This window comes from Ahaetulla prasina, chromosome 1 (assembly GCF_028640845.1).
Source record: "Ahaetulla prasina isolate Xishuangbanna chromosome 1, ASM2864084v1, whole genome shotgun sequence".
NCBI lineage: Eukaryota > Metazoa > Chordata > Lepidosauria > Squamata > Colubridae > Ahaetulla > Ahaetulla prasina.
The window spans coordinates 2,132,800-2,201,719 of NC_080539.1; the positions used below are offsets into that span (position 1 = coordinate 2,132,800).

General features: G+C 50.3%; 3 protein-coding genes across 8 annotated transcripts in view; 2 read left to right on the forward strand and 1 right to left on the reverse strand.

Annotated features, from left to right (window-relative positions):
* Positions 1 to 4,363: 4,363 nt before the first annotated feature.
* On the forward strand, positions 4,364 to 38,400 carry TAOK1 (TAO kinase 1). Of its 2 annotated transcripts, none has more exons than XM_058163954.1 (18): positions 4,364 to 4,435; positions 6,275 to 6,376; positions 7,952 to 7,997; positions 8,666 to 8,762; positions 12,162 to 12,275; positions 13,693 to 13,784; positions 15,548 to 15,641; positions 16,868 to 16,949; positions 20,576 to 20,743; positions 23,780 to 23,983; positions 25,114 to 25,248; positions 25,900 to 26,136; positions 27,964 to 28,092; positions 28,547 to 28,750; positions 31,628 to 31,867; positions 32,822 to 33,034; positions 33,898 to 34,080; positions 35,600 to 38,400. In XM_058163954.1, the coding sequence occupies exons 1-18, from the start codon at positions 4,406 to 4,408 to the stop codon at positions 36,059 to 36,061; spliced, it is 2,832 nt and encodes a 943-aa protein (XP_058019937.1). In that variant the 5' UTR covers positions 4,364 to 4,405; the 3' UTR covers positions 36,062 to 38,400. The 2 variants fall into 2 exon arrangements, with proteins under 2 accessions (XP_058019937.1, XP_058019936.1); XM_058163953.1 differs by lacking the exon at positions 12,162 to 12,275 and adding an exon at positions 12,778 to 12,891.
* Positions 38,401 to 41,657: 3,257 nt separating this feature from the next.
* TP53I13 (tumor protein p53 inducible protein 13) lies at positions 41,658 to 54,322 on the forward strand. Of its 3 annotated transcripts, none has more exons than XM_058163961.1 (5): positions 41,658 to 42,205; positions 46,982 to 47,043; positions 48,098 to 48,173; positions 50,183 to 50,768; positions 54,081 to 54,322. In XM_058163961.1, the coding sequence occupies exons 1-5, from the start codon at positions 42,125 to 42,127 to the stop codon at positions 54,191 to 54,193; spliced, it is 918 nt and encodes a 305-aa protein (XP_058019944.1). In that variant the 5' UTR covers positions 41,658 to 42,124; the 3' UTR covers positions 54,194 to 54,322. The 3 variants fall into 3 exon arrangements, with proteins under 3 accessions (XP_058019944.1, XP_058019945.1, XP_058019943.1); XM_058163960.1 differs by having other exon boundaries at positions 41,660 to 42,205; positions 48,095 to 48,173; XM_058163962.1 differs by lacking the exons at positions 46,982 to 47,043; positions 48,098 to 48,173 and having other exon boundaries at positions 41,659 to 42,205.
* Positions 54,323 to 60,129: 5,807 nt separating this feature from the next.
* The window catches only part of GIT1 (GIT ArfGAP 1), a 65,638-nt gene continuing 56,847 nt past the window's right edge, over positions 60,130 to 68,920 (reverse strand). For 2 of the 3 annotated variants that reach the window (XM_058163957.1, XM_058163959.1), the window contains exons 15-21: positions 67,716 to 67,955; positions 67,431 to 67,484; positions 67,169 to 67,261; positions 66,244 to 66,320; positions 64,684 to 64,869; positions 62,940 to 63,006; positions 60,130 to 61,133 (exon numbers count right to left, since the gene is read on the reverse strand). In XM_058163957.1, coding sequence (XP_058019940.1) covers positions 60,921 to 61,133; positions 62,940 to 63,006; positions 64,684 to 64,869; positions 66,244 to 66,320; positions 67,169 to 67,261; positions 67,431 to 67,484; positions 67,716 to 67,955 — 930 coding nt within the window. In that variant the 3' untranslated portion in view covers positions 60,130 to 60,920. The remainder of the gene's footprint in view (positions 61,134 to 62,939; positions 63,007 to 64,683; positions 64,870 to 66,243; positions 66,321 to 67,168; positions 67,262 to 67,430; positions 67,485 to 67,715; positions 67,956 to 68,920) is intronic. The other variant, XM_058163958.1, reaches the window with a different exon arrangement.

Below are 68,920 nucleotides of genomic sequence, written 5' to 3' on the forward strand. Positions count from 1 at the left end.
CTGCCAAGGTTTGACCCCTTGGCATAGAGCACAGCCAGCTCCTGCCACAGAGAGTTAACAACAAGAGGCATCGGAGAGGAGATTCCTTGTGATCCATCGCCCACAGATATACCTCCAACCCAGCTTTCCTTTGCTGCTGCTGTGCTTCCCACGGCAAGCTGATCGTACGGGCTCTCGGTACTCGGCTCCAGGGTCCTCTCCTCCCAAGGGGGAAAACCTTCCCCTCCAACAATAGCCAAACCTAACAAAAGCACGTTGTTGTGCGCTTGCAAACCCACATACTGGCTTCCATTGTCAGCGCGGCGTTGTGGAAGGCAGCTGGAAGTCGTGCGATTTCCTGCCCACGTCACGCAGCTGCCGCCCATCAACGCAGGATGAGGGTCTGTGGAAGGCAGCGCCAGCTCCTGGTGGCACCACCTGGATTGTGGGCAGGGCGGCAGGTTAACAGAATAACGGAGTTGGAAGTGACCTTGGAGGTCTTCTAGTTCAGGATTTGGGAGCCCCCCTTGGAACTGTAAGCTTCTGTAGAGCAGAAAGTACTGAAAATCTTTCTTGGGTTCGGTTCCAAGCAGAATACGTTCAGAATGCCTCCTTCAGCCCTTACATTCATGACATCCAGGTCGGGAACTAGCAGCCGTGGTCAGTAGAGTTGCAGCCCACCCCATTTAGAGGGCCCAGTTTGGACCTCATAATTGCTCCAAAGGCAGAAGGCGCTAACGGTAAAGATGGCCAATAGAAGAGAATATTTGTAGCTCGGGGGTCCTTGGTGCTCTCTGAGCTTGGTGGCTTTCTTGCAGACATTTCACAACCCAACTAGGGAACACCTTCAGTGCTAGAAGGGGAAGGGATTTGTAGAGAAGAAAAGAACAGTGGGGTCGTTGGTGCTGACCAAGCTTGGTGGCTTTCTTGCAGACGTTTCACGACCCAACTAGGGGACATTATCAGTGCTAGAAGGGAGTGAGGTGTTTGCAGAAGGGAGGAGGTAGGAAGAAGAAGGAAAAGGACTATGGGCTCTTTGGTGCACTCTGAGCTTAGTTGTTTTCTTACAGACATTTCACGACCCAACTAGGGGACATCATCAGTGCTAGAAGCGGGGGAAGGGGGGGCGGCTATAGAAAGGAGGAGGAGGAGGACTGTGGGATCCTTAGTGCTCTCCGAGCTCGGTGGCTTTCTTGCAGATCTTTCACCACCCAACTAGGGAACACCATCAGTGCAGTGTAAGGACTGCATCAGGTAAGGTGGCTAACAGCCCTCCCAGCTCCTAAAAAAACCCCCCATGATATCAGCTTAGTTTTGGAGTCTTTGAGATCATTCAACAGCCAAGCAGCTGTTAACATGGAAAAGTGGGAAGGAGAAGCCAGGCGTTTAAACGGGAGTTTGAAGCCTGATTCTGTTTTCAGGAGGTGGCAATTGAGGAGGCTTCTGCCAATTGGCAGGGGGAGTGGTGGCGCATCTGAAGACCTTCCTGGTGTGGCTCTTGCCCACAACTTTGGACTGCCCAACCTCCGCCCTGCCCTTGCCAGCTCCTGGGGCTCTGCAGCTCAGAGGAATGATGAGGCAGATCGGATGAAAGGGCTGCATTGAGGGCTTAAAAAACAAGCAGTTCCCCCACCCCACCCCCACCCCATGCGTGATCTTCTCTAGCTATTACATCATGTTGGCGCTGCAAGTCAGCCTGGCTGGACTCTGCCAATGCTGCGGTTCCTGGTGCCCAGCCTGCATCGAGAATATCTTGCATTTTTGCTCCCGGCTGGGGCCTGGACTGAGCCAAGCCCTTCCCATCAGCCCTCGAGAGCTGCCAGCTTCTTTGTTAGGAATCTCGGCTCAGAGGTCCTTGCTAGCATCATTAAAAAAAAAAACCCACCTCCACTCCCCACTTGGCCTCTGGCAACAGATTGTGTAGCACAGATTTAATTGCCACAATATTTGTTGCTCCTCTTAATAATAATAATAATAATAATAATAATAATAATAATAATAATAATAATAATAATAATAATAATAATAATAATAATTTAATTTGTATACCGCCCTTCTCCCGAAGGACTCAGGGCGGTGCACAGCCAAAATAAAATACAAAAACTACACATACAATACTAAGAACAACCCTTAAAAAACTTATTCAATTGGCCACATTTAAATAAAATATCTCCCTATAAAATTTACAGAAATTTAAAACCCATAAAATCAATTTAAAATTTTAAAAATTCAAGCCAGTCCAGCAAGACGAAATAAATAAGTTTTAAGTTCGCGGCGAAAGGTCCTGAGGTCAGGTAATTGTCAAAGTCCAGGGGGAAGTTTGTTCCACAGGGTAGGAGCCCCCACAGAGAAGGCCCTCCCCCTGGGGGCCGCCAGTCGACACTGCTTGGCTGACGGCACCCTAAGGAGTCCCTCTCTGTGAGAACGCACCGGTCGCTGGGAGATAGACGATGGCAGTAGACGGTCCCGTAGGTATCCCGGTCCTAAGCCATGGAGCGCTTTAATGGTAGTAACCAACACCGTGAAGTGCACCCGGAAGACCACAGGCAGCCAGTGCAGTCTGCGCAGGATGGGTGTTACATGGGATCTCCGAACCGCTCCCTCTATCACCTGCGCAGCCGCATTCTGGACTAACTGGAGTCTCCGGGTGCTCTTCAAGGGGAGCCCCATGTAGAGAGCATTGCAATAGTCCAAGCGAGAGGTAACGAGAGCGTGAGTGACATAAGGAAGGAGAATGGGAAAGGGAGAAAGATGAGGAAAACGAGAAGGGGAATGTCCTAGTCCTTCTCTTCATTAAACTAGACCCGTGATGGTGAACCTATGGCATGTGTGTCATGCGTAGCCATATCAGTGGGCACGAGAGCTCAGCTCCCACCAACTGATTTTCGGGCCTTCTGGGCCCACCAGAAGTAGGGAAACAGGCTGTTTCCTGCCTCCGGAGGATCTCGGGCTGGGGGGAGGCCCATTTTTCTCTCTTACCTGGGTCCAGAGCCTCTCTAGGAGTCGGGGATGTGTGAAAACGGCCTTGCCTACTCTCCTCCCCCCCCCCCCCCCGGAGATCCTCTGGAGGCCAAAAACAGCCCATTTGCCAACTTCCGGTCCCGATGGCAAAAAGGTTAGCCATCACTGAACTAGATGTACCCAATTCCTGCAACCGTTCTTCGTATGTTTCAGCCTCCGAGCCCCCTAATTATCCTGGTGGTTCTTCTCTGCACTCTTTCCGGAGTCTCAACATCTTTTTTATAATATGGTGACCAAAACTGGATGCTGTCTTCCAAGCGCGGCCTTATTAAGGCTTTATAAAGCGGTACTAATTTCACATGATCTTGAGATGAGAAGGAAGGAAGGAAGGAAGGAAGTAAAGAAAGAAAGAGAAAGAAAGGAAAGAAGGAAGGAAGGAAGGAAGGAAGGAAGGAAGGAAGGAAGGAAGGAAGGAAGGAAGGAAGAGATGTAGGAGAAGAAGTGGGGGCAGAACCTGGGGATGGAGTGAAAAGAGGGATCAGCCTAGAGCAGGGGTCTCCAACCTTGGTCCCTTTAAGACTTGTGGACTTCAACTCCCAGAGTTCCTCAGCCAGCAAAGCTCTGGGAGTTGAAGTCCACAAGTCTTAAAGGGACCAAGGTTGGAGACCCCTGGCCTAGAGCCCCTTCATAGTCACAAGTGGACTAAGCCCAACCTCCCTTCAAGTGTTGTTGGCCCCTATCCAAGCAGGGGCAGACGAGTTGAGAAGATTCCTGCGCAGAGGCTTTTAGTAATAAATCGGTTTCCTTGAACCTTCACATGTTGGCCTGATGTTTTGCCCTTCACAGGAGCTGAAGTCTTCCCCAGAAAACCCTTCGGGCGGGTAGGAAGGATCTCCTGATGTCCCTTAGGTTTGCAGCTGGGCTTCCATCAGATCCCCTCCTGCCTGATAGCCCAGTTAAACACAGTTGGGCCCGAAATTCCTGTTGTAAAGTTGAGTCCCCCCCCCCCCAATTTTACAATATTTCCTTCCACCGTCGTTAAGCAAATCGCTGCAGTTGATAAATTAGTCACCCAGTTGTTAAGTGAATCTGGCTTCCTCATTGACTTTGCCTGTCAGAAGGTTGCAAAAAGGGGATCGCGTGACCCTCCCCTCCGACACTGCGACCGTCATAAATACGAGTCAGTTGCAGAGCGTCTGAATTATGATCACGTGACCCTGGGGATGCTGCATGAAAGACGGTCCTAAGTCACATTTTTCAGTGCCGTTGTAACTTCGAACGGTCATTAAACAAAATGTTGTAAGTTGAGGACTATCTCTATTGGGATCCGTTCTCCTCCTACGGAATGGATAACATCCATTTTACTCAGTGAGTTTTCCAATGAGTAGAAAAATCCAAAATTTTCGTGTTTTTGCTCTTGCAGGCACGGGATGTGCGCACCAACGAAGTGGTGGCCATCAAGAAAATGTCTTACAGTGGGAAGCAATCAAACGAGGTAAGCGAAGCCTTTGGTGCCCGGACTCCTCTGAACCGTTGGCGGGTTCGAATCCTGCCTGCCTTGAGGAAGGAAGCCAGCATGCCAGAAGAATTAAGCGAATGGGAAATGTGAGCGGCACATGAGCGAAAAAAATAAACAGAATCCAGAAGATTCCAGAAGGAGGACATTGTGATACCAACACTTACAAGGCCTTTAGGGTGGCCAGGAGGATTCTGGGAAAGAATGAGATATGGCGGGAAAGGTTATTCCTTTGAGCAGTAAGCCCACATTTGCCACCCATCCGAACTGTTAAGAAAACCTGTTTCTTCAAATGTATGTCGGTGATCTTTAAAACTACTTTTAAACATACATCTGCAATCATGAGGACTAGATAGAGAGATGGAGGATGGATGGATGGATGGATGGATGGATGGGTAGATATGGAAGGAATAAAGGAAGGAAAGAAGGAAGATAGATACAATGATTGGATGGATGGATGGATATGGAAGGAAGGAAGGAAGATGATACAATGATTTATGGGATGGATGGAGGGACAGATGAGAGATGGATGATAGGTGAATGATATGGATGGATGGATAGAGGATGGATAGATGGTAGGTAGGTAGGTAGGTAGATGGTGGATGGATAGATACCCTGTTTTCCTGAAAATAAGACACCCCCTGATAATAAGCCCAACCGGGTTTATGAGTGCATGCCCTTGAAAATAAGCCCTCCCCAAAATATTTAAATGCAGAGCTTGAAATCAGGTAAGATGGCAGGAAGAGCCCCATCTTGCTCCACACACCCCAAAATAATAAGACCTCCCCGAAATAAGGCCAAGCGCTTATTTCAGGGTTCAGAAAAATATAAGACAGGGTCTTTTTTGTGGGGAACACAGTAGATGATAGATAGATAAACAGACAGATGTTTGTAAGTTGGAACAAGCCTCACAACACTCCTGATTTCCATCTGCTGGTGAAGGGCCCCGGTCCCTTTGGGGCCCTGCCTTGCCTGTGCTTTGTGTCCCCAAAGAATGGTGTGGATCTCTCCAGTGCCTCAGCCATGGTGCCTGGCTCTGCCTTCCTCTTCCCCCCCAACCCCCAGTGCTGATGAAATGAACCAGCAGTTGCCATCACTCTGCCACCACCAGAAATGGATAATGGGAAGAAAGAAAGAAAAGAAAGAGAGAGAGAGAGAGAAAGAAAGAAAGAAAAAGAAAGGAGAGAGATAGAAAGCAAAGGAAGGAAGAAGGAAGGAAGAAGGAAGGAAGGAAAGAAAGAAAGAAAGAGAGGGGGGAGGAGAGAAGAAGGGGGAAAGGAGGAGGAAAATAGGGAAGAAGGAAAATAGGAAAAAAAATAAGGGAGGAAGGAAAGAAAGAAAGGTTTCTCTTTCGTTCAGACTTGCCAGCAGAATGAAATTAGGTATTTTCTGAATTTTTGACACACCCAACCGCAAAAATTTGCCATTAATGATCTAAAACTTGGATTGCAAAGTTAGAAGAAGTTTTATCAGAAATAAATACATGTTTATAATATATATTATAATGAAACATTTGATAGATATGTAACGAAATTGAGAGATTATAGTTTTGGCCAAACCAAGCGATACAGAAAGCAAGTTTAAATTTGGAAATCAACGATCCTGTAGAGATATATGGCTGAAGAAAAGCCCTTCCTTTCTGCGCACCCATTTATTATTTTTAATTTCTGGGAGCAGCTCTTCTTTCCATTCTGGGCGGAGAATTAGAATGAATTTGTCCTTAGCTGCCCAGATGTTCAGTTTCCTTGATTAGATCCCTTTAGTCTTTCTTCCCTTTTAAGTTTTACTTACAAAGCGGCTCCTTTTTCTCTCCTCCAGAAATGGCAGGATATCATTAAGGAAGTGAAATTCCTCCAACGGATTAAGCACCCGAACAGTATAGAGTACAAAGGCTGCTACCTGCGGGACCATACAGCATGGGTAAGCCGGTATCTGTTTTATTCATTTGATTTTAGTAGTATCCTACCTTTATTATTTCTCTAAACAACTCAAGGCAGCGAACACATCTGATGCTCCTTTCTCCTCCCCACAACAACAACCCTGTAAAGTTGGGTTGCACTGAGAGAGAGGAACTGGCCCCAGAGTTACCCAGCTGACTTTCACACCTAAGACGGGACTAGAACTCCCAGTTTCCTGGTGATTGGCCCAAGGTCATCCAATTGACTTTCATGCCTAAGGTGGGACTAGAATTCACCATCTCCTGGTGATTGGCCCAAAATCACCCAGCTGGCTCTCGTGGCTAAGGTGGGACTAGAACTTACCATCTCCTGGTGATTGGCCCAAAGTCACCCAGCTGGCTTTCATGCCTAAGGCAGGACTAGAACTCACCGTTTCCTGGTGATTGGCCCAAAGACACCCATTTGGAGTTCTATTTCCACATGATGCATGAAAGCCAGCTGGGTGACTTTGGATCAACCATTCTCCCTCAGCGCCAACCCACTTCACAGGATTGTTGTAGAGAAAATAGGATGAGGAGGGAGCATTATTTATTTATTTATTTATTTAGATTTTTATACCGCCCTTCTCCCGAAGGACTCAGGGCAGTGTACAGCCAAATTATAAAACAATACAATATACAATTAAAACAAAGACTTAAAACAAGCATATTCCATAAATGGCCGAAATTTAAAACACTTAAAATCATAAATAGTAACCCCAATTAAAATTATTAAAGATTAAAAATTTAAGCCAGTCCCGCTTGAATAAATAAATGCGTTTTCAGCTCACGGCGAAAGGTCCGAAGGTCAGGTAATTGGCGCAAACCAGGGGGAAGTTCGTTCCAAAGAATAGGAGCTCCGACAGAGAAGGCCCTTCCCCTGGGGGCCGCCAGCCGACATTGCTTGGCGGACGGCACCCTGAGAAGACCCTCTCTGTGTGAGTGTACGGGTCGGTGGGAGGCGTAAGGTAACAGCAGGCGGTCCCGTAAGTACCCGGGCCCTAAGCCATGGAGCGCTTTAAAGGTGGTAACCAAAACCTTAAAGCGCACCCGAAAGACCACAGGGAGCCAGTGCAGTCTGCGCAGGAGCGGGGTTACCCAGGAGCAACGTGTGGCTCCCTCAATCACCCGCGCAGCTGCATTCTGAACTAGCTGAAGCCTCCGGGTGCACTTCAAGGGGAGCCCCATGTAGAGAGCATTGCAATAATCCAAACGAGAGGTGACAAGAGCGTGAGTGACCGTGCATAAGGCATCCCGGTCAAGGAAGGGGCGCAACTGGCGGACCAAGCGCACCTGGTAAAAAGCTCTCCTGGAGACGGCCGCCAAATGATCTTCAAATTAGGCATGTTGACCACCTGGATTATTTATTTTAAAAAGTTGGGATGTAAATAAAACTTAAAAACGAATAAAAATAAACTTGAGAATATTGGAGGTAGAGAAACTGCATTGGTATCTAGAACAAACTGGTGAAAATGAAAGACAGGAAATTTTAATCAAAATCTTCCTTCACCACCTGCACTGCCCTCTTAACAATTCCTTTTCGTTTCTCTCTGATGCAGCTTGTTATGGAATATTGTTTAGGCTCCGCTTCAGATTTACTAGAAGGTAAGTCCTTTTCATTTTTTTTATGAACCCTAATGAATTACATGAAAAAATTAAGACTTGGACAATGTATTGGAGACAGTTTCTCAGACTTTAATAATAGTTAGATGTGTCGTGTTGTCACATTTACTTAACAGCGGCTTGTTGACTACACTGAATTTCTATATCTGTAAACCGTGGTCTGTAAGCCACAGTGATTTAAGACGTCACAATACATCAAGCAACAAAACATAAAGAAATATAGAAAACTTGACGGCAGGAAAAGACCCAGAATTATGTTATAATGATTGGTGAATTCAGCCTGTTTTGTTGTTGTTTTTTTAAAAAAACTTTTTTGCCCTCCTGCCAGGAATATTTCTAATCCCATTTCTTTCTTTAACTATTATTGAAATAATCTTTTTCCTTTATTTGATATTCCACTTTCAGCAAAAAAGAGCATATATCCACCCATGGGCTTCATAAGAGATGGAAGGTTAAACTCTCATTGGTGGTTTGAATTTAGGTTGCGTGTGGCTGAAGAGGAAATCTTGACATGAGGGTTCCCAAACTTGGCAACTTTAAGACGGGTGGACTTCAACTCCCAGAATTCACCCATCTTAAAAATTGCCACGATTGGACACCCTGGTTTAATGCCATCCCTGCCCTGCTAACAATCCCTCTCTGTCCTGCAGTTCATAAAAAGCCGTTGCAAGAAGTGGAAATTGCTGCAATCACCCATGGTGCTCTCCAAGGATTGGCCTACTTGCATTCCCACAACCTGATCCATCGGTGAGTCCTTCCCTGCGTATCTCTCCTTGCCTTGATTCTTGCTCCAAAGCCACAAAATGAACATTCAACGTAGATAAAAAGTAAAGTTCTACACTTAGGCAAAAACAACTACCACCACCACCACTGTACAGGTACAGAATAGGTGAAACCTGACTCAGTTGCCAGGAACTGTGAGATGGATCTTGGTGTCCAAGTTGTCGTGTCCCACTCCTCCGCTGACGGCCGGGTCAGGGAAATCCAAATCAGGCGTGCCTCTGCAGCTCTGCCAAAGTCCTAGCAAAGTCCTCAGGGCAGGCAGGAGACCAGAAAGTGACTTCAGCAAGATATGTTTAGACTTTGCCTGACTCAGAGAATGCCAGAAAGCAGGTCCTTTATATAGGCCATGGGGTGTGGCTCCATGACTCAGCACTTATCCAGGCCTGCCCCTCCCTTCCTTCTGTTGCCTCCGCCTATCAAGTCTTCTGACGCGAGGGTCACTCCAGTCGGCAGCTGTTGGTAATAAACCTTCCTCAGGCTCACATGCTGTGGAGGAGGGGGAGGGGTCTAGTTGCTCCCTTTGCCTGGGCATGGAGCCAGAGCTGGGGGCTGGAGATACTTCCTCCTCTTCAGCCTGTCTGGGCATGGAGCCAGGGCTGGGGCCGGGAGGCATACTAGGACATTCCTCCGTGTTCGGAAGCAGATAAGAAGGCCCCGGCTGTGGTGAGATCGGACGAGACACAACACAAGTGGACAATCTCTTAAATATGAGCTAGCAGTGTGCAGCAGCAGCCAATAAAATTAACACAATCCTTGGTTATATAAACAGAGGCATAGAATCAAGATCACGTGAGCTGTTGGTACCACTTTATAATGTCTTGGTAGGACCACACTTAAAAAACTGCATCCAGTTTTGGTCACCATGATATGAAAAAGATTCTGGAAAAAGACTCTGGAAAAAGTGCAGAGAAGAGCAACTAAGAAGATTAAGGGACTGGAGGATAAAACATATGAAGAACGGTTGCAGGAACTGGGCATGTCTAGTTTAACAAAAAGAAGGACCAGGGGAGACATGATAGCAGTGTTCCAATATCTCAGGGGCTGCCACAGAGAAGTGGGAGTCGGGCTGTTCTCCAAAGCACCTGAGGGTAGAACAAGAAGCAATGGGTGGAAACTAATCCAGGAGAGAAGCAACTTAGAACTAAGGAGGAATTTCCTGACAGTGAGAACAATTAACCAGGGGAACTGACTTGCCCCCTGAAGTTGTGGGCACTCCAACAACTGGAGGTCTTAAAGAACACACTGGACAACCATTTGTCTGAAATGTTATAAGGTCTCCTGCTTGAGCAGGGGATTGGACTAGAAGAGCTCCAAGGTCTCTTCCAGCTTGATTCTGATTCTGATTGAGCTTCACAGTACTAACTACAATTCCCAGATTACCTAACCTGATAAGACTTGGTCTTGGTTGAGCCTTGGCGGCTGGGGAATTCTGGGTGTTGAAGTCCACACATCCCAAAGTTGGCAAGGTTGGGAAGCCTTAGCTTTGGGTTTAGAGAAAATGGTGGTTTCCCTTCAAAGAATAGAAGGGACTTTGGAGATCATTGGACCAGTCCCATATCAACCTATTCTCCAAAGCAGAGGTCTCCAACCTTGGTCCCTTTAAGACTTGTGGACTTCAAATCCCAGAGTTCCTCTGCCAGCTTTGCTTTGCTAGCTGAGGAATTCTGGGAGTTGAAATCCACAAGTCTTAAAGTGACCAAGGTTGGAGACCCCCTGCTCCAAAGCACCTGAAGGCAAAACAAGAAGCAACGGATGGAAACTAATCAAGGAGAGACACAACCTGGAACTAAAGAGAAATTTCCTGACAGCGAGGACAGTTAATCAGTGGAACAGCTTGCCACCAGAAGTTGTGGGTGCTCCCATCAGTGGAGGCTTTCAAGAAGAGAAGAGATTGGACAGCCATTGGTCTGGAATGTTTTAGGGTCTCCTGCTTGAGCGAGGCGTTGGACTGGATGACCTCCCAAGATCCCTTCAGTTACTCTATGTTCTCTTTGCGGGCCTTCTGAACCAGCTGTTTTCTGCTTCTCCATCCTGAGTTTTGGGTTTCAAAGAAAAAAAATGGGGGGGGCCCTCTGGTGGCGCAACAGGCTAATGCAGCCTATTATTAACAGCAACTGCTTGCAATATTGCAGGTTCAAGTCCCACCAGGCCCAAGGTTGACTCAGCCTTCCATCCTTTATAAGGTAGGTAAAATGAGGACCCAGATTGTTGGGGGGCAATAAGTTGACTTTGTATGTATATAGTATACAAATGGATGAAGACTATTGCTTGACATAGTGTAAGCCGCCCTGAGTCTTCGGAGAAGGGCGGGATATAAATGCAAAAAAAAAAAAGAAGAAGAAGAAATCTTGCAATGCTGAACTGGCATGGTAGGAGGGCCCGCAGAGAGGGAAAAGGAGCTAAGGAGAGGCACACCAAGATATAAATGAATTCTATTTTACAGAGACAAAATGGAGTGTCGTCACCATTTATTGGGATGTAAACAAAAATGCTGTGGGTTTTTTTTAAGAAATAACTTACGAAACAAAACGTTAGTTTTTAGAAAATTACCCACCTAAGTGCGTGTTAATTACAAGCGGTTTCCAAATTTCTGTTACTAAGCAAGATGATTTTTAATTGAACTTTGTCCCCATTTTACGACCTTTCCTGCCACAGCTGTTAAGTGAATCACTGCAGTTGTTAAGCTAGTAACCTGGTTGTTAAGTGAATTTGGCTTCTCCAACGACGTTGCTTGTCAGAAGGTCACAAAAGGGGATCCCATCACCCTGGGATACTGCAACGGTCATAAATATGAGTCAGTTGCTACCGCTTGAATTTTGAGCAGGTGACCACAGGGTTGCTACAAGTGTGAAAAATGGTTTCAGATTATGTTACTACCGGCTCACTGCCTGCCCATGCACCCGGTTTGTGCACGCGCTACACATGCTGATACCACCTCTGGTCATAAGTCACTTTTTTTTATTATTTTATTTATTATTTGCATTTATATCCCGCCCTTCTCCGAAGACTCAGGGCGGCTTACAATGTGTAAGGCAATAGTCTTCATCCTATTTGTATATTTATATACAAAGTCAACTTATTGCCCCCAACAATCTGGGTCCTCATTTTACCTACCTTATAAAGGATGGAAGGCTGAGTCGACCTTGGGCCTGGTGGGACTGGAACCTGCAGTAATTGCAGGCAGCTGCTGTTAATAACAGACTGTCTTACCAGTCTGAGCCACAGAGGCCCATATTTTCTGTGATGTTGTAACTTCAAGCTGTCACTAAGTGAATGGTTGTAAGTCAAGGACTACTCCTATTCTCTTCCCCTCTCCCCAACCCTTGTGGATAAACCTGTGGCTTGCCTTCCTTTCATTCCCAGGGACATCAAGGCAGGGAACATTCTACTGACGGAACCGGGGCAGGTGAAGCTGGCTGATTTTGGATCGGCGTCCATCGCCTCCCCTGCCAATTCATTTGTGGGGACTCCCTACTGGTAAGCAAGGGGTTCCCCTGTAGTTAAGAGCTGCAGGTTCGGCTGAATGATTGATTAAAGTTATTGATGAAATTATTAATTATTTATTAATTAAAATTATTATTATTTTTTATTTATTTACATTTATATCCCGCCCTTCTCCGAAGACTCAGGGCGGCTTACAATGTGTAAGGCAATAGTCTTCATCCTATTTGTATATTTATATACAAAGTCAACTTATTGCCCCCAACAATCTGGGTCCTCATTTTACCTACCTTATAAAGGATGGAAGGCTGAGTCGACCTTGGGCCTGGTGGGACTTGAACCTGCAGTAATTGCAGGCAGCTGTGTTAATAACAGACTGTCTTACCAGTCTGAGCCACAGAGGCCCATATTTTCTGTGATGTTGTAACTTCAAGCTGTCACTAAGTGAATGGTTGTAAGTCAAGGTCTACTCCTATTCTCTTCCCCTCCCCCCAACCCTTGTGGATAAACCTGTGGCTTGCCTTCCTTTCATTCCCAGGGACATCAAGGCAGGGAACATTCTACTGACAGAACCGGGGCAGGTGAAGCTGGCTGATTTTGGATCGGCGTCCATCGCCTCCCCTGCCAATTCATTTGTGGGGACTCCCTACTGGTAAGCAACGGGTTCCCCTGTAGTTAAGAGCTGCAGGTTCGGCTGAATGATTGATTAAAGTTATTGATGAAATTATTAATTATTTATTAATTAAAATTATTATTATTTTTTATTTTTATTTACATTTATATCCCGCCCTTCTCCGAAGACTCAGGGCGGCTTACATTGTGTAAGGCAATTTACTAAATTTACTAAATTTATGTGCCTCCCATCTCCCTTTCACATCCCACCTTCCGTTCACTTGACTTTGGGCAGGTTATGGTGTCATAAAGTAAAATATATAAGATTTTGAGCATCAAAAAATATGAAAAGGATTTAAACGTTCTTGTGAACAATCCATTACTTTGGATGGCCATTCTACTTTCAACTGTTTTTAAAAACGCCGAACGTTTATCGTTTTATTGCTTTTAATGTTGTAAGCTGCCCAAGACTCGCTTCAAAGTGAGGTGAGCAGCAAACAAATTCAACAGCAACAACTAGGCAAAAAGGACCAGTTCATAGTGGAGATGGGCTCTTCTGATGCACTAACCGCCTCCAGACTGGGACGCCCCCATTGGAACATCAAGCCAGTTAGCAGAGCCCTTCTGGAAAGCCAGGAAGGTGGGGATAGATCTTACTTTGAGGGGCCTGTCAGGCGCCAAGCCGAACCAGGCAGTGCTGAGTCCCATCTAGGTGCCAACTGCCGATCTGGGGAGATGCCTGTGTAAACGGCATGAGCAGTTTAAAATAGCAAATTGAACCCTTCGCTTGTGGATCTGGCTGTTCGCTGGCCTAATGTCGTGTATTTCGTTTGCCTTTTAGGATGGCCCCAGAAGTGATCCTGGCCATGGACGAAGGGCAGTACGATGGTAAAGTTGACGTGTGGTCTCTTGGGATCACCTGCATTGAATTAGGTGAGCCTCCTGTGGGTCTTCTTGGGTCTCTGGCTTCTGTTCTACCTGCTCCTTTACAAATCGTCCATCAGTAGGCACACAGGGGTCCACAACAGCTGCACACCGTTTAAAAGAGTTAATCCATAACCCAGAAAGGGAATAAAAAGACCCAAACACCCAGAGAAGCAGAGAACAACACTAAGGTTAACCCTAGACCCAAATATCAAGTTGTAAACAACACCCCAGAGTCAAGGAACCAGCAACTTAGACAATCAAATGGTAAACAACAGCCTAATAAAGAACCACCAAGAACTCTCCCACTGACACTGCTAGGGCAAGCCACTAGTACAGGGGTCAGCAACCTTAAACACCCAAAGAGCCATTTGGACCCGTTTCCCACAGAAAAGAAAACACCGGGAGCCACAAAACCCTTCCCCATGCCTGACTATTTCTTGAGCGGCCACAAAAACTAGCATAGGTAGTTGAAATAAATGTTCCGTTTTCTTCTGAAACTTTCCTTTTCCTGGATTTATCCCTGGTTGGCCTACCACGGGTTGAAAAGCTCAATAAATCACATGCCGGCGGATGTCGCCCATTGGCGGTTGTGACTCATATTTTGAGCGAGAGGGAGCTGCAGCAGAGGGGTGAAAGAGCCACATGAGGCTCCAGAGCCGCAGGTTGCTGATCCCTGCACTAGTATATAAAATCAGAGCAAACCCCAATCTCTACTAGCAGGGATGCTGTTACCTAGTTGGGTCATGAAATGTCTGCAAGAAAACAAATACACTCAGAGAGGCTAGAGGATCCCACATTCTCCCTCCTCACTTCTTCCCTCCCTCCCTCCTTCCCTATTTTATTTTATTTTTTGTTAAATTGGTATGCAGCCCATCTCTACCAAGCGAATGTTCCGCTTAGAAACCCGTAAATAACAGAATCAAACAGTGATGGGATTAAAACATCAGACCTTAAAACAAGAGTGACAAACTCAAAGCCAGAGATTCGACCCGTGGGATGCTTAGATCCGGCCCGTGGGGCCACCCTGGAATCTGCAAAGGACTGCCTTGCAATGCCTCTGGCTGTGAGCAGAGAGTTGCAGGAGGCCGTCCCAGCCAAAAACGGAACTTGGGAGCCCGTTTTGGCTGGCAGAGCGCTTGGGCCACCACAGGTGCCCCCCGAGACGAGTGATGTTGAGCTGGCAGCATACCCACCATGGCAACGTCCCCCTCCACCCACCCACCCAACCCGAGATCAAACACAACCCTCAATGAAGTGCAGCCCTCAATGAAGTGGAGTTTGACCCCCCTGCCTTAAAAGCTTAGACCATTAAAATTAATATTAAAACAGATAAGATCTCACCTTCACGAGCCTCTAATTCAGGGGTCCTTAACCCCCCTGAGCTGTGAACCGGAACCGATCTGCTGCACAGCCACTGGCGGGCACACAAATCTTTTTATTTCCGCACGCGCGGGATTAGGTCACATACACAAAACCGTCCCCCTCCCCCCTGCCCCCACCACCGTCAGCCCATGGAGCCGAAAAAGTTGGGGAACCGCTTACTCTTAAGTTGCCCCGCCCCGCAGATCTGTTTGGCACCACAGCCTGTTTCAAGGCGGGGCGGTTTTCTCGGCTGGGGGCAAAGAGCAAAGTGGGAGACTCGGCAGTGGGGATGGTTGCATTTGTGGGCCTTTCTCACCTCCCCGGGGACAGGAGGGGGGGTAATGGGGGGCAAGAGAGGGGGCGTCCCCAGCAAGGGTCTAAAGCCCGCCCTTTTCTCTTTCGCACAGCGGAACGGAAGCCCCCATTGTTTAACATGAACGCCATGAGTGCCTTATATCACATAGCGCAGAATGAATCCCCCCTCCTCCAGTCCAGCGAGTGGTGAGTCGGGGCGGGTCTCGGAGGGGGGAGTGGAAGAGGTTGGGGACTCAGCTGAGCCCTTTGGGGGAGCAGCCCCCTCATTGGCTGGGTTATCTGTCTGTCTATCATCTTCCTACCTACCTACCCTCTCTCTTTCTCTAACATACATCAGTCTACATATGTCGTATCTCTGTCTGTCTGTCTGTCTCTGCATCATCTATCTGTCCATATACATTATTTATCTATACCTGTCAATCAATTTATCATCTATCTACATCTGTATATACATTACCTACCTACCTATCCATCCATCTATCCACCTATCTGTGTCTCTGTCTGTCTGTCTGTCCCTCCATCTATCCACCTACCTACCTACCTCTGTCTGTCTATCCTTTCTATCTATCCATCCATCTATCTATCCATCTATCCACTTACCTACCCACCTACCTCTCTCTGTCTGTCTATCCACCTACCTACCTACCTACCTATCTACCTACCTATCCTACCTCTGTCTGTGTCTGTATCCTATCTACCTATCCACCTATCTACCCACCTATCTCTCTCTGTCCATCTGTCCATCCATCCACCTACCTACCTATCCTACCTCTCTATGTCTGTCTGTCTTTCTATCCATCCACCCCCTACCTACCTACCTCTGTCTGCCTGTCTGTGTCTGTCTATCCTATCTATCTATCCATCCATCTATCCATCAACCTACCCATCTATCTATCTCTATCCATCCATCTGTCCACCTTCCTACCAACCTACCTCTGTCTGTGTCTGTCATTATCACTCTCTGTCATCTATCTATGAATCGATCTGTCTGTCAATACACCAGGGGTTCTAGTCCTGCCTTAGCCCTGAAAGCCACCTGGGGACTCTCTCAGCCCAGCCCACCTCACTGGGTGGTTGTTTTAGGGAAAAGAGGAAGGTCTATTGTATATCTTATTTCTAAAAATAACAAAGGTGGGATAAAAATCAATATCTCTGTATCCATCCATCTGCTGACTGTCTATCTATCATGGCCCTCCTGGCTTCTGAGCCCAGGTCTTTCCTTCTCTGGCTTTCCGCCACACTTCTGAATGGGGCAGAAAGCCCCCATCACCCCCTCCTCTATTGTCTTCTCACCTGCCCCCACCCCCAGTGATTAAAAAACGCTGTGGAAATCTCTTAGAGAAAAACCAAGTAGGGGGGGACGAAGCCTGACTTAAATCAATGTTTCCCCTCTCCGTCCCTTCCCTCTGCAGGTCTGATTATTTCCGAAACTTTGTAGATTCCTGTCTCCAGAAAATCCCCCAAGACAGACCAACGTCCGAGGAGCTCCTGAAGGTGGGTCCGGCGTTGGCCCCTCCCCTTAGAGGTAGATAGTTGGGCGGAGTCTCTCTTTCATTCTGGCTATTATGCCCCGCCCCTCTCGGAGCTCAGATTCCGCAGGAGAGTTTTCCCCGTTTTCTTGATCCTCGGTTTCCCAGAGTTCCCCTCCCTCCCTGGCAGATCTGGGATGATGAGAGGCCCATTCCATCCCGCAATGCCGGAGAGAAAGGATACAGGTACTCCTCCACTTATGACCGCAATTGAGTCACCAATGTCCGTTGCTAAGCAAGACAGTGACGTTTGCCCGATTTGACGACTGGTTTTCAGATCTCACAGTCGCAGCATCCATCCTGGTCACGTGGTCAAAATCCAGGCTTGCTTGGCCACCAACCTGTATTTACGACGATTGCAGTCAGGTGATCCCCCTTTTGCGACCTTCTGACAAGCAAAGTCAATAGGGAATCCTGCCTCCAGTTTTGGTGCAAAAAAGATATTAAGACTCTAGAAAGAAGTGCGGAAAAGAGCAAAAAAGAGAGCAAGAAGGGACGGGAAGCTAAAACAGACGAAGAACGGTTGCAGGAATTTGATATGTCTACTTTAAGGAAGAGAAGGACCAGGGGTGACATAGCAGCCTTCCAGTATTTGAGGGGCTGCCACAAAGAAGAGGGAGTCAAGCTATTCTCCAAAGCACCTGAAGGCAGGACAAGAAACAACGGATGGAAACTCATCAAGAAGAGAACCAACCTGGAATTAAGGAGAAATTTCCTGACAGTGAGAACAATTAACCAGCGGAACAGCCTGCCACCAGAAGTTGAGAATGCCCCAACACTGGAAGTTTTTAAGAAGATGTTGGATAACCATTTGTCTGAAGTGGTGTAGGGTTTCCTGCATGGGATTGGACTAGAAAACCTCGAATTCTATTCTACTCTATTCGAATTCTTAGTCTACTCTAGTCTAGTCTTCTATTCCTATATTCTATTATAATTCTTATTCTATTCTATTCTGTTCTGTTCTTCTATTCTATTCAAATTCTATTCTACTCTATTCAAATTCTTAGTCTAGTCTAGTCTAGTCTTCTGTTCCTATATTCTATTATAATTCTTATTCTATTCTATTCTATTCTATTCCATTCCATTCTGTCTATTCTATTCTAGTCTAGTCTAGTCTTCTATTCCTCTATTCTATTCTATTCTATTCTATTCTATTCTATTCTATTCTATTCTATTCTATTCTATTCTGCATTCTATTCTATTCTCTATTATCTTTTCATATTCTATTCTATTCTTCTATATTTCTATTCTATTCTGTTCTCTATTTTCATACTCTATTCGATTCTTATTTCTGTTCTATTCTTTGGAAGCCAGCTTCGCTCAAGAACCATGTTGCCAACTTCAGCCGAAGTAATTCCCTTAACAACCGTAAAACGAGTCAAAGATCACTCAACAACTGCCTGTCTTAGAAACGGAAACTTTGGGCTCCATTTTGATTGTAAGTCAGGGGCTGCCTATATTTTTCTTCCTGGAGAAAATCCTCTTTGTGTGCCCGCCTGCCCCTCTCCCCTTCCCCCTCCCCCGAGAAAGAGACCAGGTCATCCCACAGTTTCAGGATCTATAGGACCGTGATAGCCAACCTATGGCACATGTGCCACAGGTGGCCCGCGGAGCCGTATCTGTGGACACATGAGCGTTGCCCTAGCTCAGCTCCGGTGCACCTGTGTGCAGCGGCCAACTGATTTTCGGGCCTTTCGGGCCCACCGGAATTCAGGAAAAGGGCCGTTTCTGGCCTCCAGACGGCCTCCGGGGGTTGGGGGGAAGGCTGTTTTCACCCTCCCCAGTCTCCTAGAACAGGGGTCTCCAACCTTGGTCCTTTTAAGACTTGTGGACTTCAACTCCCAGAGTTCCTCAGCCAGCTTTGGGAGCTGAAGTCCACAAGTCTTAAAGGGACCAAGGTTGGAGACCCCTGATCTAGTCCAAAGGACAAGAAGCAACAGATGGAAACTAACCAAGGAGAGAAGCAACCTGGAATTAAGGAGAAACTTCCTAACAGTGAGGACAATTAACCAGGGGAACGGCTTGGACTAGAAGACCTCTAAGGGCCCTTCCAGCTCTACGGGGCACCCACAACTCTGGGAGGGAAGCAGTCCCATCCATTAATCCTTCTCATGGTCTGTGCTTGGGTGGCAGGAAGTAGGTACTGGCGCCCTTCCCAAAATGGGAAGAGAAACTTCCAAAGATGCAACATCCCAGAATGAAAAAAAAATGGCAGAATTTTGTGACATGTGGGGTGGGGGGTCTCGTCCCCCTCCCCATTACACACCCAAGTCCTTTAAATGGGGAGGGGATACCCCCTAGAGCAGAGTGGTACGTCCTTGTCGCCTTTCAGATGGGTGGACTTCAACTCCCAGAATTCCCCAGCCAGCATAGATGCCTGGGGGATTCTGGGAGTTGAAGTCCCACCCATTTGAAAGCCCCCAAGGGGGCGAAACACTCGTTAAATAGCTTTTTCTGCATGCTGCAGAGGAATATACTAGATCAGGGGTCTCCAACCTTGGTCCCTTTAAGACTTGTGGACTTCAACTCCCAGAGTTCCTCAGCCAGCTTTGGGAGCTGAAGTCCACAAGTCTTAAAGGGACCAAGGTTGGAGACCCCTGATCTAGTCCAAAGGACAAGAAGCAACAGATGGAAACTAACCAAGGAGAGAAGCAACCTGGAATTAAGGAGAAACTTCCTAACAGTGAGGACAATTAACCAGGGGAACGTCTTGGACTAGAAGACCTCTAAGGGCCCTTCCAGCTCTACGGGGCACCCACAACTCTGGGAGGGAAGCAGTCCCATCCATTAATCCTTCTCATGGTCTGTGCTTGGGTGGCAGGAAGTAGGTACTGGCGCCCTTCCCAAAATGGGAAGAAGAAGCTTCCAAAGATGCAACATCCCAGAATGAAAAAAAAAATGGCAGAATTTTGTGACATGTGAGGTGGGGGGGTCTCGTCCCCCTCCCCATTACACACCCAAGTCCTTTAAATGGGGAGGGGATACCCCCTAGAGCAGAGTGGTACGTCCTTGTCGCCTTTCAGATGGGTGGACTTCAACTCCCAGAATTCCCCAGCCAGCATAGATGCCTGGGGGATTCTGGGAGTTGAAGTCCCACCCATTTGAAAGCCCCCAAGGGGGCAAAACACTCGTTAAATAGCTTTTTCTGCATGCTGCAGAGGAATAGACTAGATCAGGGGTCTCCAACCTTGGTCCCTTTAAGACTTGTGGACTTCAACTCCCAGAGTTCCTCAGCCAGCTTTGCTGGCTGAGGGACTCTGGGAGTTGAAGTCCACAAGTCTTAAAGGGACCAAGGTTGGAGACCCCTGTCCTAGAAAGCCTCTGGAGCCTGGGGAGGGCGAAAAACAGGCCTACCGGGCCATCGTGTGCCAAATGCAAGTGGGTGTGTGTGTCACGTCTGCAGGGGGCATTGAATTACGGGTGTGACCCGTCCCCGCACTCCGCCCCTTCTTTTGGCATGCGAGGGCATGCACTCCGCCCCTTCTTTTGGCATGCGTGACTGTTCTAGGATCTCCTTGGGGCTTCCTTCCCTGTGGTGGTCTTGGGGAAGAGGGCGAACCCTGACGGCTTCCCTTGTGCCCTCCCCCACAGCACGTCTTCGTGGTCCGAGACCGCCCGGAAACCGTGTTAATAGACCTAATCCAGAGAACCAAGGACGCCGTGAGAGAGCTGGACAACCTCCAGTATCGCAAAATGAAGAAACTCCTCTTCCAGGAGGCCCACAACGGACCAGCAGTGGAGGCCCAGGAGGAGGAAGAGGTAGGAGGGGAGGGGAGGGGAGGGGAGGGGAGGGGAGGGGAGGGTGGGCGCTCTCGGGGCTCCTGGGTGCTTTCCTGGCTGGTCTTTCCTTACCGAACTAGATGGCATCATCAGTGCTAGAAGGGGAAGGGGTCCTTCTTCTCTGAGCTTGGTGGTTTTACTGTAGACTTCTCATTACCCGACTAGTTAACATCATCAATGCTAGAAGTTAGTTAGCTTAGTTTAGTTTTAGTTTATTTAGATTTTTATACCGCCCTTCTCCCGAAGGACTCAGGGCGGTGTACAGCCAAATTAAAACAATAATATACAAAATTAAAATAACAATTAAAATACATATTCAAAGATGGCCGAAAATTAAAACCGTCAAATTGACCTATACTAAAATACCCCAATCTAAAATTATTAAAAAACCAGAAATTTGAAAATTTAAAAATCAAGCCAGTCCCGCTTGGATGAACAGGTATGTTTTCAATTCACAGCGAAAGGTCCGAAGGTCAGATAATTGGCGCAAACCGGGGGGAAGTTCGTTCCAGAGGGTAGGTGCTCCAACAGAGAAGGACCTTCCCCTGGGGGCCGCCAGCCGACATTGCTTGGCGGACGGCACCCTGAGAAGACCCTCTCTGTGTGAGCGTACGGGTCGGTGGGAGGCATACGGTAACAGCAGGCGGTCCCATAAGTACCCGGGCCCTAAGCCATGGAGCGCTTTAAAGGTGGTAACCAACACCTTGAAACGCACCCAAAAGACCACAGGTAGCCAGTGCAGACTGCGCAGGAGCGGTGTTACACGGGAGCCACGTGTGGCTCCCTCAATCACCCGCGCAGCTGCATTCTGGACTAACTGGAGCCTCTGAGTGCACTTCAGGGGTAGCCCCATGTAGAGAGCATTGCAATAATCCAGACAGAGAGCAGGAAGCGGGGGTTGCAGAGTGGAGGAGGATAATGAGAAAGGGAGGGGGAAGGATGAGGTCTGTGGGGTCCCTGGTGCTCTTTGAGCTGGATTGTTTTCTTGTAGACGTTTCATGACCCAACTGAGCAACATTATCAGTGCTAGAAGGGAGTGGGATATACAGAGAGGAGGAAGAGGACTAGAAGGGGAAGAAGGAGGAAAGAAGGGACGGAAAACGAAGAGGAGGGAGGAGGAGAATTGAGGGGTCTTTATTGATCTCTGGGCTTGATTGTTTTCTTGCAGACATTTCATGACCCAGCTAGGTAGCATCATCAGTGCTGGAAGGAAATGGGTTTTGCTGTCTCTGAGACGTTCCAGCACTGATGACTTTACCGAGTTGGGTCATGAAACATCAGCACCAAGATCAGAAAGCACCAAGGACCCCATAGTCGTCCTCCTCCTCCTCGCAGTCCCCACTCCCTTCTAGCACTGATGATGTTACCTAGTTAAGTCATGAAACGTCTTCAAGAAAAGCGCCAAGCCTAGAGCCACCAAGGACTCCATCTCTCAGCCTGTCAATATTCTCCTTGATCAGAGGCTGGGCTCGAAGTTTCTGAGGTCGAGAGAGGGGCTGGCAACTCCTGGCACCACCTCCCAGCCCACCCAGATGGGAAGGCAGAGCATGTTACGGGCCCCATCGATCCCAGCCAACCGATATTCCCATTTACTGATTTATTACTTGTATATTCATTGTGGTCCTCAACTTGCAACCACAACTGAGCCCAACATCTCTGTTGCTAAGTAAAACGTTCGTTAGGCGAGTTTTTGCCCCATTCTACGACCTTTCCTGCCACAGTCGTTAAGTGACTCACTGCAGTTGTTAAGTTAGCAATCCGGTTGTTAAGTGAATCCGGCTTCCCCATTGAGTTTGCTCGTCAGAAGGTCGCTGAAAGGAGGGTCACATTAATTCCAGGACACTGCGACCGACATAAATACGAGTCAGCGGCCAAGTATCTGAATTTTTTTTTTTAATTGAAAAAGTTTTAAAAAAACAAAAACATTTTCCCCCCTTTTTTTCCCCCTCCCTCCCAGAAAACCCCCTTCCCCCCTCCCTTCCCCCCCCCCCCCCGGCTTCCCGGGTCAATCACAAGGTATTGTTATACATAAACCAAACATAGAATAAAATTTTCCCTTCCAATCCAAATAACCTCATCCAAAGCTTTTCATCCCCCCACCCCCCCCCCCTTACCTAAAATAAATTTCTAATTATTCAAAGGCAATCTGATATTTCTTAATCTGATATCTGTTTTGTAGATAATCAATCCATTTTTCCATTCAATTAAATATCTTTCCTGCGTATTGTCTTTTAAAAAGCTGAGATTTTAGCCATCTCAGCCAAATTAATGACTTTCAGTATCCATTCTTCTATTGTAGGTATCTCTTCTTTCTTCCAGTATTATCCAATCAACAGTCTTGCTGCTGTTATTAAATTCAGAATCAGTTTAGTCTCAATCCCTGTACAATCCGTTATAATTCCCAAAAGGAAAAATTGTGGCAGGAACTTTATCTTCTTCTTCAGTACATTTTGAATAATCCACCAAATTCTTATCCAAAAGGCCTTAATTTTCTTGCAAGTCCACCAAATATGAAAATATGTAGCGTCATCACAATCACACCTCCAACATTTCGCTTGGATATTAGGATACATACATGATAATTTTTTGGGATCTAAGTGCCATCTATAAAACACCTTATAAAATTTTTCCCTTAAATTCTGTGCTTGTGTAAACTTAACATTTCTAACCCAAATTTTCTCCCATGTTTCCAACATTATTGGTGCCTGAATATTCTGTGCCCATTTTATCATACAGTCCTTTACCAAATCCATTTCCGAATCTATTTCAAGCAACACATTATACAATCTCTTTATATGCTCCTGGGTCTGATTTCTAACCAAGTATCTGAATTTTGATCGCGTGACCATGGGGATCACGCTGTAAGTGTTTAAAATGGTCGTAAGTCATTTTTTTCGGTCACTAAATGAGCCGTTGTAAGTCGAGGACTCCCTGTATTATGGCACGTCCCCTTGCCTGGGAGGCTCTGCTCTCAACTCTTCTCTCTCTCTCTCTCTCTCCCCCCCCCCACTTCAGGAGCAAGACCCCAGCATGGGCCGGACGGGAACCGTGAACAGTGTGGGGAGCAACCAGTCGATCCCCAGCATGTCCATCAGCGCCAGTAGCCAGAGCAGCAGCGTTAACAGTCTTCCAGATGCCTCCGACGACAAGAGCGAGCTGGATATCATGGAAGGAGACCACACGGTCATGTCCAACAGCTCCGTCATCCATCTGAAGCCGGTAATTGGGGGGCGGGGGGCTCTTGACTTTCAGAGCCGTTTGCGGGGGGGCGGCAGGAAGTGACCTCACCCACCCATCCGAGACGGATGACCTCATGAGAGGGTCCTCGGTTCTCCCCAGCTTGCTTGTTGTCTTGCAGGCGTTTCATGACCCAAACTCGGTAACGTCACCGGTGGTAGAAGGAGGGAGGAGGAGGAGGAGGAGAAGTGGGGGGGCGGGACTGAGGGCTCCTGGGTGCTCCCTGAGCTTGGTGGTTTTCTTGCAGGCGTTTCATGACCCAAATTTAGATAACGTCATCAATACTAGCACTTCTAGCACTGATGGTGTTCCCTAGTTGGGTGATGAAATGCTTACAGGAAAACCAACCAGCTCATGGAGAGCCAGGAACCCTTCAGTCCTCCTCCCTCCTTCCCTCCCACTCCTCCTCCTCCCTTCTAGCACTGATGACATTCCCTAGTTGGGTAATGAGACGTCTTCAAGAAAACCACCAAGTTCAGGGATCATCAAGGGCCCCACAGTCCTCCTCCTCCTCCTCCTCCTCCTCCTCCTCCTCTCCACAAACCCCCTTCCCTTCTAGCACTGATGCCGTTACCTAGTTGGGTAATGAAATGTCTACAAGAAAACTACCAAGCTCATGGAGAAGCAAGGACACTTCCTTCTCCTTCTCCTTTTCTTCCCTCCCTCCTTCCTTCCTTCCTTCTAGCACCAATGACGTTACCTAGTTTGGGTCATGAAACATCTGCAAGAAAACAGCCCAGCTCAGAGAGCACTAAGGACCTCTCATTTCACCTCTGAGCTACAAATATCTAATCGTCTCATGGCACCGTAGTGGCTTCAACCAGACAGTTAACGTTTCAGGGGAGGGGGTCAACTAAAACAGGGGTCCCCAGACCCAGGCCATGGAGCAGTGCCACAGGTCCGTGGCCTGTCAAGAACCGAGCCGCAAAGGGAAACTCCTCGCCCCCCCTGCCAGTCCCTGGAAAAAATTGTCTTCCACACAAACCAGTCCCTGGTGCCGAAAAGTCGGGGGTTGCTGAACTAAAAGCTTGGCAGATATGGGCCCCAAATCTTTGGTGTTGGAACCTGCCTTTGACTTCGTCCCCTTCTCTGCTCTTCCTTCCCATCTCCAGGAGGAAGAAATCTACAGGGAGGATTCAGACGCTCGGCTGAGAGGATCGGAGCCCCAGTCTCCACCCCAAGGGACGCGCCACCGATCTCACTACCGCAACCGAGAGCACTTTGCTACCATACGCACAGCTTCCCTGGTGAGTGGGTGGGCTTGGCCTCTCCCCTTGACCTCCGTGACCATGAGAAGAGGGAGGCGGGGGGGAGGCAAGGGGGTCTGGTCTGCAGTGGCTGGGACAGTGTTAGCTTCCTTGTCAGGGCCAAGACTTTTCAGAACTTGAGAGAGCCAGGAGTACAGGTAGTCCTCAACTTACAACACTTCGTTTAGTGACCGTTCAAAGTTGCGACGGCACTGAAAAAGTGACCGATGACCGTTATCACACTTTTGACACTCGCGTGATCAGAAACTCAAGACATTGGCAACCGACTCGTATTTATGACGGTCGCAGTGTCCCTGAGTCACGTGGTCCCTTCTTGCGACCTTCTGGCAAGCAAAGTCGAGGGGGAAGCCAGGTTTGCTTAATGACCGCACGATTCACTGAAGAACTGCCGTGATTCGCTTTACAGCCGCGGCATAAAAAAATTGGTGAAACGGGGCGCAACTCACTTAACAATTGTCTTGCTTAACAATTGAAACTGTCATACATTGAGGACTCTCTTCCTTCGCCCTGTCAGTCCCCGGTTTCCTCATCCCGCCCGGGTTTTGTGCTGAGGCTTTGGAAAGGGGAGGGAAAGGGGAGAGGTCTTCCCAGGCTAAAAATGGCCCCTTGGGGCTTCTCGGTCCTCCTCAGGTAACCAGACAGATGCAGGAACATGAGCAGGACTCGGAGCTGCGGGAACAGATGTCCGGCTACAAGCGCATGAGGCGGCAGCACCAGAAGCAGCTGATGGCCCTGGAGAACAAGCTCAAAACGGAGATGGACGACCATCGCCTGCGGCTGGACAAGGACCTAGAAACGCAACGCAACAACTTTGCGGCAGAGATGGAGAAACTCGTCAAGAAGCACCAGGCAGCCATGGAGAAAGAGGTGAGAGCCACTGGTTGGTGTGGAGACTTCTCTTCCCGGGCAACTTGTTTGGCCGCTGTTCCCAATTCCAGTCACCACGATACAGAAAAGATTTGGAGGCCCGATGTTCTGTCCCCCCTCGCCTCCATCCGAGCGATGGCTTAATTAGCCGGCACTATCAGCTCTGGCAGCAAACTAGCGAGCGTCTGCCAAGTGTCTCTGTTATCTCCCTCGACGCCGATGAGTCACCCAGGAACAAACAGCTCCCTCTAAGCAGTTGATTTGCTTGCCACGAAGTGGTATAGCAGCCCTTGCTGCTTTTATATCCTGTGGGGCGTGGCTCCGTGACTCAGCACTTCCTAGGCCTGCCCCACCCCTGCTTCTGTTGTTCCCGCCTCTTCTGCCTACGAAACCTGGGGTCCAGCCAGGCCTGATTGCCATCAGTTGGGTCTGGAGGCGTGGCCTGGGGAGGGAAAGAGTCAGGGGACGGAGGCCTCGTTATCTCCTCCACCTGGCCTGCTTCTGGCTCCTGGAGCTGAGCCAGGGAAGCCAGTGCTCCCGAGGTAAGTCCTGATGGCCCTTCCCCCTCACTTTCCGAGTCACTTTCTGGCAGGAGGCCCGGCTCGAGGGGTGCAGACACAACACCCTAGAAAGAGTGCGGAGAAGAGCAACAAACAGGATTCAGTGACTGGAGTTTAAAGTCCTGAGGAAGCTAGGTTATCAATAAAGGAGAATATTTGTAGCTCAGGGTTGAAATGAAGGGTTCTTAAGGCTAAGCTTGATGGTTTTCTTGTGGATGTTTCATGACCCAACTAGGGAACATCATCAGTGCTAGAAGGGAGGGGTTTTTGTGGAGAGGAGGAGTGGGAGGACTATGGGGTCCTTGATGTTCTCTGAACTTGATGGTTTTCTTGCAGACTTTTCATAACCCAGCTAGATAATATCATCCTCATGAGTAGCACTGATGATGTTACCTAGTTTCAAACATTGCAAAAAAACAGCCAAGCTTAGAGAGCACCAAGAAGCTAAATAGGTCCAGCCCATTGAAGAGGATCGGGGGGGGGGGGAGGGGGGCGGCATAATAGCAGCATTCCAGTATTTGAGGGGCTGCCACAAAGATGAGGGGGGTCAACCTAATCTCCAAAGCTCCTGAAGGCAGGACAAGAAGCAACGGGATGAAAACTAAGGAGTAATTTCCTGACAGTGAGGACAATTAATTAGGGGAAGGGCTTCCCTCCAGAAGTTGTGGGTGCTCCAACAAGGGAGTTTTAAAGAAGTGATTGGACAACCATTTGATTGGAATGTTAGAGGGTCTCCTGCCTCATCAGGGGTTTGGACTAGAAGACCTCCAAGGTCCCTTCCAGCCCTAGAATTTAATAGAAGGAAAGAAGGAAGATGGGAAGGAAGGAAGGGAGAGAGAGAGAGAGAGAGAAGACAGGAAGCAAGGAAGGGGAAAAGGAGAGGGATGGAGGAAGGAAGGGCAACGTCCATGCCAACTGATGGAAACTAATCAAGGAGAGAAGCGACCTAGAACTAAGGAAAAATATCCTTACGGTGAGAGCCATCAACTAATGGAACGGCTTCCCTCCAGAAGTTGTGAGTGCTCCATCACGGGAGGCTTTCAGAAGGCGACTGGATAACCATTGGTCTGAAATGGCACGCAATCTCCTGCTTGAGCAAGGGGTTGGACTAGAAGACCTCCGAGGTCCTTTCTGTGAGAACTGCATGCAAGGAAGGCAGCTGGGGGTAGAGGTGAGGTCGGGGTGCTGGTCTGCCTAAACCAGGTTAAGCCTGGGCTCCCCAAGGCCTCCCCAAAAAGACTCGGCTTCTTGCTCTCCCCTTGCGCAGGCAAAAGTGATGGCCAATGAGGAGAAGAAGTTTCAGCAACACATCCAGACGCAGCAGAAGAAAGAGCTCAACAGCTTTTTGGAATCCCAGAAGAGAGAATACAAACTCCGCAAAGAGCAGCTCAAAGAGGTAACAGGGTGGGTGGGGAGGGTTTATTTATTTATTCATTGTCAGGTCCCAAACCACCTAATTCTTCCCGTCTGGGCTCTTTATTGCTTCCCACCTACAGACAGAATCTTGCCAGAGTGAAGTCTACTGTCTGCCTTTGCAAAAGACCCTGGGAACTATTAGGGAGGCGCCGTCTTCGCCCTCTTTCTCTCACACATGATATGCAGGCTGAGTTGCCTCTTCCTCCTCCTTTGTAAAAGCAAATAGTAGGCTTCACTCTGGCAAGATTCTGTCTGTAGGTGGGAAGCAATAAAGATGCACTCCCTCCCTCCCTCCCTCCCTCCCTCCCTGGGAATCCAGCTCCTCCTTCAATTCCATCATATCTCGCGTGGACTTCAGTTCCCAGAATCCCTCAGCCCCCATGTGTGGACTTCCAACTCCCAGAGTGCCTCATTCCCGGGTCTCTTCTTTCCAGGAACTTAACGAGAACCAGAGCACCCCCAAGAAGGAGAAGCAGGAGTGGCTGTCCAAGCAGAAGGAGAACATCCAGCACTTCCAGGCGGAGGAAGAGGCCAACCTGCTGCGGCGTCAGAGGCAATACCTGGAGCTGGAGTGCCGGCGGTTCAAGAGGAGGATGCTGCTGGCACGCCATAATCTGGAGCAGGACCTTGTCCGGGAGGTATGTGGCCCCTGGGAGGAGACGAGGCCCCTAGTAAGCATTTCATCCATAAGGTGCGGTTCTTGGCTCTCTTGACTTCCCTGGATGGGCCAGGGCGGCCTTTGGTTTCAGAACAGATGATACGTCCTTGACTTAACAGCTGGTCACTTAGCACCCATTCAAAGTTATGACGAACCTCCCCAAAATCTACTTAGTGCCTGTTTGAAGCTAGGATGGATCAGGCTCCTCAGTTCCTCCCTCCCTCTTCTTGCTTTCTTTTTCTTTCTTTCATTTTTCTTTCTTTCCTTCTCTTTGCTCCTTCCTTCCTTCCCTCGCCTCTTCTCTCCCTTCTTTTTTTTTAATTTGCATTTATATCCCGCCCTTCTCCGAAGACTCAGGGTGGCTTACATTGTGTCAAACAATAGTCTTCATCCATTTGTATATTACATACAAAGTCAACTTTTATTGCCCCCAACAATCTGGGTCCTCATTTTACCTACCTTATAAAGGATGGAAGGCTGAGTCGACCTTGGGCCTGGTGGGACTTGAACCTGCAGTAATTGCAAGCAGCTGCTGTTAATAACAGACTGTCTTACCAGTCTGAGCCACCAGAGGCCCACTTCTTTTCACATCTTGTCTGGGATGAGTTTGACCCTGTGGCTCCCGAGGACATGGACAGGTTGTTGGGTAGGTTGAATGCCACTACGTGTTTACTGGACCCGTGCCCCTCCTGGCTGGTGCTGGCCACCCAGGAGGTGACACGAGGCTGGCTCCAGGCGATTACGATCGCTTCTTTGGTGGAGGGTGTCTTTCCGGCCGCCTTGAAAGAGGCGGTGGTGAGGCCCCTCCTTAAGAAGCCTTCCCTGGACCCGGCTGTTTTAGGTAATTACCGTCCGGTCTCCAACCTTCGCTTCGCGGCGAAGGTTGTAGAGAGTATGGTGGCATATCAGTTTCCCTTACACCTGGATGAAACTGTCTATCTAGACCCGTTCCAGTCCGGTTTCTGGCCCAGTTACAGCACGGAGACGGCTTTGGTCGCGTTGGTGGATGATCTCTGGAGGGCCAGGGATAGGGGTTGTTCCTCTGCCCTGGTCCTATTAGACCTCTCAGCGGCTTTCGATACCATCGACCATGGTATCCTGCTGCGCCGGTTGGGGGGATTGGGAGTGAGAGGCACCGTCTATCGGTGGTTCTCCTCCTATCTCTCCGACCGGTTGCAGTCGGTGTTGACAGGGGGGCAGAGGTCGGCTCCGAGGCGCCTCACTTGTGGGGTGCCGCAGGGGTCGATCCTCTCGCCCCTTCTGTTCAACATCTATATGAAGCCGCTGGGTGAGATCATCAGTGGTTTCGGCGTGAGGTACCAGCTGTATGCGGATGACACCCAGCTGTACTTCTCTACACCGGACCACCCCAACGAAGCCATCAAGTGCTGTCCCGGTGTCTGGAGGCCGTGCGGGTCTGGATGGGGAGAAACAGGCTCAAGCTCAATCCCTCCAAGACAGAGTGGCTGTGGATGCGGCATCCCGGTACAGTCAGCTAAATCCGGCTGACCATCGGTGGCGAGTCATTGGCCCCGATGGAGAGGGTGCGAACTTAGGCGCCCTCCTGGATGAGCGGCTGTCTCTAGAAGATCATTTGACGGCCATCTCCAGGAGAGCGTTCTACCAGGTTTGCCTGGTGCGCCAGTTGCGCCCCTTTCTGGACCGGGATGCCCTATGCACGGTCATTCACGCACTCGTGACGTCTCGCCTGGATTACTGCAATGCTCTCTACATGGGGCTCCCCTTGAAGGGCATCCGGAGGCTACAGTTAGTCAGAATGCGGCTGCGCGGGTGATAGAGGAGCCCTCGTGGCTCCCGTGATAACACCCATCCTGCGCAGACTGCACTGGCTACCTGTGGCCTTCCGGTGCGCTTCAAGGTTTTGGTGACCACCTTTAAAGCGCTCCATGGCATAGGGCGGGTTATCTACGGGACCGCCTACTGCTACCGAATACCTCTCACCGACCCGTGCGCTCTCACAGAGAGGGACTCCTCAGGGTGCCGTCAGCGAGGCAATGTCGTCTGGCGGCGCCCAGGAAGGGCCTTCTCTGTGGGGCTCCCACCCTCTGGAACGAACTACCCCAGGACTTCGTCAGCTTCCGGACCTTGGACCTTCCGCGAGCTTAAAACATACTTATTTAATTGCGCAGGACTGAGCTAGATTTTAATTTATGGTTTTTTAAATTGGGTTTTATTTTCATATTTTTAATTTAGGCTTTTAGAATAAGTTTTTTAACTGTTTTTAGATTGTATTTACCTGTTTTTTAAATGCCTGTAAACCACCCTGAGTCCTTTGGGAGATAGGGCGGTATATAAATTTAAACAATAAATAAATAAATAAATAAATCTTCATTTTAACTTTCTCACCTACCTTCCTTCCTTCCTTCGTTCTCAAATTCCTGTATCACCCACCTCTCCTAAAGCAGTAATCCCCAATATTTCCAGCTTGGCAGACCAGCACATGCATTCGCCAAGCAAGGTCCGCAGCCCAGTTCCAAACGGGCTGCTTGGCCCTACATCAGGCCACAGAGTGAGGGTCGGAGTTTTACAGAGCTGGGCATATTACCCGCAACAATCTGGGATCTCATTTTACCGGCCTCAGAAGGGATGGAAGGCCAAGTCAGCCTTGAGCCTGGTGAGATTCAATCTGCCAAACTGCAGGAAGCCGGCAGTCAGCAAAAGTAGCTTGCAGTAGTGTCTCTAGCAAGCAAAGGCCTCCCCTATAGCAGAGGTGGGTGGGCAAATGTCACCCCCTTCTGGTCTTCACGGGCATTTGGGTGGTGGCTGTGTCGACCCTCAGTTTGTGGCTCAGCTCCCCCTGCGGCCCCTTCCTCAACGCCCCCTTTCTCCAACCCAGGAGCTGAACAAGAGGCAGACCCAGAAGGACCTGGAACACGCCATGTTGCTGCGCCAGCACGAGTCCATGCAAGAGCTGGAATTCCGGCACCTCAGCACCATCCAGAAGATGCGCTGCGAACTCATTCGGCTGCAGCACCAGACCGAGCTGACCAACCAGCTGGAGTACAACAAACGCCGAGAGAGGGAACTGAGGCGGAAGCACGTCATGGAGGTTCGGCAGCAGCCCAAGAGTCTGAAGGTACTTTTCTCGAATGGTGGGGGAGGGGTGTCATGGGATTCCTCGGGAGGAAGGGAGCTGATTAACAGAGTTGGAAGGGACCTTGGAGATTATCTAGTCCAACCCCTCCGCCCAAGCAGGAGACCCTACACCATTCCTGACAAAGGGCACTCCAATCTCTTCTTGAAAGCCTCCAGTGATGAAGCTCCCACAACTTCCAAAGGCAACTTCTGCTCCAGGGGTTGATTGTCCTCACTGTCAGGAAATTTCTCCTTATTTCCAGGTTGAATCTCTCCTTGGTCAGTTTCCATCCATTATTCTTCGTCTGGCCTTCAGGTGCTTTGGAAAATAGCTTGACCTCCAGCTCCTCCTTGTGGCAGCCCCTTAAATATTGGGAGATGCTATCCTGTCTCCCCTGGTCCTTCTCTTCACTAGACTAGCCAGGCCCAGTTCCTGCAGCCGTTCATTGTATGTTTTAGCCCCCAGTCCCCTCATCATCCTGGTTGCTCTTCTCTGCACTCTTTCCAGAGTCTCAGCATCTTTTTTTATAGTGCGGGGACCAAAACTGGATGCAGCATTCCAGGTGTGGTCTTTCTAAGGCTTTATAGAGTGGTCTTAGTATCTCACTTGATCTGATTGAATCCCTCTCTTAATGCAATTTAGGATTCCATTGGCTTTTTTGAGTGGCGCCACACACTGCTGGCTCCTATTTAATTGGTTGTCCACCAAGGCATGAGGCAAGGCGATGCGAGGCGGAAATTTCTGTTCTTAAGTAAGACAGTTGTTCAGTGCGTTTTGTTCCGTCTCGCTCGCCTCTGGATACATTGCAGCAGGATGGGACCTGCTGCAACATATCCAGAGGGGAGCGAGATGGAGCAAAGCTGGTGGAACCTCTGCTCTCGGCAGGCAGGGATGCCACCCTGTGGCAGCTGCGTGACTGACCCGCCTGCCTCTTTTCTCCGCCTCCCCTCCCAGTCCAAGGAGCTTCAGATCAAGAAGCAGTTCCAGGACACCTGCAAGATCCAGACCCGGCAGTACAAGGCCCTGCGCAACCACCTGCTGGAGACCACGCCCAAGAGCGAGCACAAGGCCGTGCTGAAGCGGCTGAAGGAGGAGCAGACCCGCAAGCTGGCCATCCTGGCCGAGCAGTATGACCACAGCATCAACGAGATGCTCTCCACGCAAGCGGTGAGGATTCTTGGCCAGGGGCAGTTCTCGTGGGGTCTCTGGGGCAGGCTTTCTCAACCTTGGCCCATATCAATCTTGTGGGCTTTCAACTCCCAGAATTTCCCAGCCAGCAATTGGAGGATTCTGCGAGTGGAAGTCCACCCTTCTCAGTGGTGGGATTCAGATAATTTAAAGAGAGGCCGGCTGAGCCAGTCGCAAACACTTTCCATCTCCCCCCCCTCGTCCCAGGAGCACCAACCTCGCACTCTCCCCTCTTTGCTGCCCCCTCCTCCCTCTCCCTCCCCACTGCCAGGAGATCCCGTGTTCCCTGCCGCAGCCAGGCCCGGTTGCAGAGGCCGATGTGCCCCAGATGGCATTGGCGCTGGGCCCAGCAGAAGCCGAAAGGAGGGAGTTGGGGAGGGTCCTATCAGAAGCACGAGCCCTGCCCAAACTTCCTGGGGTGGCTCCAGTACAGCTACTGGTGGTCCATGGCGGTAGTCGCGTGGCTCGGACACCAAAAAGGAAAAGGAAAGCCCGAACGACACAAAGGCAGAGAAAGGGAGGGAGGGAGGGAGGGAGCTTCCCTTCTCCTGCTCCCCTCAGGTGAAGTCACAGCACAAAGCAGTTCTAATAAACTCGGGCGAGTGGCTGGGCAGCAAGACAAGACGTTGGGCAAGGAGCCGGTTTGCCAGACTGAACAAAAGGTTAGCTACCTGTTCTATCGAACCGGTGCGAACCGGCTGAATCCCACCACTGAGCCTTCTTCAAGCATGCTGGCTGGGGAATTCTGGGAGTCGGAGTCCCCCTATCTTAAAGAGCCCAGGTTGGGCAGGTTCCCTCTGGAGCAAGCATGTCATGTCGACCCCTCCGGTCTTGGGTTCTAGCTGCGTCTGGATGAAGCCCAGGAAGCAGAGTGCCAGGTCTTGAAGATGCAACTGCAGCAGGAACTGGAGCTGCTCAATGCCTACCAGAGCAAAATCAAGATGCAGGCCGAGGCCCAGCACGACCGGGAGCTGCGTGAACTGGAGCAGAGGGTCTCCCTGCGGAGGGCTCTCCTAGAACAGAAGGTACAGGGGAGGGGAGGCGAGTGGGGTCTCCTTCTGCCCTCGGTGGCTAAATTCTCCTCCTCTGGGGAAGAAGACCCATAGCGGTCCCGAGAGAGGTTGGGTCGGTCTGGGGGGCCGTAATTTCCCAGCAATTTCCTTCCCTTAAATTCTCCTTCCGCCCTCCACCTGTACAGGGAGTCCTAAACTTAACAATGGTTCACTTAGTGACCGTTCGAAGTTACAACGGCACTGAAAAAAGTGACTTGCGGCCATTTTTCACACTTATGACCGTTCCCGCATCCCCATAGTGATTGAAGTTCAGATGCTTTGACAGCTGACTCACGTTTATGACAATGGCAGCGTCTCCTTTTGCGATCCCTTGACAGGCAAATTCAGTGGGGAAGATAGATTCACTTAACAACCGCGTTACTAATTTAACAACTGTAGTGGTTCACTTAACGAAGGCGGCAACAAAAGTGAAACTGGGTAAGACTCACTTCTTGCCTCCTAGCGACATAAATTTTAGGCTCAGTTGTGGTCGTAAGTTGAGGACTGTCTGTAGCTAGTCCTCATTTTAATGGCATGACCACACAGGGGTGCTGCTACGGTCAGAAGTGTGAAAAAAGGTGATAAAGTTACATTTTTCAGCGCTGCCGTCACTTTGAAAAGTCAGTAATCAAACTGTTGTAAGTCGAGGACTGCGACCCTCCAAACTCTGAAAATCCTTCCCCTGCCAAGGATGTTACCACTGCCCCATCCATTACAAACCCCTCCCCTCCCTCCCCCGGGATGAGGGTCTTTGCAGGGCAGTCCAGGCAGCACGGAGGGTGTCAGGGTTCCAAGTAAGAGACCCAAAACTCCGAGGCAGACGAATTCCCCAAAGAATGGCTTGATTGGCCATGTCATATTGGCACAGATCTGGTGAAAACCGACTCTGAAGGGTCCCCGCGGTTTTCACCTAATTAAAAGTAAAAGTTCTTTCCCTTTCCCCAAACTATCAGTCACACGGTCCAATCGAGGCTCCATTCTGTTGCCGGGTGACATCACTCCTCCTCTCTCTGACCAGGTGTGAGAACATCCTTGGTCAGGAGTCTGCAAACTTGGCTCTTTTAAGACTTGTGGACTTCAGCTCCCAGCTTTGCTGGCTGAGGGACTCTGGGAGTTGAAGTCCACAAGTCTTAAACGAGCCAAGTTTGCAGACCCCTGTCCTTGGTTCCCGAGACAAAATATTTTATTTTGGCTATCAAACCCCAGCTCACTCTATCCCCCCCTCCCCATCCCTCCGCTCCAGTGCGGCAGCACGGAAGCTGTCAAAATGGCTTCGGGCAGGTCAGCTTCAGGGTTGGTAGGGGGTTCCCCCACGGCTGGGAGTGCGCGATGTGTTCAGCTTTTATTCTCAAAAGAGCCGCGGCCAAAGGGGACCCCCCCCCCTGGCCAAGGGGAAGATCAGCAGGGGCTCTGCGCTCCTCCACAAACCAGATTTGGCCTTTTGGGGTAACAGCCACCTCCTTTCCCCTCCCCCGATTTCTTTCCTGTCCAGATCGAGGAAGAGATGCTGGCTCTGCAGAATGAGCGCACGGAACGGATCCGGGGCCTGCTGGAGCGCCAGGCGCGGGAAATCGAGGCCTTTGATTCGGAGAGCATGCGCCTGGGCTTCAGCAACATGCTGCTCTCCAACCTCTCCCCCGAGGCCTTCAGCCACAGCTACCCCGGAGCCTCCAGTTGGTCCCACCACCCTTCGGGGGGTCCGGGCCCTCCCTGGGGCCACCCCATGGCAGGCCAACCTCAGGCCTGGGGCCATCCCATGCAAGCCGGGCCCCAGCCGTGGGGACACCCCTCAGGGCCCCTGCAGGCGGTGCCTCGGGGCGGCTCGCTCGGGGTCCGTAACAGCCCCCAGGCCTTGAGGCGGACGCCTTCCGGGGGACGGACAGAGCCAGGCATGAGTCGCAGCGCCAGCGTCACCTCGCAAATATCCAATGGGTCACACATGTCTTACACATAATACCTTCCGTTCGGTGCCCCTTTACAGGCGGGCTGCCCCGCTGGCGCCGTCTGCCCGCCCACAGGAACTGCCGACAGGCCTCTTCCCCCCCAGGAACCGGTCCCGGGCAGCGCAGGCTCAGGGTACCGTTCAGGGGCCCGTCTCGCGCGCGGCAAGCATTGCGTTCCGCGTTTGCTATTTGGGATGTCATAGTATTTGGCTGTAGTGTGACTCTCTCACCTGACACGCACTGGCTTTAAGGAAGCTCCGTGCGGGCACGAGGGGTGGAAATGCCTCCCCCCCCCACCAGGGCTGTGGGGAGAGCGGGGTCTCCGCCTCCCCTGCAGCTCAAGGAGGAAGGTGAGAGGGTTCCCCCTTTACCTCCGAGGGTAATTTTGTCCGGGGGGCCTGGAGTCCCAGCTCCCTTTCTCCCATGTCGGTTCAGCTGCCCCTCCAACACCTCTCCGGGTGGTTCCTTGTAGGGAGGGGCCCAGGGAAAAGCAGCTCCCCAGAACCTTGCCCATCAAAAGAGGCTGGGGTCGCGCGCCCCCAGGCCCACGTCCTTCTGCGCGTTCTCTGTTGCACTACGACGCGCAGCCTCAAGAATTTCCGGGCGCATGCGGCGGCTTGGACAGAACTGCACTAGTAAAATGCACCTGCTCGAACCCTTTGTGCAGCTCGGCCCCAGGGGGCTGGGTGGTGTGCGAGTGAGCGCGTGTGCTTGCACGTGTGAGGGGGAGAAGCGGGGGGGGGGGCAGGGCAGGGCAGGAGAGCCTTCTTTTTAAGGGCTTAATACTGTGACATCTCACCGAAGTTCAGCCTCAGAAATTCCGTGCCGGATCCCCCTTCCTGGCACCTGCTCTCCTTCCGAACCGTTCCAAACCTGCCGCCAACCTCGCTCATATGTCCGAGGTTTTTGTGAACGATGCCATAAGTCGCCCCCTAATGCCGCCGCCAAGAGACCAGGAGTCTCTGCTCCTGACACTACATTTGCCAGTTTTTATTGGGCTTGCCACATTATTATTATTTTTATTATTATTATTATTGTTTTATTATTATTATTTTGCTCGTTTACACGTCCAACCGCAACCGTTTGTAGGGGTTTGACTTGCCACGGGGAGTCCCGCCCGGCTGCTGCTGTCAGCCACTGGAGATGTTGTTGGTTGCGGGCAGGGCGAGCGGGTGCCAGTCCTTGCCAAGTCCGCATCGAGTGGGCCTCTCGGTTTCTGTGGGCGACTCGGCCTCCCAGGAGCCACGCGGGGCCCGTGGCGGCCCCAGAGGGAGCTGGCTCTTGGTACCTTCTGTGCCATGGCAGGGAAGGGGGTCCCGCTGTGGGCGCCCGTGGGGTCCCCGGGAGCAGTTGGCCTTCAGCTCGGTCAAATCACTACCAGCTGTCCCATCCAGTGTTCTGTTGTACATTATTTTTCTTGCACACTTAAAGCAAACACTAGCTACTAACTTTAGGATTTGCCTTTTAACACACCTATAGGGCTCAGAAACGTAAAAGTTTTTTTTTTTTAAATGTCTCTCCGTGACATACCTGTATAGAAGAATATACTCTCGTGTGTGTCACATTTTCAATCTTTTTTTTTTTTTAAATCGGTGTGACTTTTAATTTAGCTAAATTAAAACAACAACAACAACACACACACCACTCCAGCTCCTTCGGTTCGGCTACATCTTCCGCCTCCCCACCCCCACTCCCCCCATCCCACTTCGGCTTCTGACTGGGGAGCAGAAGGGGGCCTGGAGCCTGGCCTGAAAGGGGGGAGGGGGAACAGAAGACATACACACACCCCACTCCCTGAATGGGGCAGACCTATAGTTGCCAACGTGGAGGGTGGGGCAGGAGCGGCAGAGCTGTCCTGTTTCCATCGAAGTCCTGCTGTGAGTTCTCTTTTGGGGTGGGGTCTGGACTGTTCAGCCAATGAACCCATTGCAAGGAGGGAGGGGAGGGCAGTGGCCCCACACCCCATCGTCTTCGATCAAGGACCACCCAGCCCAAACACCCTTGCCCCGGTGGCATCTTTAAAGCTTTCCTCAAGGTGCCCCACTTGGCACAACAACCTAGGTTATTTGAGGAAGGGGTCAGCAGGCCCTCCCCAACCCAGGGGTTGCACTCTGGACATGCCTAGCAGCCCGCCCGCTCGCTCGCCCGCCTGCCCGCCCCTCAAAAGCTTTGCTTGCCTCGACAGTGAAAACAGGCGCGACGTCGAATGCGATATTGGCGTTTCCGTTGCCAGGGAAGATTTGTGATGGAAGCCGTTTTTCTCTCTTCCCCTCACCTGCCATTGTACATCCATCTGTGCCAGGCTCTCCATGAAATTAATCTTTTAAGTAAAACAATTTGCCAAACCCCACCCGGCTGCCTTGGTCTTAAGTGTTTGGTGTGTGCGCTGCTGCTGGTGTGCGGAAAGGAGACGAGAAGGAGCGTGTGTGTGTGTGTGTGTGTGTGTGTGTGTGTGTGTGTGTGTGTCCAAAGCTTCCATGGGCTTTGTGCGTTTTCTGAGAGTCGCAATGCAGGGAGACAAATGCAGATTTTCGGTAAGTGTTCTTTTAGCACCCGTTACGAAACGCATTTCTCCGGCGCAAAGAAGTTTTGTTAGCCACGTAATAAGATTTTTCTGAGACAAAAAGTTGTGAGTTTTCAGAATCGGGGCGTAAAACGGGTTTTGCAGGGTTTTCAACCTCTGCTCGGTTCTAACTGGGAGCTCCCTTTTGCCTGCCTTGCAAAATTATTCTGTGGTCTTTTTGAGCCGAGTCGTTCCCTTGCAGACGTTTCATGACCCAACCAGGCAACATCATCAGCTCTAGAAGGGAGGGTGGGTTGGCACTCGGTTCATTTACGAGTGGTTTGCCTGCAGCTTAAAAGTAAAAGAGCAGTTTAATCAAGGATACACCAAGAACAAAACAAGCTTCCCACCAATATTATAAACGGGCGGTATATAAACACATCAAACATGGCTCCCTTTTAGCACTGATGATGTTGCCTAGTTGGGTCATGAAACACCTGCAAGGGAAAAAAACAGTTTAAGCTGGAGTATAAATAATCTCTTCTATTGGTAACTTATTTTGTCTTTCCACTTTATCTCACAAAGGGGATTTTTTTTGTGGGGGGGGGGGAGAATTTCCCATTTATTCCCTTGCCACTTTTCCCTTCTGAACACTCCAAACACATGCCTGGTTCTGGAGGGGCCATTTTCTCCCCCATTTTTCATCCCTCTGGCTGGGGAGCTTTGTGGGGGGCTATGATCTGCTGTAATAGCCCCCTCTCCTCTTACCAAGGCAAGGCTTTTGCGCGCCCCCCGCCTCCTCCCCCAGAGCCTGTGGGAGAATCTCGCAGGCCAAGCACCAAGCCCGAAGGAGTGGCACGGGTTGAAACTTTCAGCTGGGTTTCAGTAGAAGCGAGACCCCCGATTCCCTCCCCACCATTTCTGTTTGAGAAAAAATTCCCTAGGTAGCCCCAGTGTGCTTCTTAGAGAGGCTGACCCACTGATGTTCCTACCAGCTTCCTCCAGGACCAGCGCAAAGCCACAGGACAGGACAGGGGTCTCCAACCTTGGCCACTTTAAGCCTGGTGGACTTCAACTCCCAGAGTCTGGGAGTTGAAGTCTGCCAGGCTTAAAGTGGCCAAGGTTGGAGACCCCTGGTCCAGGAGCTTCCAAGATGATGGCTTTGAGATTCCTGAGCGTGGGGATGGGGTGGGGGGCTGTCACTGACCTGAATCAAGTCACCTACTCCTCCAAAACCCCAAGCCCAGAGAAGGACCCTCCTCTCTGTGAACAGGGCTTCCCGGGGTGGGGGGGTCTCGAAATACACCCCACCAAAAGAGGCTGCGAGTTGAGTCTGGGGGGAGCTTTAAGAAAAGCGAGGTTGGATGGGGAGTGCCTCTCCCACTCACAAAGTCTTTGCCGAGTCCCTGATATGGCACCAAGGAGGCCACACGTGGAGTCCCGAGGTCCAGTTCTGGTGGTCGCCGAGACGTTGAGACTCTAGCAAGGGTGCAGAGAAGAGCAACCGAGATGATTTTAGGAGACCGGAGGCTAAAACATACGACGAACGGTCGCTGGAATTGGGTACGTCTACTTTAATGAAAAGGAGTAAGGTGACAGCGGTCTTCCAGTATCTGAGGGGCTGCCCCAAAGAAGAGTTGGGAGGGAGATCAAGCTATTCTCCAAAGCAGGGGTCTCCAGCCTTTTTTTATTTAATAAAAAAGTTTTATTTCCATTTTCCAACAACCTATTCAATGTACAGTCTCTTATTCAACATTAGTCATTAATTTTCATTTGTTACTTATTCGGACCTGCCCAGCTACCACTTCCTTCCTTAACACAACCTTTCCTCCTCCCTTGTCTCCCTTCTTCTACTTTCTTCATCCTTCCTCTCCTTCGCTTTTCTACTTCCTCTCCTCCTTCCCCACTCTTCTCTTCCACCCTTTCTAACCCTCTCTTTCCCCTTTCTTCTTCCTCTCCTTTCCCCCTCTTCTCTTTCCTACCTACTTTCTTCCTTCACTCTCTCCCCTCCCTTTCCATTCCCTTCTGAAATGGCAGCTGAGCAGCCCCGATTTCATTTCAAATTATTTCTATTTCTTAATTACATATCTTCCAGCCTTGACAGCTTTAAGACTTGTGGACTTCCAACTCCCAGAGTTCCTCAGCCAGCTTTGCTGGGGGTTGAAGTCCACAAGTCTTAAAAGTTGCTGGGGGGGGTGGACTAGAGGACCTCCCAAGATCCTTTCCAGCCCTAGGATTCTTCTACCAAGTAAAGCAGCTTTGCTGACTGAAACTACTGGAAAGTCACAGAAAGTCCTTTTTATTTTACTCCTGAGAACATTTCAGGGATCCAGAGGTGAAGATCATGAGCTGGAAGAGCCTCCTGAAGACCTCATAGGAAAACAACTGTCCCAGCTGCAAGTTTTCATTACAGGGACAGGAAGAGTTAGTGAGATGTGAACAGCGTACATTTGAGATTTAAAAAGTAGCACAAAAATTATTTTAAACTTCTTTGTCTTTAAAAAAATAACTTTAATATTTTAATTTGATTGGATTGGACAACCATTTGTCTGGAGTGGTTATAGGATCTCCTGCCTGAACAGACCTTGGAGGTCTTCTAGCCCAAACCACCTGTTACGGATACAGATACAGATTAACAGAGTTGGAAGGGACCTCGGAGGTCATTAGTCCAACCCCCCCCCACCCAAGCAGGAGACCCTACTCCATTTCTGAATGATTGCAGTCCGGTCTGTTCTTGAAAGCCTCCAGTGATGAAGCTCCCACAACTTCTGAAGGCAACTTCTATTCCATCAATTGATTGTCCTCAAAATTCCTCCTTATTTCCAGGTTGAATCTCTCCTGGATCAGTTCCCATCCATTATTCCTTGTCTGGCCTTCAGGTGCTTTGGAGCAACTCCCAAAGTTCCTCAGCCAGCAAAGCTGAAGTCCACAAGTCTTAAAGGGACCAAGGTTGGAGACCCCTGCTTTGGAGAATAGCTTGACCCCCTCCTGTCTGTGGCAGCCCCTCATGATGGTCCTTTTCTTCCCTAGACTAGCCAGGCCCAGTTCCTGCAACCGTTCATCGTATGTTTTAGCCTCCAATTATCCCTTCATCATCCTGGTTGCTCTTCTCTACACTCTTTCCAGAGTCTCAGCATCTTTTTTATAGTGTGGTGACCAAAACTGGATGCAGGACTCTAGGTGTGGCCTTACTAAGGCTTTATAGAGTGAACTTAGTAGCTCCCTTGATCTTGATTGTATCCCTCTCTTAATGCAATTTAGGATTGCATTGGCTTTTCCCATCCTGTTGGGATCTTTCAGCTTTATAAGGGTCTCCCGCTTGAGCAGCAGCTTAGACTAGAAGACCTCTAAGGTCCCTTCCAACTCTTCGTTAATTTTGTATTTTCACCGCCACTTCGAGTTTTACTCCAGGCCAGCAAGGCGGAGCGGAGAGCCCGGAGGGGAAGCCCGCCCCGACTCCGCCCCGGCCGGGCTGGGCAGGGCAAGGCTGAGTTGGGCGGTGGGTCCGCCTCGGCTGGCCCCGAGGAGGAGGAGGAGGAAGAAGAAGAAGAAGAGGGGGCGGCGTGGCCCGATGGGGGAGCCGCGGCCGCCTCCGGGGGCGCCGGTGCTGCTCTTGGTGCTGAGCCTGGCGGGCAGCAGCGGCGGCGGGCAGGTGAGGCGGGGACGGGAGGGGCTTCGCGGGCTGTGCGAACCGGGCCTGGCATCGGAATCCGGGTCGGGGGTCCTCCGGGGGGGGGTGTCGGCCTCTGCTTTCCCACGACCTTTGCAAGCCACGTGTCGCGGGGGTGGGGTGTCCTCTCCGCCGGTTGGGCAACCCGCATCGGGGTCCAGAGTCCTGCGAAGCAGCCTGAATCGTGTCGGGTGCGAAGGCAGCGCAGGGCCAGCAGGGAAAGGATGGGAAAGGCGACCCCCGACTCCCCCACCGCCTTTGCAGGGAAAGGGGAATGCCCCAGAAAAAGGCGTCCGGGGTGGTCTGGATGCCCTCCAGTGACCCAGAACGCGGGACAAAGCCTTGCCGAGCTCGCCCGTGGCGCTGGTTTGACCGCGGGGGATCCGTCGTTCTTGCCAATAGGTAGCTGAATTGGTAGCTAGCTACCTTACGGACTAGAAACTTGTCCACCGAAGGGAGCCTGGGAAGAGGGAGAACCGTGGCCCTTCCGAGCGATGGGCTCTTTAGGAGAGGCGTTGGCAGGAGAGCTGATGGCCGGCACGGCTCAAAGGCCGCAGTTGCCTCTTCTAGCCCCAAGGGTCATCCGGACGCTTGGGAGGGGGGCTCGGAAAGTGGGGAGGGGCAAAGGACTAACCGGACCAAGGCTGAGCCCCTCCTGCCCTGCCCCCTCCCCCTTTCCTACCCCCCCCCGCCCCCCCCGAGAAGCCTTGCGCTTCTCCTTCATTGATTATTTATTATCAAATAACATCGTTTTTATAAGGGTGCCCCCTTCTCTCCCTCTCTCTATTTTTCTTTCACCTTCCTTTATTCCTTTCTTTTTTCTTTATCTCTTTTTCTCTTTCTCCCAGTTTCTCCCTTTTCTCCTTTGACTCTCTTTTGTTTTCCTCTTTCTTTCATTTTCTCTCCTATCTTTTCTTTTCCTTTCCTCTCTCTTTTTCGTTCTTTCTCTTTCATTTTTTCCCCTTCCTTCCTTTCTTTTTGATCTCCCTTCTCTCTCACTCTCCTTTCTCTGTTATATGACTTTTTCTCCTTTCTTTTTTCTCCCCCATTCTCTCTCTCTCTCTCTCTCTCTCACACACACACACACACACACATATCTCCCTCCAAAAGGAACTCTGGGCAGTGTACAAATAAAATATTAAAAGTATAAAGACAGTATAGAGCATCCCAAAGAGGCAAGGAATCTTAGAAATTATTTATTTAAGAGGTGGGGGCAGCCTTCAGAAACCTAATCAGCCTTTACTGCTGCCTGCTCCTCTGTGCACCCCAAGCAAGATTTTAGGAGAAAAAAAACATTCAAAATTTATCTCCCTGTGCCTGCCCAGCTCTTGCAAAATGCTCTGACTTTCCTGGATAAACCAGGTGGATTTTAAGACCCACCAGCCACGTTCCTTGGGCTGGCTTGCTTTGAGACCCACCCACCCACTACTGCTTATATTTCTGAAATTTGTAGGGGCTCCCCATTGGCTGCCCGGGAAACCAGGGGTCCCTCCCTCTTTGCCCTGGACCAATCAGCAGCTGCCCAAGTGGCAGCCGCAGTCTGTCCCAACTGTGCCAAGCAGATCCCAAGTTGGCAATGCCACCTGTTGCCCGCAGAGTTGCCAGGTGCTGGGCCAGAATAGCAGCTGCAGAGGGGCTGAGCCTTGGCCCTTCTCCCCAGGGGCAAAGCCCCCCATCTCTCCTTGAGAAAGAATTCCCATTTCCCCCAAGAGCCAAACTCAGGAGACTGGCATGGGGGCTGGCATCCGGGAGAGGGGAAAGGGGCTTTTAAAGACCCCCCAACTCCTATGCAAATTATCTTATTTATTTATTTTTTATTTTTTATTTTTACATTTATATCCCGCCCTTCTCCGAAGACTCAGGGCGGCTTACAGTGTGTAAGGCAATAGTCTCATCCTATTTGTATATTTATATACAAAGTCAACTTATTGCCCCCCCCAACAATCTGGGTCCTCATTTTACCTACCTTATAAAGGATGGAAGGCTGAGTCAACCTTGGGCCTGGTGGGACTCGAACCTGCAGTAATTGCAGGCAGCTGTGTTTTAATAACAGGCTTGTTACAGCCTGAGCCGCACCGCGGCCCTATGATACTTATCCTATGATACTCAAACACAAAGACACAAACGGGAGCCTTAAAGCAACATTGGTCAATTTGAGAGCCTTTTAAGACGTGCGGACTTCGGTTCCCAGAATTCCCCAGCCAGCATAGCTGAGAGTTGAAGTCCACACAATCCATAAAGGCTCTCAATTGGCTTTTCTGGGGAATTCTGGGAGTTGAAGGCCACACATCTTCAGGGCCCTCAAAGGGAGAAACACGGAAGAAATAAGCTCTTGTAAAGCCCTAATTTTCAAACCACGCGGGCAAACTCGGTGGCAAAGTTGTCAAGAGAAGGGGACATGCCTTCTCTATGGCAGGGGTCTCCAACCTTGGCCACTTTAAGCCTGGAGGAGTTCAACTCCCAGAATTCTGGGAGTTGAAGTCCTCCAGGCTTAAAGTGGCCAAGGTAGGAGACCCCTGGTTTAGACAATGCTGGCTGGGGAATTCTGGGAGTTGAAGTCCACAAGTCTTAAAGTGGCCAAGGTTGGAGACCCCTGGTTTAGACCATGCTGGCTGGGGAATTCTGGGAGTTGAAGTCCACAAGTCTTAAAGTGGCCAAGGTTGGAGACCCCTGGTTTAGACCATGCTGGCTGGGGAATTCTGGGAGTTGAAGTCCACAAGTCTTAAAGTGGCCAAGGTTGGAGACCCCTGGTTTAGACCATGCTGGCTGGGGAATTCTGGGAGTTGAAGTCCACAAGTCTTAAAGTGGCCAAGGTTGGAGACCCCTGGTTTAGACAATGCTGGCTGGGGAATTCTGGGAGTTGAAGTCCTCCAGGCTTAAAGTGGCCAAGGTTGGAGACCCCTGGTTTAGACCATGCTGACTGGGGAATTCTGGGAGTTGAAGTCCTCCATGCTTAAAGTGGCCAAGGTAGGAGACCCCTGGTTTAGACCATGCTGGCTGGGGAATTCTGGGAGTTGAAGTCCACAAGTCTTAAAGTGGCCAAGGTTGGAGACCCCTGGTTTAGACCATGCTGGCTGGGGAATTCTGGGAGTTGAAGTCCTCCAGGCTTAAAGTGGCCAAGGTAGGAGACCCCTGGTTTAGACAATGCTGGCTGGGGAATTCTGGGAGTTGAAGTCCACAAGTCTTAAAGTGGCCAAGGTTGGAGACCCCTGGTTTAGACCATGCTGACTGGGGAATTCTGGGAGTTGAAGTCCACAAGTCTTAAAGTGGCCAAGGTTGGAGACCCCTGGTTTAGACCATGCTGGCTGGGGAATTCTGGGAGTTGAAGTCCACAAGTCTTAAAGTGGCCAAGGTTGGAGACCCCTGGTTTAGACCATGCTGGCTGGGGAATTCTGGGAGTTGAAGTCCACAAGTCTTAAAGTGGCCAAGGTTGGAGACCCCTGGTTTAGACCATGCTGGCTGGGGAATTCTGGGAGTTGAAGTCCTCCAGGCTTAAAGTGGCCAAGGTAGGAGACCCCTGGTTTAGACCATGCTGGCTGGGGAATTCTGGGAGTTGAAGTCCACAAGTCTTAAAGTGGCCAAGGTTGGAGACCCCTGGTTTAGACCATGCTGGCTGGGGAATTCTGGGAGTTGAAGTCCACAAGTCTTAAAGTGGCCAAGGTTGGAGACCCCTGGTTTAGACCATGCTGGCTGGGGAATTCTGGGAGTTGAAGTCCACAAGTCTTAAAGTGGCCAAGGTTGGAGACCCCTGGTTTAGACAATGCTGGCTGGGGAATTCTGGGAGTTGAAGTCCTCCAGGCTTAAAGTGGCCAAGGTAGGAGACCCCTGGTTTAGACCATGCTGGCTGGGGAATTCTGGGAGTTGAAGTCCTCCAGGCTTAAAGTGGCCAAGGTAGGAGACCCCTGGTTTAGACCATGCTGGCTGGGGAATTCTGGGAGTTGAAGTCCACAAGTCTTAAAGTGGCCAAGGTTGGAGACCCCTGGTTTAGACAATGCTGGCTGGGGAATTCTGGGAGTTGAAGTCCTCCAGGCTTAAAGTGGCCAAGGTAGGAGACCCCTGGTTTAGACAATGCTGGCTGGGGAATTCTGGGAGTTGAAGTCCTCCAGGCTTAAAGTGGCCAAGGTAGGAGACCCCTGGTTTAGACCATGCTGGCTGGGGAATTCTGGGAGTTGAAGTCCACAAGTCTTAAAGTGGCCAAGGTTGGAGACCCCTGGTTTAGACCATGCTGGCTGGGGAATTCTGGGAGTTGAAGTCCACAAGTCTTAAAGTGGCCAAGGTTGGAGACCCCTGGTTTAGACAATGCTGGCTGGGGAATTCTGGGAGTTGAAGTCCTCCAGGCTTAAAGTGGCCAAGGTAGGAGACCCCTGGTTTAGACCATGCTGGCTGGGGAATTCTGGGAGTTGAAGTCCTCCAGGCTTAAAGTGGCCAAGGTAGGAGACCCCTGGTTTAGACCATGCTGGCTGGGGAATTCTGGGAGTTGAAGTCCACAAGTCTTAAAGTGGCCAAGGTTGGAGACCCCTGGTTTAGACCATGCTGGCTGGGGAATTCTGGGAGTTGAAGTCCTCCAGGCTGAAAGTGGCCAAAGTTGGAGACCTTGACATGTGTCCAAGAGTTCTGACCCAGATCCTCAGCGGGTCCCCCGCCCCGAGGCTGACCCAGGTGGGGCAGACAGCCTCGGTACCCACAGCAGCTGCAGGGGTGCAAATGGTTAAGAGGAAATATTTGGGGTGCTCAGCCACGGTTTCCCCCTTCTTCCAGGAGAACAGAGCCATCTTCGTGGACCAGAAGAGTTTCCCTGATCAAAACCTTCCTGGCAACAGGTGAATTGTCATAACTATGAGGACTCCCTGACGTAGGGTTGCGCTCTCGTCCATTTTATAATAGTGGGTGGTGTGATCCTTTGGACCTCACAGAATTCTTTCTCTCTGCCGAACCGTCTTGTCAAAACGGCAAGTTTACATACAGGTCGTCCTCAAATTGTCACCGTAACTGAGCCCAACATGTCCATCGCTAAACGAGATGGCTGTTAACTGATCTTTGCCCCATTTTACAACCGTGCTTGTCACTGTTGTTAAGCGAATCACTCCAGTTGTTAAGTTAGTGACACGGTTGTTAAGCAAATCCGGCTTCCCCATTGACTTGGCTTGTCAGAAGGTCACAAAAGGGGATCACGTGACACCCCCCCCGGAAAAACTGCGACCGTCATAAATGCAGGTAGTCCTCGACTTACGACCACAATTGAGCCCAAATTTTCTGTTGCTAAGTGAAACATTTGTTAAGTGAGTTTTGCTCCAATTTTACGACTTTTCTTGCCATAGTTGGTAAGTGAATCACTGCAGTTGTTAAATTAGTGACACGGTCCTTAAATGAATCTGGCTTTCCTATTGACTTGGCTCGTCAGAAGGTCGCAAAAGAGGATCACGTGACCTCTGGACACGCCGACCGTCGTTCATATGAGTCAGGTTGCCAAGCATCTGCAACCATGGGGGACACTATAAGGGTTGTAAGCGTGCAAAACGGTCATAAGTCTTTATTTTTTTTTTTAGTAGCGTCGTAAGTTCACTCGTGGTCACTAAATGAAAGGTTGTAAGTCGAGGACTACCTGATACTCCCCAACACAGGGCTCCGCTCTGTTCCATAGAGCAGGTGGGTGGTGTGACCCTTCGGACTCCACAGAATTCCTTCTCTCTGCTGAAGCGTCTTGTGTAACCGGCAAGCTTGCATGCCCTCACGCAATTACTCTCTGAACTGGGGCGGAAACTACCGGGCGCAGGTGGCTCCACCTGTGGCTGCTTACATTATGGCCCCACATTTCGGGGTGCTGCTTGGAGAAGGTCTTGTTGCCAACTTTTCCCTTGTGTTTCTCCTCAGCAGATCCAAAGGCGACATTGGGGCAGCCTTGGGGGAATGGAAAGACCATCGTCCACAAGGCTGGCCGACCAGGCTGAAGGTAGGATGGGAACAAGGGCAGCTTTCCGGTTTTTTCAGATTTTTTTCCAGACGCTTCAGAACCGGAGAAGCTCCTTGGATGAGAAGCAAAATGTTTTCAAAGAAAACAAAATACCAAGAATGTCCAGTTGAAAGTCGTTTTCTCCTTCTCCTCCTCCTCCTCTCCCTCTCTCCCTCTTTCTCTTTCTTCCATCTTTCTTTCTATCTTTTTCTTTCTCTCTCCATCTTTCTCTCTCCATCTTTCTATCTCTCTCTCCATCTTTCTCTTTCTTCCATCCTTCTATCTTTTTCTTTGTCTCCATCTTTCTCTCTCCATCTCTCTCCATCTTTCCATCTGTCTCTCTCTCTCCATCGCTTTCTCTTCCATCTGTCTCTCTCTCCATCTTTTTCTTTCTCTCTCCATCTTTCTTTCTCTTTCTCTATCTTTCTCTCCATCTCTCTCTCCATCTTTTTCTTTCTCTTTCCATCTTTCTTTCTCTCTCTCCATTTTTCACTCTCTCTCCATCTTTCTCTTTCTTCCATCCTTCTATCTTTTTCTTTGTCTCCATCTTTCTCTCTCCATCTTTCTCTCTTTCTCCATCTTTCCATCTCTCTCTCTCTCTCCATCGCTTTCTCTTCCATCTGTCTCTCTCTCGCCATCTTTTTCTTTCTCTCTCCATCTTTCTTCCTCTTTCTCCATCTTTCTATCTCTCTCTCCATCTTTCACTTTCTCTCCATCTTTTTTCTTTCTCTCTCCATCTTTCTCTCTCTCCATTTCTCCACCTTTCTTTCTCTTTCTCCATCTCTCTCTCTCTCCTTGAGGCTCTTTGTCCACCTGCTTCAACCCTAGAGATGGCAGTTTCCATTGGCCTTGCACAAGGCCTCCTGTCATTGAGACCTTGGGGGACAGGAATGGGTGACCCCCCCCCTCTTTCCCTCCCCCCTCTTCCAGCCCCTCACCTGGATCCCCCAGGACTCCCCCTCCCACAGGGCCGAAGTCGAAGTGGCCTTCGCTGCCTCTGGGTTGGAGACCCAACTTCACCGTCAGTGGGCGCAGAAGGGGACGGGCAGAGATGGGTACCCAGCACAGCAGGTAAAATAGGGGAAGGGGCGGGTTGTCGGGGGGGGGGGAGCTCAGGCCAGGTGGTCAAGGAGGAAGTGGGCTGAGTTTGCTATAGGAAAGGGCAGGTTTTGGAATGCAGAACAGGAAAAATTGCTTAAGAAAGGAAGCATTACATTCACCAAGAATGTTTTCAGCTGGTCCTTGCCGTACGACCATTCGTTTAGTGATTGTCCAAACCAAGGGTCTCCAACCTTGGCAACTTTAAGCCTGGAGGACTTCAACTCCCACAATTCCCCAGCCAGCATTGTCTAAACCAGGGGTCTCCAACCTTGGCAACTTTAAGCCTGGAGGACTTCAACTCCCAGAATGCCCCAGCCAGCATTGTCTAAACCAGGGGTCTCCAACCTTGGTAAGCTTTGCTGGCTGGGGGATTCTGCGTGTTGGTCCGCCAGGCTTAAAGTTGCCAAGGTTGGAGATCCCTGGTCCAAAGTTATAGCAGAAGACAGAAGACAACTTGTGACTGTTTTTCATACTTACGACCGCTGCAGCATCCCCCCGATCACGTGATCAAAATCTGGTAACTGGCTCATAATTATGACGGTCGCAGAGTCCTTGCGACCTTCTGACAAGCAAAGTCAATGGGGGAGCCGAATTCGCAAGGTTGCTCACTTATCAATCGCAGTGATTCACTCAACAACCGTGGCAAGAAAAAAGGTCGTAAAATGGGGGGCAAGACTCAACTTAACTACAGAAGTGTTGGTCTCCATTTTTGGTCATAAAATGTGCTACTAACCACAGCAGTGGTTTACTTAACAACGGTGGACGGAAAGGTGGTAAAAATGGGGCAAAATTAACGTGAAGGTTTCGCTTAACGACGGAAAAGTTTGGCTCAGAAAGTCTGGGGTCGAAAGTCAAGGATGTAGCTCAATCTTCTTATTTTTTTTTTCCCAAATCCTTCCAACCTCCAGAAGCCGCTCCAACTCTGGGAGAAGTTGCCAATGGTCCAGCAATTACAGGAACATGGCAGGCGACGGCGGGCCGTTTTCCTCCCTCACCCTGCCCCGAATGGCACCAAGAGACTGGCAGCAAAGGGTGTCCATGCCCAGGAGGACCAAAGCCGCTTGACCTCAGTTCAGCCCACCTTCAGGGAGGAGAAGGACCCTTGGAAGCCAACTGACCCGGCCCGAAGGACCCTCCCGAATCACCCGGGCGGTGCCAGCCTGGTACCCGGGCATCACCATGCCACCAAGCGAGGTGTGAGACCACCTCTGTCCAGCGCGGCCACGGAGGTCGGGGCAGCCCACGAGGCCGGGTGCCGGTGCCCGGACAGCCAGCGGGCTACAGTGGCAGTCCAGGAAATGGAGGCTCGACAGGGGGGTCTCCGTGTGCCCACTCCCCGCACGGAGGAAGCGGCCTGGGCTGCCAGCGCCCTGACCGTCTTGCTGGTGCTGCTGACCCTGGCCGTGCTGTACACCCGTCTGCACCGGAAGTGCCGACGCGGGCCGAGTCTTTACTGGATGACCAGCAGTGAAGAGGGGCGTGAGACGGTGGCCGGTAAGTCCGGGCCATGGGACCAGTGTGACTTTGCAGGGAGGGGGGGAAGGGCAGATGCGCCCAATTTGGGAGCGTCTGCCAAATACGGAGAGTCCTCAACTTACGGCCACAGTTCATTCTTAATGACCATGTGAGTTGCTTAGCAAGTGCGGTGATCTGCTTAACGGCCGCTGGCAGAAAAGGCCGTAAAATTGGACGCAACTCAGCAATCGCTTTGATTGGCAACAGGAAAGTCTCAACTGAGGCCGTAAGTCGAGGACTGCTAATATTTAGGAAAAGGGCGAAGTAAAAACAGGGCGCCGTTTGATCACCACGGCAGATGCCTTGGCAATTTTAAGGCTGGTGGACTTCAACTCCCAGAATTCCTCAGTTGCCAAGTTTGGAGACCTCTGCTTTAAGAGGCGCCGTCTCCAAACTCCCAGAATTCCCCTGCCAGCTGAGAAAGGCTCCTCTGGCTCTCCCCTGCAGCCCCCCCCCCGTCCCCCTGCCAAAAAAGTGTTTTCTTGATAGGCAGCCAGTTAGCAACCTCAGCCCCACTGCAGACCCGCCCCAACTGGGAGGGGGGTCTTCCGGTACATGCTGGAGGCACTGTTGGCTCTCCAGAATCTGCTGCACTCCGAGGGCAGATTATTATGGTCTGTGCCAGTTGGTGCCACCCTCTGATGCCCTCTCCCTCCCTCTTTTCTTCTTTCTTTTGCCACGCCTTGCTCCCTTTCCTTCCTTCTCTCTCTTCTTTCCATCCTTCCTCTCTCCCTCCTTCCCATTCCTCTCCATTTTCCCTTCCTCCCATCTTCTCTTCCTCTCTCCTTTTCTCCTTTTTCTCTTCCTTCCTTTTTCTCTTTTCTCTCCTTCCTTTTTCCTTCCTCCTTCCTCTCTCCTTCCCTTATTCTCTTCCTTCCCATCTCCGTCCGTCCATCTCTCCCTCCTTCCCTTATGCTTCCTTCTTCCCATCTCCCTCCCTTCCTTTCTCTCTCCTTCCCTTCTTCTTATTCTTCCTTCTTCCCATCTCCCTCCCCTCCTCCCTCCCTCCTTCCCTTCCCTTCTTCTCTCCCTTCTTCCCGTCCCCCTCCATTCCTTCCATTCTCTCCCCTTATTCTTCTTCCCATCTCCTTCCCTTCCTTCCTCCTTCCTTTCCTTATTCTCTTCCTTCTTCCCATCTCCTCCTTCCTTCCTCTCTCCTTCCTTCTTCTTATTCTTCCTTCTTCCCATCTCCTCCCTCCTCCTCCCTCCTTCCCTTCTTCTCTCCTTCTTCCGTCCTCCTCCATTCCTTCCATTCTCTCCCTTATTGTTCTTCCCATCTCCTTCCTTCCTCCTTCCTTTCCTTATTCTCTTCCTTCTTCCCATCTCCCTCCCTTCCTTCCTCTCTCCTTCCCTTCTTCTTATTCTTCCTTCTTCCCATCTCCCTCCCCTCCTCCCTCCCTCCTTCCCTTCCCTTCTTCTCTCCTTCTTCCCATCTCCTTCCTTCTCTCTCCTCCTTCCCATTCCTCTCCATTTTCCTTCCTCCCATCTTCTCTTCCTCTCTCCTTTTCTCCTTTTCTCTTCCTTCCTTTTCTCTTCTCTCCTTCCTTTTCCTTCCTCCCTTCCTCTCTCCTTCCCTTATTCTCTTCCTTCCCATCTCCGTCCGTCCATCTCTCCCTCCTTCCCTTATGCTTCCTTCTTCCCATCTCCTCCTTCCTTTTCTCTCTCCTTCCCTTCTTCTTATTCTTCCTTCTTCCCATCTCCTCCTCCTCCCTCCTTCCTTCCCTTCTTCTCTCCCTTCTTCCGTCCCCTCCATTCCTTCCATTCTCTCCCTTATTCTTCTTCCCATCTCCTTCCTTCCTTCCTCCTTCCTTTCCTTATTCTCTTCCTTCTTCCCATCTCCTCCTTCCTTCCTCTCTCCTTCCTTCTTCTTATTCTTCCTTCTTCCCATCTCCTCCCTCCTCCTCCCTCCTTCCCTTCTTCTCTCCTTCTTCCGTCCTCCTCCATTCCTTCCATTCTCTCCCTTATTGTTCTTCCCATCTCCTTCCTTCCTCCTTCCTTCCCTTATTCTCTTCCTTCTTCCCATCTCCTCCTTCCTTCCTCTCTCCTTCCCTTCTTCTTATTCTTCCTTCTTCCCATCTCCTCCCTCCTCCTCCCTCCTTCCTTCCCTTCTTCTCTCCTTCTTCCCATCTCCTTCCTTTTCTCTCTCCTTCCCATTCCTCTCCATTTTCCTTCCTCCCATCTTCTCTTCCTCTCCTTTTCTCCTTTTCTCTTCCTTCCTTTTCTCTTTCTCTCCTTCCTTTTCCTTCCTCCTTCCTCTCCTTCCCTTATTCTCTTCCTTCCCATCTCCGTCCGTCCATCTCTCCCTCCTTCCCTTATGCTTCCTTCTTCCCATCTCCTCCTTCCTTTTCTCTCTCCTTCCCTTCTTATTCTTCCTTCTTCCCATCTCCTCCCTCCTCCCTCCTCCTTCCTTCCCTTCTTCTCTCCCTTCTTCCCGTCCCCTCCATTCCTTCCATTCTCTCCCTTATTCTTCTTCCCATCTCCTTCCTTCCTTCCTCCTTCCTTTCCTTATTCTCTTCCTTCTTCCCATCTCCTCCTTCCTTCCTCTCTCCTTCCCTTCTTCTTATTCTTCCTTCTTCCCATCTCCTCCCTCCTCCTCCCTCCTTCCTTCCCTTCTTCTCTCCTTCTTCCCGTCCTCCTCCATTCCTTCCATTCTCTCCCTTATTGTTCTTCCCATCTCCTTCCTTCCTCCTTCCTTCCCTTATTCTCTTCCTTCTTCCCATCTCCTCCTTCCTTCCTCTCTCCTTCCTTCTTCTTATTCTTCCTTCTTCCCATCTCCCTCCCCTCCTCCCTCCCTCCTTCCCTTCCCTTCTTCTCTCCCTTCTTCCCGTCCCCCTCCATTCCTTCCATTCTCTCCCCTTATTCTTCCTATCTCCTTCCCTTCCTTCCTCCTTCCTTCCCTTATCCTCTTCCTTCTTCCCATCTCCCTCCCTTCCTTCCTCTCTCCTTCCCTTCTTCTTATTCTTCCTTCTTCCCATCTCCCTCCCCTCCTCCCTCCCTCCTTCCCTTCCCTTCTTCTCTCCCTTCTTCCCATCCCCTCCATTCCTTCCATTCTCTCCCTTATTCTTCCTATCTCCTTCCTTCCTTCCTCCTTCCTTCCCTTATTCTCTTCCTTCTTCCCATCTCCCTCCCTCCCTTCCTCTCTCCTTCCCTTCTTATTCTTCTTCCCATCTCCCTCCCTTCCTCTCCCTCCTTCCCTTATTCTCCTCCTTCTTCCCTCCCTTCCTTCCTCTCTCCTTCCCTTCTTCTTATTCTTCCCATCTCCCTCCCTCTCTCCCTCCCTCCCTCCCACAGCCGTCATGAAGCGCCGTCTCTTCTCGCGCCCCAGACGGACCAAGCGCCCGCGGCAGCCACCGCCGCGGCTGCTCCTGCCCAGCTCCTCCAGCGAGGACGACAGCTCCGCCTGAAGACCTCGCCCAAGGCCTTGCCCTGGAGGGGCCACCAGCCCAAAGCCCATCGTCCAAGGAGGGAGGGGCTCCGGCCTCGACCGCTGCATTTGTTTTTCTTACTCAATAAAATATATTTTCCTATATAGAGCTGCCCGAAGCACCACGCACGTTCTTTGCACCCTGCTCACACTGGCACACGGTTCACCCAAGTCCTCCAAAGATCCTGAGTTCACGTCACTCGTCCTCAGCTATCAAACCGTGTTTTTATCTGCTGCGTCGAATCCAAGAGCTTGAAGGGACCTCTGAGGTCTTCTAGACCAACCCTCTGCTCAAGGAAGGAAACCTTATATTATTCCGGACAAATTGTTGTGATGTGAAAGACGGCATGGAAAGGAATACATTATACAGCAGGGGTCTCTAACCTTGGCCGCTTTAAGACTTGTGGACTTCAACTCCCAGAATCCCTCAGCCAGCAAAGCTGGAGTTGAAGCCCACAAGTCTTAAAGCAGCCAAGGTTGGAGACCCCTGTTACAAAGGCAGCCCTCGACTTACAACCATTCTTTAAATCCCTGTTCAAAGTTACAACGGCACTAAATATCTGACTCCTCACACTTACGACCGTTGCAGCATTCCCACAATCATACGATCTAAATTCGGGTGCCTGGCAACCCGCATGTACGTGTGATGGTTAAAGCAAACATCTGACCATTGTTTGCAAGCTTCCTGGCTGGATTCCGACAGCCAAAGTCAACCGGAAAAAAGCTGATTTGCTTAATGACCACATGATCAGGGCCTCTGGTGGCTCAGACTGGTAAGACAGTCTGTTATTAACAGCAGCTGCTTGCAATTACTGCAGGTTCAAGTCCCACCAGGCCCAAGGTTGACTCAGCCTTCCATCCTTTATAAGGTAGGTAAAATGAGGACCCAGATTGTTGGGGGCAATACAAGTTGACTTTTTATATAATATACAAATGGATGAAGACTGTTGCTTAACAGTGTAAGCCGCCCTGAGTCTTCGGAGAAGGGCGGGATATAAATGCAAGGGCCATGGTGGCTCAGGCTGTAAGATAGACACAGCTGCCTGCAATTACTGCAAGTTCGAGTCCCACCAGGCCCAAGGTTGACTCAGCCTTCCATCCTTTATAAGGTAGGTAAAAGGAGGACCCAGATTGTTGGGGGCAATAAGTTGACTTTGTATATAATATACGAATGGATGAAGACTATTGCTTGACACAGTGTAAGCCGCCCTGAGTCTTCAGAGAAGAGCAGGATATCAATGCAAATTAAAAAAAAAGAAGATTCAATTTAACAACTGCAGTGATTGAGAACAGAGAACAACAGGGTTGGAAGGGACCTCCGAGGTCTTCTAGTCCAACCCCCTGCTCAAGCAGAAGACCCTATATACCATCCCAGACAAATGGCCGTCCGGTATCTTCTTAAAAACCTCCAGGGATGGCAAAAAATGGTTGTAAAATTGGGGAACGCCATCACCTTGCTTAGCAACGGAAATTCGAGTCCCAGTCGTCATAAGTCGAGGGCTACTTGTGAGGGGGGAAATCTGAACCGGTTTAGTACCGGCTCGCTGGCTGCGCATGTGAGGTGCACAAGTGCATCGCACGCCAAAAGGAGGCATGGGTTAAGTAGAACAGCGTGGGGAGGGGTGATCAGCTGTGGCACAATCTTTTTTGTTTTACTTTTAAAAGCATTTTTTTTACAACCTGTTCGGCCGAAGAGGTTGTAAAAAAAATGCTTTTAAAAGTAAAAAGAAAAGCTTCTGATGATCGCACGGCTCAGCTGGGCATGGGCATGGGGGGCAGGCTTTTGCTACTGGTCCTCCAAACCACCCGCCTCCATCGCCACCGGATCAGGCGATCCGTCCAACCCGGAGCATTTCACCCCTGCTACTTGTGTCTCTTATGGATGATTGAATTCAACGTCCCTGTTGTGACTCGTCCTCCCTCCTCTCCTCAGCTGGGCCCCTCCTGTCTCCAACCGGGCCTTTTATCAGACTCCAAGTCTGATAATGAAGATGAACGGCCTGTCATGCCTCCAGCCCCCGGCCCTGGCCCTGTGCCTGGAGAAGATTCAAGGAGTGAAAGGAGAAGCCCAATAAACCTCACTCATACAGCGCGTGTTCCTTTGGCTCAGCCTTCAGAGCAGGAAGCCAGCCAGGTGCTGGAATTACCCGGGCCTACTCCCTCTGACCCCTCTCTTTCCCAGACGCTGGCAGCAGATCCAGCTGAAGACAATTGAGAGTGGGTGGACCCTCGCTTCTGGAGATCTGAGAGGCGACGCCAGCAGAAGGAGGGGTGGGGCAGGCCTGGATAAATGCTGAGTCACGGAGCCACACCCCACAGCCTATATAAAGGACCTGCTTTTGGCATTCCAACCTTGAGTCAAGCAAAGTCTTATCTAGTTTGCTGATATCGGACTCTATCGCTGAAGTCACAACTTGGACTCCTGCCTGTCCTGATAAACCTCAAAGGCACTTGGCAAGCTGCAGAGGCTTCGTTGCCAAGTTTGTTACGGACTTCCTTGACTCGTTCGTCGGAGTGGGAGACGACATCTGGTCAACTTTAAGACTTGTGGACTTCAACTCCCAGAATCCCTCAGCCAGCAAAGCTGGAGTTGAAGTCCACAAGTCTTAAAGCAGCCAAGGTTGGAGACCCCTGTTACAAAGGCAGCCCTCGACTTACAACCATTCTTTAAATCCCTGTTCAAAGTTACAACGGCACTAAATATCTGACTCCTCACACTTACGACCGTTGCAGCATTCCCACAATCATACGATCTAAATTCGGGTGCCTGGCAACCCGCATGTACGTGTGATGGTTAAAGCAAACATCTGACCATTGTTTGCAAGCTTCCTGGCTGGATTCCGACAGCCAAAGTCAACCGGAAAAAAGCTGATTTGCTTAATGACCACATGATCAGGGCCTCTGGTGGCTCAGACTGGTAAGACAGTCTGTTATTAACAGCAGCTGCTTGCAATTACTGCAGGTTCAAGTCCCACCAGGCCCAAGGTTGACTCAGCCTTCCATCCTTTATAAGGTAGGTAAAATGAGGACCCAGATTGTTGGGGGCAATACAAGTTGACTTTTTATATAATATACAAATGGATGAAGACTGTTGCTTAACAGTGTAAGCCGCCCTGAGTCTTCGGAGAAGGGCGGGATATAAATGCAAGGCCATGGTGGCTCAGGCTGTAAGATAGACACAGCTGCCTGCAATTACTGCAAGTTCGAGTCCCACCAGGCCCAAGGTTGACTCAGCCTTCCATCCTTTATAAGGTAGGTAAAAGGAGGACCCAGATTGTTGGGGGCAATAAGTTGACTTTGTATATAATATACGAATGGATGAAGACTATTGCTTGACACAGTGTAAGCCGCCCTGAGTCTTCAGAGAAGAGCAGGATATCAATGCAAATTAAAAAAAAAGAAGATTCAATTTAACAACTGCAGTGATTGAGAACAGAGAACAACAGGGTTGGAAGGGACCTCCGAGGTCTTCTAGTCCAACCCCCTGCTCAAGCAGAAGACCCTATATACCATCCCAGACAAATGGCCGTCCGGTATCTTCTTAAAAACCTCCAGGGATGGCAAAAAATGGTTGTAAAATTGGGGAACGCCATCACCTTGCTTAGCAACGGAAATTCGAGTCCCAGTCGTCATAAGTCGAGGGCTACTTGTGAGGGGGGAAATCTGAACCGGTTTAGTACCGGCTCGCTGGCTGCGCATGTGAGGTGCACAAGTGCATCGCACGCCAAAAGGAGGCATGGGTTAAGTAGAACAGCGCGTGGGGGAGGGGTGATCAGCTGTGGCACACAATCTTTTTTGTTTTACTTTTAAAAGCATTTTTTTTACAACCTGTTCGGCCGAAGAGGTTGTAAAAAAAATGCTTTTAAAAGTAAAAAGAAAAGCTTCTGATGATCGCACGGCTCAGCTGGGCATGGGCATGGGGGGGGGGGCAGGGCTTTTTGCTACTGGTCCTCCAAACCACCCGCCTCCATCGCTACCGGATCAGGCGATCCGGTCCAACCCGGGAGCATTTCACCCCTGCTACTTGTGTCTCTTATGGATGATTGAATTCAACGTCCCTGTTGTGACTCGTCCTCCCTCCTCTCCTCAGCTGGGCCCCTCCTGTCTCCAACCGGGCCTTTTATCAGACTCCAAGTCTGATAATGAAGATGAACGGCCTGTCATGCCTCCAGCCCCCGGCCCTGGCCCTGTGCCTGGAGAAGATTCAAGGAGTGAAAGGAGAAGCCCAATAAACCTCACTCATACAGCGCGTGTTCCTTTGGCTCAGCCTTCAGAGCAGGAAGCCAGCCAGGTGCTGGAATTACCCGGGCCTACTCCCTCTGACCCCTCTCTTTCCCAGACGCTGGCAGCAGATCCAGCTGAAGACAATTGAGAGTGGGTGGACCCTCGCTTCTGGAGATCTGAGAGGCGACGCCAGCAGAAGGAGGGGTGGGGCAGGCCTGGATAAATGCTGAGTCACGGAGCCACACCCCACAGCCTATATAAAGGACCTGCTTTTGGCATTCCAACCTTGAGTCAAGCAAAGTCTTATCTAGTTTGCTGATATCGGACTCTATCGCTGAAGTCACAACTTGGACTCCTGCCTGTCCTGATAAACCTCAAAGGCACTTGGCAAGCTGCAGAGGCTTCGTTGCCAAGTTTGTTACGGACTTCCTTGACTCGTTCGTCGGAGTGGGAGACGACATCTGGTCAACTTTAAGACTTGTGGACTTCAACTCCCAGAATTCCCTCTGGCTAGGGATTCTGGGAGTTGAAGTCCATACACTGGGTAAGTGACGGGCAGAACTCCAGAGTGCCGACTTGATGCCCGCTGCCTCATCCACTGACTGGGTCAGTCTCTTCCATGCGTGGACTTTGTTCAGGAGTGCCCAGCGGGAGGGCACCCAAAAATCCAAAATCCAGAATTCGCATCTCAACCTTTTTAACTGCCCTGGTCAAGACCAAGGTTGGCTCGCCACAACGGAGGAAGGTATGGTGCGATCCCGGCAGCCCCTCTGAGATGTTGCTGGCCTAGCCCTCCAGCTGCCCAAGGCTCAGTACTGGGGGGGCTCCCACCCCAACCCCCGCAATCCCTCCATTGTTCAAGTGGAGGCCGGTTGGGAACACCAAGCTGCTCCCAAGGGCACCGATAAAGGAGAATATTTGTAGCTCAGGGTTGAAATGAGAGGTCCCTCTTGCTCTCTGTGGTTTTCTTCGAGACGTTTTATTACCCGGCTAGGTAGCCTCATCAGAGCTAGAAAGGAGTGGGGTTTCCTGGGATGGAGAGGAGATGGGGAAGGAAAGGAACTGTGGGGTCCCTGGTGCTCTCTGAGCTTGGGGGTTTCTTGCAGACGTTTCATGACCCAACTAGGGAACGTCATCAGCCCCAGAAGGAAGGGGGTTTGTGGAGAGGAGGAGGAGGAGGATTGTAGGATCCCCGATGCTCTTTGAACTTGGTGGTTTTCTTGCAAATGTTTCATTACCCAACTTGGTAACATTATCAGTGTTGGAAGTGAGGAAGAGGACAAGGCGGTCTGTAGGGTCCTTTGCGATCTCTGAACTTGGTGGGGGGGTTTTTTTTGCAGACGTTTCATGACCCAACTAAGCAACATCATCAGTGCTAGGTTGCAATCTAATACTTTTAGCGCTGATGATGTTACCTAGTTGGGTCACGAAACGTCCGTGAGAAAACAACCAACCTCAGGGAGCACCAAGGGATGGATATAAGCTGGCTTGGCACAACACAGCCTTGGATTCCATCTTAATTTGACCCCACTTCACCCGATCATCTCCTGGGTCCCTGCAACAGATCCGAGTCCCTCAACAGCCCCCAAGGCTGAGTTCCCTGCCCCCACCCCTCCGGCCACCCTCCAAATGTCTCAGGGCGCGGCGAGACCCCCCCCCCGGTCCAGCCCTGCCAAGCCACACGCCCGGGTGCCATTGGCATCCTCTTTTTATTTGTTACAAATGTACAAGATTTCGAAATCAGAGATTCCAGCGCAGCGCCCAGGTACCCTGCTGCCCCCCCTCCCTCTACCTTCACGACTGGCCTCAGCTTCACAGCTTTCTCTGCGGGCGGGGAGGGGGGGGGGGCGACTGGAGACACACACACACACACATACACACACACAATGCGCCCCCCCCCCGTCCCCCGTCCCCTGCCAGCAAAACCGCAGAGTGTTGGATGCAGGAACGAAGCGAGAAAAATGGGGGTGGGGGTGGGAATCTGGATCGCAAGGAGGCGAGATCAGTCTTTGCCTGGGGAGGGGGGAGGAACGTCGTGGGGGGGGAGAAGAGCCCAGATTTTTGGGGGTTGGGGGCTGCTCCAATCTTAGTGGCTCCTTGATGTCGCTATTCCAGTGTTAACACTATTGGGGAAGGGGATTTGCCAGATAAATACACTTGGTCTCTCTCTATACAGACAGGTGGGCACGGATGGGGATGGGGAGGGGCACACAGATGGACAGATCCACGCACTATATATGGGGGGGAGGAGAGCCGCTCGGAAGGTCCTTCCTGGGGTGGGTGGGGAGACAGAGGGAGGGGGGTATTTACAGAAACAGTTTCTGGACTGCCCAGGCTCCCCTCGCCTGTCTTGTCCCCCTCCTCCTTTTATCGGTGCCCGGGTTGTGCCAAGCAGAGGAAGGAGCCTTCCGGGCGGTCATAAGCAACCGGCCCCGGGTGGGGGGAGGTGGGGAGGACGAGGAAGGGGCCCCCCCCTCCCACCCTCACTGCTTCTTCTCCCGGGTGGTGATGGTGACCAGCTGCTTGGCGGCCTTGGCGATGTCGTAGGCGCACTGGATGACCTGCTGCGTCAGGAGTTGGTAGTCCACGGGCGCGCCGGGCTCCGGTGGCACCGTCTTGCGGCACTCGCTCTGCAGCCGGTAGGCGCTGGCGTTGAGCAGGCGGAGGGAGCTGCGCACCGTCTCCAGGGCCGGTTTCTGCGGGCGAGAGGGACGCCGAGAGTCAGAAGCCCAGAATAGAGGCAGTCCTCCAGTTACGACGGTTCACTTAGTGACCGTTCGAAGCTACAGTGCCCTCTTCCCTGAAAAAATGGGCTTGTGACCGTTTTTCACACTTATGACCACTGGAGCATCCCCAAGGTCAAAATTCAAGCTTTTGGCAGCAGGTATCTTACAGGTAGTCCTCGAATTACAACAGTTTGCTTAGTGACTGTTTGAAGTTACGACGGCATTGCAAAAAGTGACTTAGGACATTTTTCACATTTACGACCGTTGCAGCCTCCCTGTGGTCACAGAATCAGAATTCAGACGCTCGGCAACGGACTCATATTTACGACGGTCGCAGGGTTCCCCGGGGTCACGTGATCCCCTTTGGCGACCTTCTGGCATGCAAAGTCAATCAGCGAATCCGGATTCACTTAACGACCGTGTCACTAACTTAACAACTGCATTGATTCACTTAACAACCGTGGCACGAAAGGTTATAAAATGGGGCAAAACTTAACTGTCTCGCTTAGCGACAGAAATTTTGGGCCCAACTGTGGTCGTTAAGTCGAGGACTACCTGTAAGGACAATACGGTAACCTCGGCATCTTTTCGGTTGATAACCAGACGACCCAAATAATGTGAATTTATATGAAGTGTTTGCACAACTGTAAAACTCAGTGCATTTTAGGTCCAGTGCAAATGTTGCAGCATAGGGTGGATTGGGGGAGGGGCGGGGGGGGCTGCTCCATCCAGTTCCGATTCCCCCAACTCGAAGCCCCCAGGATTCTGTATAGCGCCTTCCCTTCTCTCCCACCACTCCAAATTCTCCTCCTGGTCCCCCATCCTCTACTGCAGGGGACCCCAACCTTGGCAATTTTATTCCTCAGCCGGCATTCTGGGAGTTGAAGTCCACAAGTGTTAATCCTCTCGCCTTCTCCTTTGGTCAGAGATGTCCAGCTTTGGACACTTTGAAGCCTGGGGACTTCAACTCCCAGAATTCCCCAGTCAGCCATGCAAGTTTGAGGCCTGGGACTTCAATTCCCAGAATTCCCCAGTCAGCCATGCAACTTTGAGGCCTGGGGACTTCAATTCCCAGAATTCCCCAGTCAGCCATGCAACTTTGAGGCCTGGGGACTTCAATTCCCAGAATTCCCCAGTCAGCCATGCAACTTTGAGGCCTGGGGACTTCAATTCCCAGAATTCCCCAGTCAGCCATGCAACTTTGAGGCCTGGGGACTTCAATTCCCAGAATTCCCCAGTCAGCCATGCAACTTTGAGGCCTGGGGACTTCAACTCCCAGAATTCCCCAGTCAGCCATGCAACTTTAAGGCCTGGGGACTTCAATTCCCAGAATTCCCCAGTCAGCCATGCAACTTTGAGGCCTGGGAACTTCAATTCCCAGAATTCCCTAGCCACTCTGCCTGGGGAATTCTGGGAGTTGAAGTCCACAAGTCGTAAAGTTCCCAAGGAAAGAGGGGAACACCTGGAAAAAAACCCAGAAACACTGGGGAGGTGAGGGGAACGAGTTTTTTGGTTTTTCAAAAAGCCATTGACTTTCGAAAAAACCAGAAAAACCGGGAAAAAGAAACCCTGGTTTTCCCCCAATTTTTCTGGGTTTTTTTCCCCAAGCTTTCTCACCTCTACTCGAAGGTTGGAGATCCCTGAGATTTACTGAGTGTTGCTGAGATGCAGCCAGCTGGGAGGGGAGACCCCGGGGAAGGGGGTCTTTCGTGGTGGAACGTCATCCATACCCCACCTTAGCCGGAATGCAAGTGGGTGGGCAACTCGCCCCCTTACCTTGGGGAAAAGCGATGCCATTTCCGTGACCGCCGTATGGATTTTCTCCGAACAGGGGACGAAGCTGCTGGGGGGAAACAGGCAGAGAGTAAGATCCAGAATGAGCGCAGCCGGAGGTCCCTTGCCCTACATGGCGAGGGGACCCCAATGTTTTGAAGATAATGGGATTCGGCATCAAATACAGATACTTCTTGATTTACAACTGTTTGAAATGAGAATTTGCCCACCTCCCAAAAATATGTGGTTTCCCAGAATTCCCCAGCCAGCCTGCTTTAACAGGGGTGGACTTCCACTCCCAGAATCCTCCAGCCAGAATGCTTTAAGAGGGGTGGACTTCCACTCCCAGAATCCCCCAGCCAGCCTGCTTTAAGAGGGGAGGACTTCCACTCCCAGAATTCCCCAGCCAGCATGCTTTAAGATGGGAGGACTTCCACTCCCAGAATCCCCCAGCCAGCCTGCTTTAAGAGGGGAGGACTTCCACTCCCAGAATCCCCCAGCCAGCCATGCTTTAAGAGGGGAGGACTTCTATTCCCAGAATCCCCCAGCCAGCCTGCTTTAAGAGGGGAGGACTTCTATTCCCAGAATCCCCCAGCCAGCCTGCTTTAAGAGGGGAGGACTTCTATTCCCAGAATTCCCCAGCCAGCCTGCTTTAAGAGGGGAGGACTTCCACTCCCAGAATCCCCCAGCCAGCCTGCTTTAAGAGGGGAGGACTTCCACTCCCAGAATCCCCCAGCCATCCATGCTTTAAGAGGGGTGGACTTCCACTCCCAGAATCCCCCAGCCAGCCTGCTTTAAGGGGGAAGGACTTCCACTCCCAGAATCCCCCAGCCATCCATGCTTTAAGAGGGGAGGACTTCCACTCCCAGAATCCCCCAGCCAGCCTGCTTTAAGAGGGGAGGACTTCCACTCCCAGAATCCCCCAGCCAGCCATGCTTTAAGAGGGGAGGACTTCCACCCCAGAATCCCCAGCCAGCCTGCTTTAAGAGGAGGACTTCCACCCCAGAATCCCCCAGCCAGCCTGCTTTAAGGGGGGAGGACTTCCACTCCCAGAATCCCCCAGCCAGCAATGCTTTAAGAGGGGAGGAGTTCCACTCCCAGAATCCCCCAGCCAGCCTGCTTTAAGAGGGGAGGACTTCCACTCCCAGAATCCCCCAGCCAGCCTGCTTTAAGAGGGATGGACTTCTATTCCCAGAATCCCCCAGCCAGCCTGCTTTAAGGGGGGAGGACTTCCACTCCCAGAATCCCCCAGCCAGCAATGCTTTAAGAGGGGAGGAGTTCCACTCCCAGAATCCCCCAGCCAGCCATGCTTTAAGAGGGGTGGATTTCCGCTCCCAGAATTCCCCAGCCAGCAGGCTTTAAGAGGGGAGGACTTCCACTCCCAGAATTCCCCAGCCAGCCATGCTTTAAGAGGGATGGACTTCCACTCCCAGAATTCCCCAGCCAGGGCATCATTTGGGAAACATCAGTCATTCTCTTAACAACTGAAATTGAATTTAAATGAATTCTGATCAAATTGAAAAGATTTATTAAAACGTCTGTGCTGGCAAAGGCACCCCAGACACCCCAATTTTGACTTTGCCGAAGTAATTGAGCTTCTTCATCACCCCTGCCCTTGCTCTTTCACCCGGGTCCTTCCCCAAGACCATCATCCTTGGCTAGAAAGTTCTCCTCAATCACCTCACAGTCCCCCCCCTCATTTAAGGACCCCCCCCCTCAAAAGGGCTCCGGGAAGCTCCTTCCTGACCTGTCGTGTTTGAACTCCTGGGCGGCCCTCAGGAGCTCCTGGATGTTCTTGGTGACCTGTTCAGTCTTGAGGATGACGTCCTCCGTGCTGGGGAGACCCCCGTCCAGGTCCCCTTCCAGCAGCTCCGGCTCCAGGTGCAAATCCTCCTCCTTCCCCAGCTCCAGGAAGCGCTTCCCGTCCATGCAGCTGGAGGTGGGAGGGGGGCGAGGACAAGGGAGGGGCAGGTTACCAAAAGCAGAATGGCCACTTCAAGCAGAGTTTTCTCTGGCTTGTCTCAACCATGGGGGAGAAGGGTGCGAATCCCCCACCAAAATGACATCGGTTGGTAATTTTATAAGGCTGTTTTTACATTTTATTTTAATGTTATTTAATCTTAAATTGCAGGTAGTCCTCGACTTACGACCACAATTGAGCCCCACGCTTCTGTTCTTAAGTGAGACATTCGTTAAGTGGGTTTTCTCCCTTTCTTGTCACAATTGTTAAGTGGATCACTGCCGTTGTTAAGCGAATCTGGATTCCCCACGGACTTCGCTGGTCAGAAGGTCACAAAAGGGGATCACGTGACCTTGGGACACTACAACCGTCATAAATATGAGTCAGTTGCCAAGGATCTGAATTCTTATTCCGTGACACCCATGGGGATGCTGCGACGGTCGTTAAGTGTGAAAAACAGTCATAAGCCACTTTTTTCAGTGCCATTGTAACTTCGAATGGTCATTAAATGAACTCTTGTAAATCAAGGACTACCTGTATTGGGTTTTTAATATTTTAGCAATTTAATTGTAAGCTGTAAAGAGACCCTTTATGAGGGAAATGGGAGTTTAAGAAGTTTGCTCAATGTCAATAAGTCAATAAATAATCAATACATCAGTAAGTTAATAAATCAATAAATAATAAGTCAATAAATCAATAAGTGATCAATCAAATCAATCAACAAATCAATAATCAATGAGAGTAAGTCAATAAATAAGAGTCAATAAGTGATCAATCAATCAATCACCAAATCAATAAATAATCAATGAGTAAGTCAATAAATAATAAGTAAAAAAGTGATCAATCAATAATCAATGAATCAGTAAGTCAATACTTAATAAGTCAATAGGTGATCAATCAATAAATAATCAATGAGTCATTAAGTCAATAAATAATAAGTCAATAAGTGATCAATCAATCAATCAATCAATCAATCAATCACCAAATCAATAAATAATCAATGAGTAAGTCAATGAATAAAAAGTCAAAAAATGATCAATCAATAATCATTGAATCAGTAAGTCAATACATAATAAGTCAATAGGTGATCAATCAATCAATAATCAATGAGACAGTAAGTCAATAAATAATAAGTCAATAAGTGATCAATCAATCACTCAATCAATCAACAAATTAATAACTAATCAATGAGTCATTAAGTCAAATCTCAAGCCAAAAGCAAAGATAAGGTCAAATGTCTCCCGCCCAGGCAGAGCGTCTGCAGAGCCCCCTCCCCTCCCCAGCACGGAACGGAATCGAACAGCCCCCCCACCCCTCACCCCACAGGACAGGTGAGAGCCGGCTCACCTGAGGGGCAGGTCGCCCCCCTGCGTGTTGTCATAGTCGCTGTCGGTGCCGCTGCCGTGCCGGTCCAGTTTCCCACTCTGGGGAGGAAGGAGAAAGGGGGGGGGGAATATCAGGCCATGGAATTGGGGGTAGCTGGATGGGGGGGGGCTTGCAAATTGAGTTTCATGGGGTGACTTGGGTGGGCTCCACTGTCTGGACCCATCTGAAGGGGAAGCGAATCCTGACATCTGCAGGGGTTTATGGGAAAATGCACTTTGCTGGGGGGAGGGGCTCCCAATGGAGGTCTCCACCTTGGCGACGCAGTCCCAGAGCAAACAACCAAGGCCTCCCCCCCAAATATTTTTTCTCCCCAAATGGACAAAGCATTTCTCTTTTCTTGACCTTCCTCCCTCCCTCCCTGTTTTTCACACTTATGACTTATTTCTTCCTTTCTTCCTTTTTCCCTTCCTCCTTCCCTCCCTTCTTCTTTCTCTGCCTCTTTTGTTCTATTTCCATCTATTCCTTCCTTCCTCCCTCCCTCCTTCCTTCCCCTTCCTATTCTCCTTATAGTTGTTCTTCACACTTAGGACTCCTTCTTTCCTTCTTCCCTTCCTTCCTTTTGCCCTCCCTTCCTCTTCTTTCTGTGTTCCTTTCCCTCTTTCCATTCCTTTCTTCCTTCCCTCCTCCCTCCCTCCTCCTCCTCCTTCCTTATGCCCTCCCTTCCTCTTCTTTCTGTGTTCCTTTCCCTCTATCCATTCCTTTCTTCCTTCCTTCCTCCCTCCCTCCCTCCCTTTCCTTCCCTCCCTCTCTCCTTCCCATTCCTTTTCTCATAATTGTTTTTTACACTTGTGGCTTAATCCTTCCTCCGTCCCTCCCTCCCTCCTTCCTTATGTGTTCCTAAGACCCCCCCTCCACCCCCCCACCAATGCAAGCTGTGTCCACTCACCAAATGGCGCCCGCTGCCCTCTGGGGGACCCACCACCAGCGGGGAAGACGAGGGAGGGAACGGCATGGCCGAAATGGAGCCCCCCTTCCGGATCTGAAAGGCCAAACGAATGGAGGCTCCGTCAGCTGGGTTTACCATGGGCTGGGCAGTGGGGACCCCCCCTGGTGGGGTGGGGGGTCTTGGAAACCCCCAAAGTGGGCAGCCAGAGAGAGAAAGACACGCAAGGCAGGGCCTGCTCCGTCTCCTCCCAAAACTTACTTACTCGGTAAATGTTGGGTTGGCTGTGGACGGAATACATCCCATCTTCCTCTGACTCCTGGAAGAGTGAAAACAGTTCAAGATGTGTGTGTTATGTCACAGTTTTCCTTGATCTGTGCACGCTTCTTGCGCGCTTCTTCGCGATCAGTGCAGCTATGGCCATCTGCCATTTTTCCTCCTTCAAAAACGTGGCAACCTCCTCTTGCCCAATGCTAAAAAGCCACGTAGACCCACAGGTTCGGCTCAACCCCCCCAAGCACAGGCAGGGCCACGATCCATACACACTCACCCCGGGGTGGAAGGGTTGCAGGCGGCTAACCAGGTCGTCCATGGGCGGCTGGCTGAAGGGCTTGAGCGTGCTGGCGCCCGGCTCGTACATGGAGAAGGCGTGGCGATCGCGCCGGTGGGCTCCCGTTACGGCAGAGGGCACGTGGCTGTGCTCGGGGCGCTCGGTAGGCGTGGGGGCCGCCGGGTGGATGGGGGCCGCCTGCTGACGGATCTGCAAGTTCTCCGACTGCAGCTTGTGAATCTGAAAGAATTCATAGGAATCACAAGAATTCATAAGAATCACAAGAATCAAAAGCATTTGTAAGAATCACAAGAATTCAGAAGAATTCATAAGAATCATAAGAATTCAGAAGAATCATCAGAATTCATAAAAATTCGTAAGAATCACCAGAATTCACAAGAATCACAATTCATAACAATCACAGGAATTCACAAGAATTCACCAGAATCACAAGAATTCATAAGAATCACAAGAATTCATAAGAATCACAAGAATCAAAAGCATTCGTAAGAATCACAAGAATTCAGAAGAATTCATAAGAATCACAATAATCCATAAGAATCATCAGAATTCATAAAAATTCGTAAGAATCACCAGAATTCACAAGAATCACAATTCATAACAATCACAGGAATTCACAAGAATTCACCAGAATCACAAAAATTCACCAGAATCACCAGAATTCACCAGAATCACAAGAATTCACCAGAATCAAGAATTCACAAGGATTCATAAGAATCAGAAGGATACACAAGAACAGAAGAACTGACCAGGGCGAGAGGAGAGCCACCAAGTCCTGTTTGAGTTGAGGGCTACTTAGGGGTCTCCAGGAAGTGTGTTGGAGAGGAAGGTGACCCCTTAGGTGAGGAAAGGGCATCTGCTCAGTTGTGAGTTCAAAATTTGAATTTTCGGGCATCAATGACACACCAACGCAGAGGAGACTAGGCTCGCAGGGACCTAAGCAGCTATTTGTGTCAGCCGTCCCGTTGGTAAACTCATCAAAAGGAAGTCCTGGGACCTTATTTCACCAAGCGTATAACTTTGCTGATAATCCCACACAGGCACAGAAGTAGCAAAGCCAGCTCTATTTTTTTCACGCGCAAACCAGCATAGTTTTTTGTTTTTATTTGCCTTTATATCCCGCCCTTCTCCGAAGACTCAGGGCGGCTTACATTATGTCAAGCAATAGTCTTCATCCATTTGTG

Coding starts and splice junctions, on each gene's coding strand:
- TAOK1 (XM_058163954.1), top strand. CDS start 4,406: ATGTCTTACAGTGGGAAGCAATCAAACGAG. Junction 4,436..6,274: donor GTGGGAAGCAATCAAACGAG/GTAAGCGAAGCC, acceptor TCTCTCCTCCAG/AAATGGCAGGATATCATTAA. Junction 6,377..7,951: donor TGCGGGACCATACAGCATGG/GTAAGCCGGTAT, acceptor TCTCTGATGCAG/CTTGTTATGGAATATTGTTT.
- TP53I13 (XM_058163960.1), top strand. CDS start 42,125: ATGGGGGAGCCGCGGCCGCCTCCGGGGGCGCCGGTGCTGCTCTTGGTG. Junction 42,206..46,981: donor GCAGCAGCGGCGGCGGGCAG/GTGAGGCGGGGA, acceptor CCCTTCTTCCAG/GAGAACAGAGCCATCTTCGT. Junction 48,174..50,182: donor GCTGGCCGACCAGGCTGAAG/GTAGGATGGGAA, acceptor TCCAACCTCCAG/AAGCCGCTCCAACTCTGGGA.